The 60,948-nt window shown below is 32.3% G+C and overlaps 1 protein-coding gene across 1 annotated transcript; it reads left to right on the top strand.

Moving 5' to 3' along the window:
- The first annotated feature begins 22,693 nt into the window (after positions 1–22,693).
- LOC128983217 (uncharacterized) lies at positions 22,694–24,785 on the top strand. Its single transcript, XM_054402431.1, has 2 exons — positions 22,694–22,832; positions 23,338–24,785. Exons 1-2 carry the CDS (start codon positions 22,767–22,769, stop codon positions 24,670–24,672), a joined length of 1,401 nt encoding a protein of 466 aa, XP_054258406.1. The 5' UTR covers positions 22,694–22,766; the 3' UTR covers positions 24,673–24,785.
- Positions 24,786–60,948: the final 36,163 nt, after the last annotated feature.

Genomic DNA, 60,948 nt, shown 5'->3' with positions numbered 1-60,948 from the left:
CGAGGCAGAAACGTCGGTGATAAATTGTGTTTTGTCCAATTTGACACTGTTCTCAACAGCCAGTACAGTAGATTTACAATAAGTGACTGTAAAACCCCATTCAGGAAGAACGGTGTGTTCTCATCTTTTGAACTCTGTTACTAATGCTTAACAAATGGAACTGGGTTCTGATTAATGAGATTTGGTTCTTTTGTAACCTAAATAAAGGAAACTGCAAGAGGTAAATATTTACAATATTTTTGATGATTGTGTTTATGGCAGTTGAGCACGAATCGTGCATTTTATAATCTGTAAAGCAAGCTTTGGTGAGTTTATTTTCAGATTTTGAGATACATATATAATTTAAAATTATAGGCCTATAGTAAAAGCTTATTTGAAAACGTACATACAACCGTTAAATAATATATTTTATTATAAATATGTTTAAGTTCATATCCTAACCATTGCATACCATATGCATTTGAATTTTCTTAATTTTGTCTAATTTTATACATATATATGTTAAATTAGGTAATAAAATGCAAAATGGCTAATTATTATCAACATACTTCACGTAAACAGGTGAAGAATTATTTTTTATTTCTGTGTAAACAGTTAAAGAAAATATTATAATATTGTGAAATAATTTCACGTTAAATGCACACAGAAATGTGTTCCCACTTTTAAGTTTTTAGGATGTGCTACTATGTAAAATCTTTCAATCTATATTGTGAAAATAAAATATATTTTTAGCTATCCTAGATTCGCTTGACTTGCTTTGCTTTATTTAGACTAAATGTATTTTGTAGGCACATAATATTCTGCCATAAAATACAAACTGTAGTGAATACATACAAAATTCATTTAGACGATACAGATATACATAGTTATACTATCAACTCATTTTTAGTTTCATTTAGTTAACCTGATTTTAAGCAATCCAGTAATTTAAGATTCTTTACTCAACTCTGTACTTAACTTTACGTGGGTGAATAACATGAAGTTCACATACACCTACGCCACCTACAAGAATCAAAAGTTTATAAATTCTGAGAAATTCAGTACTGCATATATACTTCTTGCAGAAACTTTTTAATAACTATACAAATAATTAAATAAATAGTAAAGTCTTACCTTAGCAATCCTTATTAATCCTTAATAATTCCTTAATAAGGATTGCTATATATAAGCTGGATTGATTATATAAGCAATCCAGAGGCTGAAATGATAGACAAATAATTAGTTTAACATTTAACTTTGATTATCGATATAGGTACATTTGTCAATATATTAATTTGATTTCGAAAAAACTATTGACCTTTAAATAATCTTTTAAATTATTCGCAGACAAATATACAAATACAAATACTACAAATCTGTGGTTTGCATCTAGTGGGCAAACATAAATGAAAATCCCGTTTATCAATGCCTTAAAACTATAAAACTAATTAACATTATAATATGATCTAAATATACAGCATTTATGAGATAAACATGATCTATATTTATAATATATAACTGAATTTAATCTATTCACCTAGGTTTACCCACGTAACTGAATATGAATTACTATATAGCAATCTGGCACATACTTTCTCCCATAAGATTTACAACAACCTTAAACATGATTAAGAGGGGAGTAACTATGATATTTTATAGGGGAAAATCTCAAAATTTGCAATACATTTTGAACTGTATTTGTTTCAGCAATGGGAGGGTTACACTATTTTGTTTAGAATTATAAGAACAATAAAACATTTATTTTAATCAAAACCGGGTTTTTTTTCTAAATTACGATTTTTTATATTTCAAGTTACAATAAATTTTTAACCGTAATTTTTACGGAAATGTGTTTCAAATTATTTTGTTCAGAATTTTAAGGAATATAACATACTTAATCATAATTAAAACCGTTCTGGCAATTTTCGAGGAAATCGGTTTTTTCATTTAATGTATAGGTTTTATGGGAAAATCTCTATTAAAAACTTAAAAATTCTAAAAAGGGTGGGAAAATTGGACTACAGGGGTGGTCTGTAGGTCTGTACATATCCACAAGGACACACACACACAGTCATCACTTCGAAAACCAATTTTTTGGGTTCAGGGGATATATCCACTCAAAACCTGAACTAGATTTTTTTTTACAAAAACAATACTTTCTCCAAAATAATAATATGGTTCCCCCTATGGAAAAAGGAAAAAAGAGAATTTAGAAAACATGCCGACATTCAGCATTAAATCGCAGAACTGACACTAAGTATAATTTGTTGAAGTTGTTCCAAGAGGGTTGGTCCTTTGATTTAATATGTTCGCGAACTTTGAATAATTTTGCAATATACAGTAGAGTTTATATTTCTTGTGATTCAAGAAAATGTATTAATAATTGAATTGTCATTCAAGAAATGTAAAAGTACTAGCACCAAGGGGAAAGTCATTTAATTATTTAAAATATTAAATTGTATTAAAAATATTTTCTACTTTGTACTCACATTGCGGCTGAAAATAAAATAGCATGGGACTGATTTTTATCATTTATACTTAAACAAAAAATACTGCAACATAAGAATGTTAAACATTATTGACCCAAAACGTAAACTTATTTCCAGTTAAAAGGCTAATAGCTTAGTAATAAGCAATATATTATGTTTTGTTACATTGTGTATAAATATTATTTATAACATAGCCCATTTACTTTTACTATAACAAAAATATACCATGTCGAATGTAACAAAACATACATTACTTATAACTAAAACCGGAAAACAGTTTTAGGTAATGGTACTTTAATGATATAGAATATCTATGTTACTTAAATATGCTAAAAATGAACACACATTGATAACCACGGTTGGAAGGTTTACAAGAATGTCTGCATTGTTTAGCAGACTGTTAACGTAAATTTCCTCTGGTAAAGGTGACATACATGTTGTTACATGGAGCTTGTATTTTGTACGTGCATGACATTCGTTCGTGATATTGAAGAAATTATATTTATATCAACTTATAGAGATACACACTAAAACAGATTAAGTAACAATAAATGTTGTTGATAAGTAGAGAGAAGTACTAGAAGAAATAGAGAAGACATATCTTCTTGGGCTGATCTTAGATGAGAAGATTAATTTCCATGACCACTTTCAATACGTCATCAATAGGGTAAGTTCAGGGATATTTGCCATCCGCACCCTTGCAAAGCTATCTAAGCCCGATGTCCTTCTTTCTGCTTATTACGGTCTCATCTTCCCTCATCTCGTGAACGCCTTGCCTATCTGGGGGTGTGAGAACAAAAGAACTCTGTTTTTATTCCGCCTTCAAAAGAGGGCAATCAGAGCCATCATTTCAATGAATAGACGTCAGACTTGTAAACCAGTTTTTCTATCATCCGAAATATTAATGTTCCCATGTCTCTACATCTACAAGACATTATCCTTTGTGCACCAAAACACTGGCAAGTTTAACACTCCAACAGACCATCATTATAGTTTGAGATCCACAAATACCCTCCCAGTTCCTAGACACCACACTTCCTTCTTTCAAAACCATCTCCGATATAATGCAATAAAAATGTTCAACCATCTTCCCTCTCACCTCAAAGCAGTATCAAACCATCTGAAATTTTAAAAAACCCTAAAATCTTTTCTTTTAAAAAAGCTTATTACAGCGTCCGTAAGTTCCTGGCTGACGGCTAAAAAACTATCAAACTTGTTTGATCATAGGTATGCTTAGTGTAAAAAAAGAACAGTTATTATTTCTTATTTAAGTCAAGAAACTGTATGTTTTGTTAAATGACATGACCAATGCATGTAATTGTTATTTTGGTTAAATAAATGACTTATTGACTTATAAGTAACAATTAATTAATAAGTAAATCGATTATTCTACGTTCCTCTCTTCACTTACAGAGTTGTGGTCTTTAATCTTATAATCATAAACTAAAAAAATAAATAGTTCATAGTGTGACATGTGACATTTATTCTGTCTTAAATCAGATGATGTAATATTTATTATTATTATTGTTTGTTGTGTTTTTGTTAGTTTTGGAGTTTTTATGGTGAGTTCTATTAAAAACCAGTGTTCAGTACCAATAAATAAAATATAATTTATGAAGCTTTATCATTGGTGGCAGCGGTAAAGGTAATATACAAACTTAAATAGAATAATGGACCTTTTAAAACCTCCGTCAGCTATTGATTTAAATAGCAACACATTAAATGAATGGACTAAGTTCAAGCAAAAATTTCTGTTGTACCTGGAAGCAACTGAAAAATCTAAAAAGTCGGGGAAAATCAAAGTTGCTTTACTGCTATGTTTAATGGGGGATGGTTGCCTAGACATTTTCAACACCTTTGAATTGGATGATGGGGAAAAAGACAATTTAGACACTGTAATTAAATGTTTTGACGAATACTTTGAGCCTAAAGTAAACACTGTTATTAATAGGTATACTTTCTTTAACCTCAGGCAAAAGTCCGACGAATCAGTTCAGTCATTTGTAACTAGTCTAAAAAATCAGGCAAAAAAATGTCAGTTCGGGGATCAGGAAGAAAGCCTTGTAAGAGATCTATTGATAATAGGGACTAAAGATGAAGCGTGTAAAGAAAGGTTGTTGATGACGAGTGATTTGAAACTTGATAAAGCAATTCACTACTGCACGGCTAGGGAGGAGAGTAAAAAACAAGTGCAACTAATGAAACTTGATTCACAACTTGACGAAACAACTAATGTAGGATCTAAAATTAATAACATTACTTTACCAAATTCGAGTAACATTACAAATAAAAGACAAGTTAAAGTCTGCTCTAAATGTTTAAAAACTCACAATTACAGAAATTGTCCTGCTTGGGGAAAGAAATGTATAAAATGCAAGAAATTTAATCACTTTGCAAACGCCTGTAAGGCCCAAAACATTCATAACATTGAATCTAATGAGGACATTGAACCTAATGAAGTGGGAATTAGTGGCGAGAGTCAGGACTTAAGTATTGAAACTATTGTTGTCAACACTGTAGACTCAAAACATAGTTGGTGTCAGAATATTACCGTAAATGGGGTTGACATATCTTTTAAGCTCGATACTGGCGCCGACGTCAATGTTATTCCGAGTAAGCTGCGACCCGACATGCTGAGGCAACTACAAGCTTCACACCAAGGAATTAATTCGTGCCAAAACAGAGCACAGATGGCTTGGTACTGGCCAGGAATGATGAGAGACATAAAAATCACAGTAGACCAATGTACAACATGCCAGGAATATCAAAGTTCAAACCCAAAAGAACCTCTTAAACCATATCCAGTGCCAGAAATCCCATGGGAAGAAATTGGAGTTGATTTCTTCAAAATTAACAATACCAATCACATGCTAGTGATTGACTATCATTCCAAATTTGTGGAAGTAAAGAAGATGAGTACAACAACAGCTGATTCAGTAACTGCAGGATTGACACAGATATTTAGATCTCATGGCCTGCCTAAGAAATTACACTCCGATAATGGCCCTCCGTTCGATAGCCACAAGTTTTCCACGTTCACAGAAAGGTATAAAATTGAGCATATAACTTCGTCTCCGTACTACCCAAAATCTAACGGGATGGTGGAGAGGGCTATACAAACTTTAAAGTCAATGCTGTCTAAAACGCTAAAGACCAAGGGAGATCCAAACCTGGCCATAATCGATTACAATAATACTCCTAAAGCTAATCTCAGAGCACCTGCTCAAATGCTAATGGGAAGACTACTAAAGACTGTTCTTCCTGCTACTAAAGATTCCATGAAACCACTCTTCCCTACCAATGAAACAGTTCTAAATTTGAAGCAAGCCCAAGAAAAACAAAAAACATATTATGACAGATCGGCTCATCTACTTCCAGAATTAAAGGAGGGCGAAGAAGTTTATGTCCAAAAGGGAACTCGAGAATGGGCAAAAGGAAAAGTTGTCAAGAAACACAAAAGCCCGAATTCCTATTTTGTACAAATGGACAGCGGAGCAGTTTTCAGAAGAAACCGGTGCCAACTGAGACAATTTAAAATGGAAAAGAAAAAAGATTGAAATTGAAAAAAAAAGGACATGTGACATGTGACATTTATTCTGTCTTAAATCAGATGATGTAATATTTATTATTATTATTGTTTGTTGTGTTTTTGTTAGTTTTGGAGTTTTTATGGTGAGTTCTATTAAAAACCAGTGTTCAGTACCAATAAATAAAATATAATTTATGAAGCTTTATCATTCATAGTTGTCATAGTTGTGGTATTATTTGAACAATAGGTACTAATAACTATTTTACAAACACTTTTATGGCACAACGAAGGGACAGTCAAAACCGATACTACAATAAGCATTGCTGGAAAACAAGAATTTTTTACGCGAAAAAAATAAGTGCTTTTAATTTTTCCTACAACAAGTTACTTCATAATTTTATGAAAATAAAACAATGAAAAAGACTCCTTGTAAAATCGTACTATTTGTTTAAGGCTACGAAATTACCTACCTGCCTTAAACATAATCACCCACATTTTCATTCAATAAATTTTCAAAGGCAAATCATGTGTTTACCCCAAATTGCTATGTAGGCTTTACGAAATTTTTTTGGACCGACTTAATTATAGTAAACAATGATATTTAACTAGTCCTAATATTCTCTTATTTTTCCTTTTTGCAAATAACTAAACATTTGCTTCTGTATAACACGTGCATTTTCGGTACGTTGTTCGATTAAATAATAAGTTTTAGAAGGGTATTAATTTAATATACAGGTTTGCTATGAAGGAGTGTTTTAATAATATGACCAAGAAGGAGCTTTTGTAAGTAAACGAAATACCAAAGCTATTGAATAACTAATACAAGTAGTGACGACGGACGTTTGAGTTTAACATTGCTGGTTTTGAAAACGAGTGATTTGGTTACGAACAGTTCAATTAATTGGTTAATTACCGAGTTATTATATTGATTGGAAATTATGACGAATACATTTTTTTTTTTATTTATACGTCTTGAAAACATGTTACTAGGCAGAAAATTAATTAAAATAAAGACTTACAGTCGAATATTATAAAATCTATATATTTCTTTTATATTATGCAAAGTATTCCAGAGACCTAATGGGTTTCTCATTTCATTATCATATTATTAAAACAATTTTAAAATATCATATCATGTTAACATAGTATAATATATATAAACAATCTTTGAAAAAATAAGTTTTTCTTTTCTGAGTTCGTTTGGCTCTTCTACCCGACCGATTTTCATGATTGAGGTCTCAATCTGAAGGTATGAACGCAAAGATTTGCCATCAAGCATCAGCATATTAACATACTGTATTTCTCGACCAAAAAACATTATTTGACTCTTTTTAGAACTCTTACTTCAATTTAAGATGTATTTTACCAGTTATATAATTATATAATCCTATATATTTTAATCTAAGATCCTTCAGTGAAATGCCGGCTTTCATTATTTAAGCTATTGGTTTTTCAAATCGGACGAGTTTCAAGCAAATACAAGGTGAACAGCAAACATAAACATTTTTTTATAAGGTATTTCTATGATTAAAAATCAATAACTCTAGTATTTTGTTCAGGTTTTTTTTAAATATATTTTAGACTCAAAATAATCAATAAATTATAGGCTTTAATTTGAGATATTGATCATTTAAATCAGTTAAGCTCAAGATACTGTTTTACTCAATCAAAAATCATGAATTTGATTATTTCTCGGATACTATATTTATTTTAATACTGCGGATCAGCATGGGTCCTCTAGTAAAAATAACATTGTAAAAGCGTTTAATAGTAGGCCTATTAGAATGAAATATGAAAGGAAGAAAGGTATCTCAGCTAAATGTGATTGAAAAGTAGCATTTGCGTATAAAAGGGATGTTTTAAACATCAGACGTAAAAGTCTTTACTGCCTTCAAGGACTCAAAGACGTAGATTTTGCAAAATGAAAACTAATGAATGATTCATAGTCCATGAATGTCAAGTGTTGAATTGTATTATCAGCATAGCACAGAGTTTATAACGCCAAGAGTGTCTTTAGTAAATACACTTATTTATTATTTATGTACCTTCTGGTAAATGAATTCAAGAAAATTTTATCAATCATTTTAAATGATTTCTCCGTTAAATTCTTTATTCCCTTCGCAATTCAACACATAATTATGTAAATTGTTACATATTTTATTTTGTAAACATAAGTAGTTTCTACTGGCTAAGAAAACCTTATTGAACTCCCTTGACGATTATAGACTACTATTAAAACTATGTTGGGATGACTAAGCTAAAGAATACTTCCGATATACAGTACCCTGATAAGTCCTCAGTCAACATGCACTTTTTCCTAAAAACGTTTTGACCACATCAATTTTAAAAATATATTTATTTGTGGGTAGGCTATTAAGGTTGTTAGGTAAATATATTACATTTATGTAAACATTTCTGATTGCTTATATGAAGAGATGTATTTGTTTTTGTTTTACATTGACTAATGTAGAATAATATGATAATGCGATGGACAATAGCCTACAGGTAGGGAAATGCTTGACCACAAAAATCTATAATTTACGCTTGAGGCCTATATTGGCCTGTTTACATAGAGTATTCCTTGTTCTTCTCATTATGGTCATTATAAATATATATGCTTTATAGTAAGTGTAGGAGAAATATGATGTATAACGCAAGTGCAACGTGCTTTTGCTGTACTCGAAAAAACATTCTACTCTTGCCTGCGGCTAGTACGTAAACATTTTTTTTTTCATTTACAGGAAAGTGTAACTTTGCACACTAGTTACACAAATTACTATTTCGGTTTGCCGCAGCAAAATCCGGGTTTGAATAAAACTTATTCTCCATAAGAATAACATGGAAATTCTAATTCACAATTCTTTGGAATTCTCTTCGTAACCATTAGGTAAATAATAACGCTTCAATATACTAAATTATTTGTTTATTATGATATACAAAATGCCAATAAATTACAATAGAGTTATTATAAATCTACATTTGCATATGTTGTAAAATATACATTTTAAAACGTGCTACTTTAAAATGGATCGTTTTAGATTCTACTAGTAATCAATTTTACTTTAAAAAGATCAGTTAATAGTAAACTCTATATAAATATAATATATTTTTTAATATAGGTTTTTATACGATATTTACTCTAGAATATATTAATTTTGACATGTTGCAGTTTTATTTATTCAGGCTTACAACGGAATCCTGATTCCAACCTCATTAAACATCAGCCAGTTCCATTTGTCAAGCATTAGTCACAGTCCAGCAGACAAACATTGCTCTAATTGAAATTCCCAGTGAAACTCACTTGTCAGGCTTATATCACTGGACTTCTTTAGAAGACTTTCAACAGAAATAAGTGACTAATTGTTTGGCTAGCTGTGTAAAAGAAACTATAGGTTGATGTGACATGCATTTTGTTTGTATTTTTACCAATATTTTAATTTCTGACGGTTTATAAAACTATTACTAAAATTTAACTTAATAATGGAAGAAAAATAAAGTAGATTTAAAAAATGTGTTTCCATTTTGGAATACAGTAATTTAACCTACAAGCATTTTTAACAGACAAAGATTGATTCATGGATCTTTTTCCCTCACAGCTGGTTTTTTTAGTTTGTTTCCAAAGTTTTATCAGTGAATGCAGGCCTGTGAATTGATTTTCAAATTTATTGATTACCTATTGTAGCTTTGTATTCTCTCAGTTATAATGGTTTGAATATTTTTGTTTATATTACTTTGTAGAAGATATCATATATTTCATTGCAGCATTAGGTTTATATTAACGAGTTTGCAGTCGAATAAAACGTTTTATGAATAAACTTCGTCATGCTTTTAAGAATAATCTATTTGAAGGTTATTTCATTAAGTAAGTAAATAACCATTATAGATTAAAATTTAATTTACGGTTCTATCAAGTAATCATTGGTAAAAATAGATATATTCCACAAATAGCAAATGTTAATATCCTTTGTTTAGGTTAAATATTTACATCAAAAGAAAAAAAAACTACATATAATTAATTAAAAAAGTAAAAAGCAGTTCCTATGTAAACAAATATTTCCACCACAGTAAAACTGCAGAAAGTTCTCATTTACCTGATTGGATTTCTATTCAAATATTTCCTTAATTTTATCAGATTTATTCACTGTTTAAATTTAATGAGTACCTAGGTTTGCTGCTACACGGAAGGTAATGAAGTGTGTTTTAGTACAATATTGATAGTTAGCTATTAAACGAATAAATACGCTAAATATTATCAAACTACTGTACATCTATAAATAAGGAAAATACAACAGCGTACTTACGTTCCCATAACGTGAGCATTTTAAAACTATTCTCTGTAACCATTTTGGCGTGGAAAACCGTTTTTATATACTAAATTATAACTTGTTTAATCTTTATAAAATGGTTAAGAAACAAATTGCAAAGTTGGATGTGTTTAATGTCAAAAATGGTAATATCCTATTTTTACCCTATAAACCCTCTTCCCATATTCCGATCAGAATGATTTTTAAACTAAACCCCAACGGTAAATCCTTACAGTCACGTGTAAAATTTCCGATACATAATAACTTACTGTGTTAATCAGCTGATAGAGTATACATACTTTAATTCTAAACGCGTACGTCTTGGATGTTTCCTCAAATAACCGAGTTTATCTCCTATCAAGAAATTTTTAGTTTCATTACCAGTGTTTTTTTTCCTTTTTTTTAACTAAAATGACTTTGTTTACACGCTTCAGGGTGTCCACGCTTGCATGTCATATAAAAACAACATTAAAAACACCACCCTGTTAAACTTTCCAAACATGTATTTATTCTATGTCCATAAAAATTTACCCGTGCAATTTACTTATCTCTTTGATATGACGTCGTATATATTTTATTACAGTCCCTTTGGAAACCTTAAAGGAGCCTATCGTGTCAATAATCCAACGTAAAGACATTTTAAAAGAATATTACAGAATCTTTCACATTTAGTTACGATTTTCATAATAGGTTTCGCCTTTATTAGGCTATATTTCCATGATCAAAAGGAACCTTTTTAAATACTTTGTTTGTTATAAAATTTAATTTGTATGAATTACTATTCTAAACATTGCATATCATATTCATTTTAATTTTATGGACCAGACTTATTTTTAGTCATTAATACGATGAATTGTAAATAAAATGTAAAATGGCTAAATCATTGTCAAAATATTTTATGTAGTCATTGAAGGATTATTTTTTTATTTCTTTTTTAAGACCAAATAATTTAAAATGTTTAAATAATTTCGTAATTATTTTACACAAAACATGGTATAGATCGTTAAAATATAAAATCACTTTTAACTTTAAGTAGTAATCCTTATTTTAAGGAAACCAGTAATTTTAGATTCGTTTTGATACTCTACACTGATCTTTACGGGGCAAATAACTTGAAGTTCACACAGTACTACCGCACACAAAAGCAAATACATTTTGAACTGAGAAATTCATTAATTACATATTGATATTTTTGGAGATACAGTTTAAATAACAGTACAAATAATTGTTTTAACGTTTCCTTTAATTTATTATGTTAGGCATTTTTCAATATATTACTATGATATTTGAGACATTATTCACCTAAAAAAAGTCGTTGCAATTATTTTAAAGTAAAATATGTATGTGCAGCTGGTGTGTAAATTTAAGTTTTTTTACTGTAATTCAATGTATCAAACTATAAATTAACATTATTATCTGATCTTAATATACAGAATATACGGAATGAACATAATAGGCTACGTTACAAAATGTAATTAATTTGGAGTGGTTTTGCAATTTAACTGAATCGGAAAAAGGGAATTTGTGAAATCTACCGACATTCGGTTATATATCACATAACTGACACTAAGTATAGTTTGTTGAAAATTTTCCAAGAGGGTTGGTCCTTTAAATTAATATGTATCCGATCTTAGGATAATTTTACAATAAAGACTGAAAACTACGTTTCTTGTGATTTAGGGGAATTTTTAAGAAATGAAAAGTATCAGCATCATGAGAAAGGTCGTTTAAATATTTGAAAACTCACAGTGAATTAAGATATCAGATATTACATTTAGGTATTTGGTAATGATTTCTTACATTAATACTTTGAAAAACACCCATTAACGGTAAACAGATAATTAACTTTAGTTTATGAGTAATAAATATAAATTGTGTTACATTGTATGTACATATTTCTGAAATGTATCCCATTAATGTTACGTTTATAGCTAATACTTTATGACTAAAAAATCTGGCATGCTTTAATAATGTAGAATATCTATGTTATTTACATTTTTTTTTTTAATAACACACATTTCCGGTTACCACAGTTGGAAGGTTTACAAGAATGCATGCACTGTTCAGCAGACTGTTCACGTAAATTTCTTCTGGCAAAGGTGAGAGCTTGTATGTTGTACATGTAATTCAGACATTTTTGCCGTTAAAGTAATTATATTTGTATAAACCATTAGAGGTACAAAAATAAAATTCATTAAATATAAGTAATAATCTATTAATAAGATATACGATTATTTTACGTTCCTCACTTTACGTCAGAGTTATCGTAAACATAAAAGTACATAATTATGACTATTATTAACAAAATTAGTGCAGATAAATATTTGACAATTCACTTTTACAGAAATAAAGGCATTTTAAATGATATTAAAATATTAAAACATATATAACGTATTGCATAATTTATGGGAAGTACGTACATTTTATAATGTAATGGCTGTAACGTTAAATACGCGTTCGAACGTTTAAACTTGTTTATAAAATAACACATAATATTACAGTTAAGTATAGTATGACATCTTCTGGATTGTTCTTCAATACATATAAAGCTCTTTTAGCATGAGGGACATCGCGTTTTTTAATAATGGTTTAATTTACCTCTGTCAATATGGTCCTTGTGTAGTTTGTCACTACTGCAGTTTCGTGCTCGTGGAGCACATCTTCAGGTGAAGGTCACAAAAAGTTAAAACATTTTCCTCACGTGAAGGATGTCAATTTTTGAAAACACACCGAAAAAAACACATAACACACGAACGGTACGAAAAAACATTTGAACTTGGCCAATACATTAAAGACATTACACACGGGGTCCGGCGCCGGTAGAAGGCAAGTCATGACTGACGTGTGTTGTAGTCGGTAGCCCCTCCGTCCTCACTTCTCTTATCAGGACCTTTTCTTTGGTCTTGTTCTAGGATGTGAATGGCGGTATTATAAATAATGTTTGACTGGAATGAGAGTTGTTCGTTTAAAATATGGTTTGGATGTACTTTAGCTGCTCGGTAAATCTCAAATTCTTTGATGGTGTCTAAATTTGTTTGTATATCGGTATAACTATGGTTTGAATCAATGATATGGTTGGCAAAAGCTGATTTGGAGTTCTTTCTTGGTAAATGTTCCTTAAATCTAGTTGCAAAAGAGCGTGATGTTTGCCCAATATAAAAACTGGGGCAATCATTACATGTTATTTTATACACTCTAGTGTTGTTTAATTTGTCGCTATTGTCAGTTTGTCTTTCTTTTAAATTACTACTTTCAAATCACGTTTTTTGTATTACTAGATAAACAAGCTCAAGTCAACTTGCGTCCCGCAATACCACGTGGCTGAAAACCCAACGATAATCTGCTGGAATCGAACCCGGGCTATAATTTTATAACTTTATTAGAAAAGGTTCCCAAACAAAACCAACCGACATCTAAAGTAGCGTTTACCCCAAACTGTTACGTGGGCTTGATAAACCCTTTGTCAGTCATCAAATACCATTAGTTATTGAATAACTAATACAAGTTTTGATGACTGACATTTAAGTTTAACATTGCAGGGTTTGACATTGAGTGATTCGGTTGCAAACAATTCTATTAATGGGTTGATTACTGAGTTATCATATTGATTGGAAATTATGTTTTAATAATAAATAAATTAGGAATCTGCATATTTATAAGTCTTGAAAACATGTTACTTGGCATAAAATAAATTAATATATAGACTTACAGTCAAATATTATAAATCCTAAATATTTATTTATTCATACTATGCAATACAACGTATTCTAGAGACCTAATGGGGTTTACATTTGATTGTCATATTATTAGACTTATTTGAAATATCAAATTATGTTACCATAGTAGTTTTAATGAATATAAAAAATACAAATAAAAACTTTACAGCGTTATATTAGTATTAGACTGATTTATGAAAGCTAGAAAGGTAATCTCAGCTAAATGTGATTGAAAAGTAGCATTTGCGTATAAAAGGGATGTTTTAAACATCAGTCGTAAAAGTCTTTACTGCCTTCAAGGACTCAAAGAAGTAGATTTTGCAAAATGAAAACTAATGAATGATTCATAGGCCATGAATGTCAAGTGTTGAATTGTATTATCAGCATAGCACAGAGTTCATAACGCCTTGAGTGTCTTTAGTAAATACACTTAGTTTTTTTATCTTCTAGTATTTAAATTATGGAAACAGTCATTCGAAAGGATTTTTTCTAAGCTCTATAATCCCTTCAAAAGTGAACAAAACTTGATTTTGTAAGTGTTTACATGATTTTTTTTACATAAGTAGTGTTCATTGGCTAAGAAAAGCTTTTTGAATTCCCTTGACGATTGTATTATGAAAGTCATGTTGGAATGACTAAGCATTACTTCCATTGCACCATGTCTAACGACATTGTACACCTTTCCCCAAAATCTTTTGTAAAGTTTATTTATTGATGGTATTATATATTTGTTGTAAGGTAAATTCATAACGTTTATGTAAAATATCCTGATTACTTACTTATATGAAGATATATATTTGATTTTTGTGTTTTTACATTAATAATGTAGAATAATACTATAATTAGTTAGATGATACATTCTGAGGACCTCTTTACATTTCTTATTATTCTGCTCTTTATCTCAAGTAAGCATTATTAATTTTTTTTTTCATACTGCTGAAAAAATGGGCTGAATTATATACTTACGTCGTGGGTTAACTAGTTCTCTACCTTTATGGGATAAAAAGTATTCACCTAGGATTCGTAGTATCTTTCCGCTGGTTACTGATGAAAATAGTCCCCATCAACAAATATACCATTATAAGAATTTCTTTCAGTTTCTCACCATTATATACCGTTGATCTATCTTCAAAACCATCAAGGTCCTAATTTCTTGCGATAAACATGGAATGGAATTTACGTTTTGTGATCGATTTAGGATAAGAAATGGTTCAGTATGGCAAAGATTACTGTATATTTCATCATCCGAGCAAAAAAGTGACTTTTAAACCCTAACTTATATTCTGACTCATTCTTTGCCTAGGTCAAACTCAAATACAACTTGAACTTAAGCGGGATCGAATCACCTTAGCCCTTAACGAAAGCATAATATACTAATAGTAACTATACTATTTACTATGTCTTTAAAAAAATTCACAATACATCTTAGTGATATATTACATTTAAATCTTTATTGGTAAACTAGTTAAACCGTAATATACCCTTTTACGAAGAATCTACTATTAAAATTGTGTGTCTGTAACAATCTATTGCAGTAAAAAAAATCACATATGTTTATATGTACTGCTTTAACCTTTAAAGGTTTTAGAATAGATTTATCTTAATATAATGCCGTTTTTTTATTTCAATATCTTCACAATAATAGCCTTCCTTAAGGGAGAATAGATGGAAACTTAATGAATAAGATACTTCGAGTGAGTAATTTTGAATAAGAAGATGCCGATTCTGGTAAATTAGTTAGCAACACTCCGGAATTGAATAATTATTCCGTTTCAGTCACACCTCTATTTACAGTTTCCCGTAGACCTATTGACTTTCAAATTTCTAATTAAGTTTCTCTTCAGACTGGGTATATTTTTATTGTTATTATTGTTGAATATGTATTGCGGTAAAAAGTAAGGCAGCGTAGTTCTTTAATGTAGGTAAAAACAAAAGCTGGTTGTTTTTTAATTAACTTTTTTAATTTAAATGAGAACATGTTTGACCGTCTGCCCACCGAATAAAACCACTGAATAAAATTTACGGACATAAAGCGCATACCCCCCCAATGGAGGAATTACTTTTGTTTGGTATTCCCTTTTAAATTTTGTTATTTTTAGGGTAATTGAAGCAATTTAAGATTATATTAAATATGTTGAAAGCTAATTTCTCGGTTATGTATTAAAAGCAGAAAAGTAGATAAACATTTAAGGAAATACATGTTATTTTACGCCAGAACACTATTCGGTGAATTGAAGTATACAAGTATTAATTTTTACCTTGGCTCAAACATCCTGACATAGGAATATGTAAATCAAGTCATCGGATGATAAACTATGGGGAGTTTGAGGAAACGTCGGGCTGAATTTGATTAGGCAAAAAAGAAAAAAATACATATAAATTATATTGCATAATAATAGTTAAATATAGAAATAATAGGTTTAGCAAGCAGTTAGTCTAGTATTTCGTCCAGTACATCACAAAGAACACCGTTTGACTACGTTTTGTGAGTTTAAAATAAACAAGGGCCATGGTTATTGGTAAATAACGTGCTGTTGACCTAATTTATCTTAGCAAAAAGAATCCCCTAATATCATTAAATACTGAGGATGTCTGCTGAACGGGGCCTATATGACTTCATTTGTTTCTCGGGAAACTCTCCTATTAGAGTCTTTGTTGGAGATTTATTGCTATGGAAAGGCAAAGTTTCCAATAATTTGTCAGTATTGTTTATGTAATGAACCCAAGTGATATTGGTAGATAACTTTTTAATGTATTCATTTCTAAATTCAATTGTAAACTCATGGGGGAAAGGACGAAACGGTACACACATTCGAAATGCTGTATACCTGTGATGCTCAGAGCCGACAACTTTCTATTCATCTGATATTAAATAAAAAACATATTAAGGATTATACAGTATTTGTGAAAAGAACTATGGAAACTAAAGTACACTTGTTTCTGTACAGACATTACTTACGTTCTGTAAGATGGTTATCTAGAAGCTTGAATATTGGAAAACGGTGTCTAAGTATTACAAGAACGACAAATCTTTAATTAGATATTTACATTTTCTGATATTTCCATACTATTTAGAGTGTCCAAATTATTTTATTTTAATATTATTCCGTATTATTTATTATTTATTTTTATTTTATATTGGCTCGATAATAGTAGCCTATACTTATATTATTGATGGTAAAATAAGAGCAAAACTAATTTTAATGTATAAACAATATTTTGTTACTAAAAATAAAAACTGAAAAAGTGCCAATTATTATTTTAAACACTGTAAAATTAATTCTTAGCTTAATGAACTTAACAAGTAATCAAGGGAAAGAAGATTATTAAAGTGGTGAAAAATTACAAATTGTAGGAAAACAGCTGTTGAGAACAATGAAGTGACGTTTAAGTGTTTAATTAGTTTCTTAAAACGTTTTGCCTCAATTAAGTTTTAGTATAATGTTTTTAAGTCTTCAATTTGAAATTTACTTATAATTTACCATCCTATGATTGTGCAGATAAGGATCATCTTCAAATGGTCCAAAATCGTTTGGTCCAACGTTTGTATTGCCGTTCGTTTGGTCCAAAATCATTTGGTCCAACAGTTAAAAACTCGTTCGTTTGGTCCAAAATCGTTTTATCCAACACTTTAATACGAGTTCGTTTAGTCCAACAGTATAAACTATTGCGTCCCTCACATTGAAGGCGTTAAAATATCAGCCGTCGTATACAATAATAATAATACTCTACAATTTTTTCTTTAAACATGCCGACTTTCTATGTTTTATTTATTCATTTATTAATCACTATTAATACACTATTATAAAAATACATACCTCCTCTATTATATATATATAGATAAAGTTAATCGTTAAGATAACACCATTGACAATAAGCCACAACAAATATAAACTCTTTTCTTTTCAATAATTTATCCTTGGTTCTCATGGGGAGTAAACCTAACATTTTGGGAAGTTTTACAAATAGGATATATCTTCAATGAGAAAGTAACTTTATATATTTGTATTATTAACTAAATGATTGTTACAAATGCCATGACAAAGACACAACAAACATAGATTGAATTTAATATATAGATAAATTAAATAAACCATCTGTTTAACATTAAATGCAAAGTCAATGTTTATCCACAAATCTAGGGAATTAAAACGCGTTGTTTTAAGATTGGCTGGGGATAAAAAGTAAACAGGGCACAAGCACATTATATATATTATATACAACTGTTGGACCAAACGATTTTGGACCAAATGAAATACTCCCGCAGATAATTAGGTAATGCATAAATACGGAATCAAATCGTACGTATAGATAATAAATAATTCTAAAAACTGTATTTCTATAGGTCACTCAATTTAGGAGTTATTACTTGACTAGTCGAACTGATTCGAAGATTTTTCCAACTAATGCTACTGTGTGATTTATGCTACACAAAATAATAAATGTACATAATATTATAATTGTTTCGACTCTTAAAAACATAGACTTTTTGTTAGACAGCATTATTTTTGATAGCACATTTACAAATGCCTATGTCAATATTTTATCCTATACGGGATTGAACCATCAACCTTAAGATTGAAGGTTTGGCCCTATATCCACTCTGCTTCCCAGACATTTATCGAACTATATACCCAGGTATATGGACTCTGGAGGTATATAACTTAAATTATGGACCTATAGACCTACCAGTCAGACATTATGATTTTTTTTTTTAAATCCCACCTTCACATCCATGGACTATGGGTTTGGTCCGAAACTGTTCTCATACATTACTTTAGATTTGTATTAAATCATGACGGCAATATCACATGGATAAAACTAGCGATTTGTAGGATTTTAACCCAGGACTTCAAGCTCCAAAGGCCCGCGCTCTACTAGTATAACATTTCACACACCACTATCCTGATAATCATACTACTTCACTAAAAATGAGAGCAAATAGTCAAACAGCTAAATACGATAAGAAATGGTTAAAATATTTCCGTCTAATAACTATTAACGTACCAACAAAAGTGTTTGTTAAATGTGTAAATAATATATCCAAGTGTCAAAATTAAACATCAAACTACTTTTTCTGATTCTCTCCCCCCCAGGGACGTAATGTAATTCCAGAATTTCCAACCCAGTGACTTCATCTTCTAACTGGAGATATTTGTATGACATCTGTCAAATGATGTAAGACCAAGTGAGAAATTTTACCAACTGAGATGATTAGTTGTTCAATTCTCTTCCCTTCTGTTGAGCTCAAATAAATAGGAATAATAATTTCGCAACAGTAGTTTAAATAATATGTCATTTAAACGCATAGAGGTTTATTTCATCGAGAAAAAGACCGTGAAACAGTAAACAGACTATATGAATCCAATAGCTTCTAATATAAACATTAAAACCTTTCAAGCCTTTATGCAAAGTAATTTATATGGAAATAACCTAAACTCATCTAGCCAACCATTGACTACTACAAATAGAACTGAACAATTAGTGGCTTGTGGTTGTAGGTATTTGTATTACCGTATTACATTATTACACATATTCTGACAATTAGTGGTAACCGTTCTGACACATAATGGGCAATTTCCATTTCCTACATAATTTATATGAATCCACAGTTTAAGGTGAGATCCAGGTAATCAATTACAGTAATATGTATGGCTCATATCTAATAAGTTTTCCTTAAAGATAGTTATGTAAGTTTGGTAAACTTCGAGCCTGAAACTCCAGGTCAGTAACCTTACACTTAAGCAGTAACTAGCCATGTTCTATTGATGAAGGTAACATTCTGTTTTTGAACGACATATTTTTAGGCGAGGTGTTAGTATTCACGTAGATTATTGTGGGCTTCACTCACCTTTATTTTTGGCTGTGATGTCCGGGACTCGTCAAAACACACATAAACACAAATATATAAAACACTAAATCGTCCACGGCATCAAAAGTCCGACGTTTCGCGGAACTCAAAAACACGTTCCGCTTCTTCAGGGTAGAAATATACTATTTTTAACCCACACGGGGGTCGAACGCCTAACTACGACTGATTTTGTTTTTTTATATATGTGTGTTTATGTGTGTTTTGACGAGTCCCGGACATCACAGACGAAAATAAAGGTGAGTTAAGCCCACCATAATCTACGTGAAGGTAACATTGTCAAAAATAAGCAAACTTGTTATTATGTAATTCATAGTTTGGTTCTGGTTTAGTAATTATTCCCTAGTTATTTTCAAAATGTTTCATATACACATTTTTTAAACAATTTTTAATACACCTTTTACCATAAGTGTAAATGTAACAAAATATAATTTTTAAATAAAAATCGTATTATTTTAGAAATGTTATCCAACGTTTGCATAATTTAAATATAGGTATGAGAAAACTTACTCTATGAATGTACAATAATTTAGCATTGAAAACATTACTGTAGTTGTATTATACAATAATTTTATTTTACTTATTGCCTTAAATGCGTTCAACTCTGTAAAAAGATTTCCATCAAGTAAATCTCATATCTGTTTAAGAAGTAATTTGCACTTTAATACAACAACATTATCTGCTGTTGACGTAGCCTTATCTGTCAGGATCGATGTAAAAGTTAAATTGAGTTTTGTAATCACAAGTTTGCTTTGAGCTTGAGAAGCTAGAAAGCCAAAACTCCGTTAATTGGTTTGATGATGAGTCAAAACGTGAGTTTCCAGTAAGTGGCAGATTTGTATATCTGCTGTTGTCATTGGTTCAGAAATTAGTGAAAATAGAACAAAACCTGCTCGTTATAAAACAAACAAGAAAACTGTAAATTATAGGATACCTCAAAAACAGATTTCAGAGAACATATCTATATGTAAATATAAACATAAACTTGTAAGTTATAATTGTGCAGATCAAGCCAAGCTCCTAGAGATCGCTCCTTTTACAAACAATGTAATTTAAGCACTCAATAACGGCTGAACATATTGAGGCCTAACTTACCAGGGGGTTATTTCAACAACTATTGAACGTGTTACTAAACAGGCCAATTTCAATTTTATGATAGTATTTATCTTATAATACAATATCTTAATACAGTACAATCATGATATACAGGCATATAGCTTGGTGTAGATTCAATGGTCACACAATATCACTCTTGAGGGCTGTCCGTGAATGAAGTCTGAAGTGAGCTTATTTCCTAATCAAATGAGTTAGTTCAAACCCGAGGCTTAAGTCAGGTGCTTACTACATCCAACACTATTCTAGTTGGTTCCAACCTTTTAGGATTATTAGTCTGGTCATAGTTATTAAAACACTTCGTTAAAGAAAATTGACGCTGTCACCAAGAATTAATCGCAATCTGTGATTACATTTCTGGGGTTTCAGTCAACCAATATTGACATCCATCACCAGTTGGCGAATTTAGTAATGCTTTTGGGAGTGATAAATTTTGCAAGATCTGGGGGGAAGTTAGGAGGTGGTCTAAAACATTTGCACGATATTTTCTTTGGTGTAGGTCAAGTGCTGCTATTCTCCAGACACATTTTTCCAAGGGGAATTTTTTATGCAGATCATGGTGTGAAAAAAGGAGATTTCGATATAGAGAGGACGGCTCTATAAGAATATCAAGGACTACTCAGCCCTGAAACACCCCAATCAAGGTTTCCTTGAATACAACCACTGTCACGATGGAAACTGCAACACCCGATGCCAACCCAAATGTGGAAATAGATACAGGTTTCTACGTACTCCTCAAGCCACTAGTGCACATTTGTTACGTCGAATGACTGCTCTGCAATGCAGTAACGTAAACTGTCAACTGGCAAAAGTTATCACTTGGGATTACCCCCTCCTTACAGAAACATAACCAAAGAGCACAATTCATACTTGGCCGGAGCGTCAATTTTCATTCAAAATGTGTTTTGATACTTTGGCCAAAGATGTGGAGATGGGAACCAGCTAGAATATAGGCAAATGAAGTAGGAAAAAGGACTTTTGTCTGAGATGCAAACTAGCTTCCTTAGTTGGGACATATAGACCTCAATTTATCTACAAACCTCATATGAACCCTGAATGTCCTGTTTGACAAACACTGTTTGGTGGGATGTATCTTGAGAAAGAACATTCGTGTTCTACGTAAATCGTATACAAATTATATTAAACTTTCATTTTTGGCAGTGAATAGATCAGAACATTTGCAAAGCTATGTCATTGATAGAGGGTTTTGATAATACCAGGACCTAACTAAAATGCTAACAAATAAAATTAGAAAACTGTGTAGAAGACGATTATTTACAAATACATTATTACATTTACTCAAAACCATCCACTCAAGGTATTAGTTCTCATTTTAATGAATGTTTATATCAAACAGATAAACATTCTGTTTGATATAACAACATTGCAAACAAAAATGCAAACAATGTCAAATATAATTGATTAGGAATGCTAATTGATAAAAAATCATTTGCAAAAAACAGCTATGTTATCACCATACTAAAACATATGAATTCAAAAGGAATACACTGTTATAATAGTAACATTATATAGCATTATCAAAAATTACCTAAATATATTTTCAGCACGTACTGTAAAACCGATTTGTTTCCATAATGATTTGATGTGGGTTCAATTGATGAATTATTGGAGTTTCAGCTTAGCCACAAATATTCCCATCTGATATAAAGATTATTAGTAGATCGACCAGATAGCACACGTCAGATATGTTTATGAAGTGTTAATCTCTCTCAACAATTATGTGTGTTTTGAAATAATTAGTGTAACATGAAATATATTTTAGTTATTATTTTGGCATCCATGTGTGAGCTTGGAATACATTCTTTGAACAAGGTAATTGTATTGATGAGTTATTTACGTTATGTGTTAAGTGGTTTATAATATTTTATCACAGTTTTGTACTTTTCAGTAGCAAAGTTTTACGAGTAAAGTATGAGAAAAAAATTACAAATGTTTGATACACTTATATTTATGGTTCCATTAGTTGTTAAGCTATTCTTTGACGCGTTCACTGTAATTGCCTTTGAAAATTCTTCTTAAGTATTAAAACGAGTCGCTAACATTTTAATTTATGTATGTCAAATTTTGTAACGCATTTTAAATTGTATGTAATGACTAATATTCAATTAAAGAATTTGCCTTGAATTTGTCTTATTAGCTACACTCTAGAAAATATAATAATTAAATCTAATAAGCAATGTTTGACGATATTTCATATTTAAATTAGGTTATATAAATTATTACTTAAATTGCATCATAATTTTCTAGTAAAAGTTTTTTCTGACATCTTCAGAATTGATATTATTATTCGAGATAATAAATAACCTATGTTCTACAGGATCAACACGCTAAACACAAACTTCCAATGGATACCACAAACTTTGACGAATTGGCCAATTCTAAGACATTTATTGACAAAACTCTGATGATAAAAGAAGTTTTCAAGTCACCTCATCACACAAACTTAATTTTAGCTCCAAGAAAGTTTGGTAAAACCAGTAATATGAACATGATCAAGCGGTTTTGTGAAATAGAAGTTGACGAGAATGGTAATTCTATAGATAAAACACTGGCCTCAAGCTATAACCTGTTTAAGAGCAAAAACTTAAAAATATTCAGAGATGAAGCATTTGTAAAAGATCATTTTTCTTCGTATGCAGTCCTGCATCTAGACTACAGCACTCTTCAGAACATTGACTCGTACGATCAGCTGATGGAGATGCTCATAGTTTTAATAAGCAAGACATATTCAGAGCACAAATACCTGTTGAACAATGAATCGCTGTGGGATGGATTTGAAAAGGGACTTTTCCAGAGCTACGTAAGTGCTCAAGAAAACCACAAAGATCACAACACTCACATTCTCACAAGTTTGAAATGGCTTTGTGAAATATTACATAAACACTTTGGGAAAAAGGTTCTCGTGCTTATTGACGAATTTGACGCCTATGTGTACAGTGCGATATTCAATGATAGCAAGGGGATTGATAAGATAATGAAGTTGATGATTGAAATTGATGGATATTTGTTAAAACCTAATGATCACATAACTAAAGTCCTACTTACAGGGACATTGAAAATTTTTAGAGAGGACATGGATGAGGATATACGGACTTATCATTTCTTAGAGAACCATCCTTTTAGTCCATACTACGGTGTAACCAGAAATGACTTAGACAACGTACTGTCCAAACTAGTTGGCAACTGTGGTGAGAAATATAAACTTCTAAATTTCATAATGAGCTATTACGGAAACTACAAGATCTACAGTGAAGACGATACAGTCACAGAGATCTTTAATATGTGGCCTGCAATAAATTATGCTATTACTGGAGCACAGCCGGTTGATTATTTTGTGGGAGAACACCTGCTGCCTGGGTTCAAAAAAATATTCAGAGCTCAGCAAATCAAAGAAGAACTTCAAGCGCTTATCTTAGGAGAAGCAAGACCTGTTGAACGGTTTGCTGCCTTTAAAGAAGATGACATCCGCACACTTAACTACATCACGAAATCATACATTTGTCCCCCTTCGGGTGATAAGGTGTTTCTAAGGCTGCTCTACAGTTTTGGATATTTGACTCAAGTAAAGAATGACGAAGGGATGCTGCTAGAAGAGTTTAGAGTTCCAAACAATGAAACGGAAAGTGAGTTGATGAGGTATACTCCGGTGTGAACAAATAACTGTATTGAGCTACATTGGACCTTGGGTACTGTGATATTAGGAGGATAAAACTAATTGTAATATCATTAATTTTATATCTTATATGATACTGAAAACGAGATTTAAAAAACACAAGGCTTTCAATCTCTTAATAAAAAAATAAGCTTAGTAAAAAAGAAAAATAGAAGATTCATAACACTTTTAATATTATAACACTTTATGATATTAAATTGAATTTAATTTAAACAAATCCTAAATAAAAAATTCCTATAACAAATCATAATTTGTATCTAACGTATCATTACTTTCAAAAATCAAATTGTAATAGCCCTACTTGAATTTTAAATTAGTAAAGTAAACATGGCAAGCCCATGAAAAATGTAAAATAAGTTAATATTCACTTCAGAAAAGCATATGTAACGATTTGATTAGTGGTTAAAGGGAAGGACACGGTCGAATTATCTTCAATATTTGAAGTATTTGGATAATCATTCCTGAAACTATTTTAATGGTCTATCATACAACATGAAACTGTTGTTGGATCTTGCACAAGAGCACATCTGAAGGTTTAAACGTGTCATGGTGGAAGAAAAGTTTCAATACGGTTAAATATTTCAAAAAGATCTAAAGATAGAGCTTTAAAACTTGGTACACAGTTACTGGTCATTACTATCATTTTATCATATGACTCAGTGATACACTAGGGGTCAGAAGAAAATGTTATCATAGGTTGACATCAAGTTAAAGGTCTTTACTAGTAGAATACAATGCCGAGAACTTAAACTAAAACGGCAAACCGAGTCAAAAATTGCAGCCGTTCAAATATTTCTTGCATCTGCTATTTTGAATCTTTGAACGGCTGCCATTTTTTTTACTCAGTAGTTGTTTTGAATTAAAAATTGTGTCTTTATATTCTAGTAATGTCCAATATAAAATAGGTTACGTACCTTTACGTCGTCAATCCTAGGTTAGTCTTTTTAGCGACTAGTTTCGAAACTGACGTTTCATTTTCAAGCCTTGTCAAACATAAAATTACTTGAACATAATGTCGTCGTCAAAGTACACAAATATAACATTTAACACGCACAAATACATTAATATACAGAAAGACGCGCGGCCGGCCATTACACGCACGACGGACACGACTCAAATGAGTTGAGACTTGAGTTGAGTCGTGTCCGTCGTGCGTGTAATGGCCGGCCGCGCGTCTTTCTGTATATTAATGTATTTGTGCGTGTTAAATGTTATATTTGTGTACTTTGACGACGACATTATGTTCAAGTAATTTTATGTTTGACAAGGCTTGAAAATGAAACGTCAGTTTCGAAACTAGTCGCTAAAAAGACTAACCTAGGATTGACGACGTAAAGGTACGTAACCTATTTTATATTGTCTAAAATCAATCCTGGAGGCAATGCTGAATAAAATAGTAATGTCCGTTTGAGTTCGGAATGTGGCATTTTATTTTACTAACAAAAACCTTTAATTTGATGTGCATATCAACCAATGCACACGTGTATGGTTTTCTTCCAATATCTAGCGGCCACCCATCTGGATTTATCGTTAATAGAAATGCAAATTTAATGCATCTTTGAATAGCTGCCATTTTTTAAACGGTTGTCCGTTTGAGTTTTGATTTGCGGCATTGTATTTTATTAACGAAGAGATTTAATTTTATGTGACTATCAACCTATGCTTACTTTTAAGATTTTCTTCTGACTCCAAGCGGGCCGTACCCTTGAAGAGGTAGCGCATCTTTGAATAATGTGTCAAAAGGATCTTAATGCCTGGTAACTGTGTAATGTGTACCAAGTTTTAAAGCTCTCTATATATATTCTTTTTGTAATATTTAACCGTCCCGGGACTTTTTTCCACACTCTATTAGTACAAAGATAAGTGACATGTTGTAACATTGTTAAATAATCACGTACAAGCTAGTAATTTCTACTAGAGAATTACAGATTTTCCCGAAACCATCCTATTAGGCTACTTATTTTAATTATTTTAAGATGAGTGAATATTCGTATGAAATTATTAAAACGAATGCGTTGTTGATACTAAGATCAACTGGTTCTCTAACCATGTTTAAAAGTGCAATGATCGATACAGCTAGTTCCAGTTTCCAATAATTACAAATATTCTTCTTTTCTCAGGATCGAACCGAAATCTTCAGATTGCTAGGCAGACACTCGGTTCCAAAATTATAAATAATATTCTAAGTACAGTCTAATGTTTCAAAATGCAAACGATAACTTTAAAAATATTGAATAACCATCAGTCATTATAAAATCAGGTCATTATGAGTAAGCTTAAAAGAAACTCAATGAGCTTCAACTATGTTAACCTAAGTTAAGGATTTTATAGCTTCAAGAAATCATTTTCTACAATTTAGCAAAACAAAAGGGGTGTTGTAACAAAAGTTGCATTTCATTTTTACTTGTGGTTTTTACAATGGGTCTTTGTTTAGAAACATCCTTTAGTCTGAAGATGGCTTTGATGTAAAAAGTTTCTACATAAATAAACCTGAGATGTAACTGTTAAACAAGAAACATTTTCTGGTGATAAAATGCTAATTTTAGAAGTTTGCTGAATCTTGGTTGCTTACAGAGTATTTCAAAATCATTTAAAACTTACTTAATATTTTTTTTATTAACAGCCACAGGGTGTTTTGTTTCAACGTGCAACCCAAATTAAAAGTACTGTGAGACACATTTTAATGACAAAACAACCTTAGATCTTGGTATCCCTGTTTTCTTTACTTCATTTCAGATCGTGTGGTGTGTTTTTTGCATGGTTATCTATCAAGTTTTAGGTTTCAAGGTTTAGAGTTATTGAGAATATATTGTAAATAAAAACAACATTCCAAATATTGAAGAGTTATAAGTGTTGAATGTAGATCATTGGTGGTATTTTCATTCTGCATAGTGACCTAGGATCACTGATTGAAATAACAGGTCATAGAAACCATTTAATTCTTTTATGACAATTAAGCTTTGAAACGACGTTTCCATGTGTGATTCCAGTTCCTAATAAATCAACTATTGTTGACATGTACAAATTTAAGGGAACCAAACCGAAATAAAAAATACCCCCGTCACAGAAAATCTGCAGACTAGGATACATTCCAATTGTCTGATATGATTTTCACCTAAATTTTGAGATTTAGGATTTCCTTAAATTCGGATTTGGTTTCCTTAAATTTGTATATATCGCTGATAGTGTATTTATTAGTTTGATTTATAGTTACTTTATATGGTTCGAGGCTTATAGTTTTTTTTTTTTTTTTTAGTGTTGCTATAACTTTTTTAAGATGGAGTATCATTGTAGATTGTACTTACATTATTATAAAATATATATGATATATGTGATACAAACGTGTCTATAAAAAATATAAATTTTAATGTTTTGATAAAAGTCACTCCAGAAAGACAGACTGCACACATTAGTCTCACATATACATTTTAAATATGTTTTCCTGAAGATTGGCTAAAGACAAACCACTACTATTTATTGGAGATTATCCTTAATGTGGATCTATTCAATACATCCATATTTCCTGGATAGCGGAGTAGTTATATTGCTCAACCCAAACATCTGATGTTACGTGATTGGATACTAAGAAATATTATTTCTGGACCTAGATGTAGCTTGTATTGGGTTAACAATTATTCACCGCATGATTACAGGTATAGTATTACGTTTTCAGGTCAACATAAACAAGACAAAGGATTTGGAATTTTCTTTTGCAAAACGTAAATGATTCCAATGGCTTTAAAACCCTAACGCAAATCAAATAATTAGTTTTCAGCTGAATTTTCGGGCTGCAATTAATACGAGTATAAAAAAATGCCAAACTGTATTCAAAGTACCAATAAAGATAAACAATACTGTTGCTATGCAGCTTCGAGTGATATACAAATCTATCTATATATTAATAGGCAAGCATGTTTCTTTAAAACCTTTTTTCTCAGCTCGTGTGCATCGCAGGGAAAATCTACGCATACTGTTGGAAAGATATTTTCCTGTAGATGTGCAGAATGCCTTTAAAAGTTAAAATAGGCTAACAAATAAGCACAAAAAATTAATTTGAAAACTTCAAAAAATTAACATGGACCATATGGGTTGCCATGATGGTGACGAAATAACAACAAAATGTAAACAGAAAATCAAAACAAATGGAAGAAATTCCAATCACATGTTTTATTTACAGTGTGGGGAGAAAATAGAGAAGTCTGTACATTAATTATTTTTGGTCGAGTTTCGACCACAGGGCGATCACTAGTATTGTTTTAATTACTGAAATATAATTAAGCTGTTTGAAATTCAGATAAGTGTAAATGTATATTCATCTTAATAAAGTAAATTTTCACTGCATCGTCACCTGTGTATTCAACCTTTGATAATATTCCAAATAGATTAGAAAGGAGAAATGCATGTGTGACGCAGTTATTACTTAATATTCCACATTATTATACGTAAAATAATGCATAGCAAAGCATATACTTTGCTTACCGTTGGTGATAATTTGTGATTACATTTTCCATATACATTAATACTTTGACATTTGTTATGTGTGTACACGAAACAATTTACACAATAAACAATTTGTATTTGTGTGCGTTCAAAGAATAGGTAACAATTATTTTAAAAATTTAAATAAATTTCTCTATTGATATTTTAAAAACTTACACAGTGTAAATACTTATTACTTAGTACACCACTAGAAAATAAAAGAAAGAAATAAACTTTGGCAGCTTGTGCTACTTCTGAAAAAAACATTATTACATTAGTTTTTATAGCGTACACTAAATATAGTCTACTTTTAAATTACTTATTTTTCAACGTCAAACAGGGTGCAGGACAACCCATTTTTCACAACCCTATAATATTTTATAAAACAATGACCAAACCGATTTGAATGTAAAATCAGGACAAAAATAAAGAAGAGGTGCTCTTAAAACCATTGCAATTGTCAAAAAGATCATTGCAACGAATAAAACTGTAATAATTCGAAAAGGAAATCACATAATTTACCACTATGTTGGGGTTAACGATTTCGCAAGACTATCCTTCAGAGAGACATGTAATACATCAATGTCAACCTCTAAAGGACCTCACCTTTGTTACTTTTGATGAGAATTAAAAATGTGAAACCTCTCAGAATATTCACTATAATAGAACAAAATACAATTTGAATATTCTAATCGGTGAAAAATATATTATTTATATAGCATTGCAGTGTTTAATGACAAAATAATGATTTCTTAAAAGGCTGGTTCCAAACATATCGCTCTTGACTGTTTCTATAACAAATATTTACGGGAGTTTTATGGAGTCATTTATGTTTATTGGCAGTTTAAATATTTTGAGAGCGTTTGTGTTTTAGATCAGGTAAGCTCCACTGATATATACTTTTTTTTTTGTAGTGAACTCTTTTTAATAATTTAAAGTCGAAATAGCTCTTAACTTTGTAACTATTATGTGGTTAATAACGATGCATGTATGTTTGAATCGTTTTACATCCAAGGTAAGTAACTTTTATTATGTGTTAACATTTAATGTTAACACAAAATACAAGTTATTTTGTGTAACTTTTTAAATAAAATAGTAAAGACAAAACTGTGCCATGATGTTAAACAACTATTGATTCAAGTTCTGATGAAAATTAAAGTTTTCTTTGATGAAAAACAATCGTGTGATTAAGAAAGTTTCGGTATTTACATTAACTTAGAGACTTAATAATGACGTGTCTTTCTTAAAAGTCTTTTAGGTCTCTTTCTATTTTTCTTTTAAGAAAGTCGTTAAGGATAAAAAAACAATTGAGGATAAATCTTAAGATATTTATATTTAAGAGTTTATAGTTTATACTTGTTTTACTTTTTCAGAAAACGCTGTATGCTAAAAGTTCAAATGTTTGTATAATGTTGGTTGTTTTAACGTAAAAAAAATTTATTTGAGAAGATCATCGATAAACAACAGTGCCAAAAAAATAAAATAATAATTGGATTTAAAAATTTAAATAAACCAACACAAAGAAAACGCTTATGATTAACACATAATAATCGTGATTCTTTATAACCATCAAAGTATGTTTAAAGTTAATTTCCAAAAGTAGCAGAGAAAACTATATCTCTGTAGAAAATATATACAAGACACCATTCGTAGAATTGGCAACGTTGGAGATAAAATAAATTGTAAATACTGAAATGGGTTAAAATTGCCTAGGAAACAACATACATTTCAATCAATCATTCAAACCATTAGGAAAACATGTCTAAAATTACGCTTCTTCTAAAACTCAGTGGATATGCCTGCTTAGGAGTCATAGGGGGCGGGGTGCTGTCTTCTGTTCGACGCAGCTGGTATGAATCAACATTGAAAACCCAGGAGTGCCAGGAGCGCCAGGAGTGCCAGGAGTGCCAGGAGCACCAGGAGTTAAAGTTGGTCCAAGAAGACGAACATATTAGTGTGGAGACACACCTGAGGAATTTAGGCCCATGGGAGATAAAACCATTGCCAGTTAAAAACCTCCCCCTTTTTGAGGAAGATAAACAAAATTTGGGAAAAGAAAGAAATTGATGACTAGCATTTGCTCCAAATTACAACAAAATTCTAGTGAACTACGACAATCAACGAGTTTATAATTTGGTACTCCACATGATCAGCCATCGCCGGGCATAGCCCCAGAATACCGTCAAGAAGACAAGACGAGGATCTGCACTGCGGAGGTGCGGTGTACCACGACACACTCAAGACACCGGAGTAAAAGCCAAGCTTACCTCCCAGTGGGCGATGGCGAAAAACATGTGGATAAAAATTATTGTAGATTTAAATAAATTTTTTGTAAAAAAAAACTGGAATTCTTTTAATGAACAAAATTATTGTAACCTTCGACTTGAGTATATGTGGTTAATGGGTAGTATTAAGTATCTCTCAAACAAAAAATCGTTTGAGAACCCTTTAAAACAAAGAATATAGAGAAATTAAGTACAGTAAATCCGTATCCAAAGGTGAGAAAAGTGGCGTAAAAGGAATTTAATCTGAAATTGATGGTTTTTGACGTGATTTACCGAATTTTGAAGTTGTCCATCAAATATTTCTTGAGCGTTCTGAGATATTCGCAAAAATTTGCGAAATTTTAGCTTTTTTCAGTTGTCATGTTATAAGTCGAAAACTAATATGAATTCTAGCAACTTTTACCTCCTATAAAAATTTAAGTTGATAATAATTTCCTTCAAAATGCACTAGTCACATTTGAAAATCGATTATAAATAACCTCCGCTAGAGCGCATTGAAAATTAACTGTTTTCTTTACTTTGAAAAATTCAAGTTTTGGTTTGGTTTTTATACTCAGCTAACACCCACCCTCTTCCTACCCATAACTATCTCAAAACCCTATACATACCGTGTGTCACAAAAGTAATGTTAAACTTTTATTAGACCATAGCTACTTAATTCAGATAACAAGTTAGGTTAGCTTAGAATTTGTATGCTATGTTAATGATTATGTACTGTATACTTTGGAACATATAAATTCACAGTTACTCTTTCTCAGGGATTTTTTCAACACGCGGAGTTTGGATAAGCCATAGCCGTCTGTATTATATACAGGGTGGCTGAAAAGTAACATGCACCCCTTTTAACTTTTGAACCATTTGAGATATTTGAAATCTTTTTGCGGCAACCTTCTTAGATATTAGGGCCTACAATAATCGCGGACAATTTTGAAAATTTTGCCCATAGGGGTAGCGGGAATAGGGGGTAGCTCAAGATTTTCAAACGACAACTATAGTCGAGTTTGGTATCATTTTACAGGTCTTGACGAAACGTTAACATTTACATAAAGATAACCAAAATCGGCTCACTAATAACAAAATGGCGCCCTAAAACGTTTAAAATCCAAATAACCACGAGGGTGACAAAAAATTTGCTTGAACCCTCTTTAACTTTTTTAATATTTGAGATATTTGAAATCGGTTTGTGGCAACCTTCTTAGATATTAGGGCCTACAATAGTTATGGTCAATTTTGAAAATTTTTCCCTTAGGGGTAGCGGGGGTAGGGTGTAGCTCAAAATTTTCAAATTGCAAGGATAGTCGAGTTTGGTATAATTTTACAGGTCTAGACAAAACATAACAATTAACATAAAAAAATAGAAATCGGACCATTAATAACATAATGGCAGTTCAAAATTACTTTAAATAACCATTGTCTTAATCATTTTTAGCTGCCATTTTGTTATTAATGGTCCGATTTCTATTTTATTTATTTCATTTGTTATATTTCGTCAAGACCTGTAAAATGATACCAAACTCAACTATACTTGCTATTTGAAAATATTGAGCTACCCCCTACCCCCGCTACCCCTAAGAGCAAAATTTTCAAAATTGACCATAACTATTGTAGGCCCTCATATCTAAGAAGGTTGCCACAAACCGATTTCAAATATCTCAAATGTTAAAAAAGTTAAAGAGGGTGCAAGTTAATTTTTTTGCAACCCTCATGGTTATTTGGATTTGAAACGTTTTAGGGCGCCATTTAGTTATTAGTGAGCCGATTTTGGTTTTCTTTATGTCAATGTTAATGTTTCGTCAAGAGCTGTAAAATGATACCAAACTCGACTATACTTGTCTTTATGAAAATTTTGAGCTACCCCCTACCCCCGCTACCCCTAAGAGCAAAATTTTCAAAATTGACCGTGATTATTGTAGCCCCTAATATCTAAGAAGGTTGCTGCAAACGGATTTCAAATATCTCAAATGGTTGAATTAAGGGGGGTGCAAGTTACTTTTCAGCCACCCTGTATACTAGAGACGGCTATGGATAAGCCTGTTCTTTCTACGTTTCCCGTGCGGAATGTAATAAATAATACTAGGGAGGTAGGTTTCCATAAAATTTCGCTATTTTTTGCGAATATCTCGAAACACTCAAGCAATATTTGTAGGCTATTTTTGTCTACGTGGTTTTACAACGGATTTACTGGACTAAAATATTTAGTTATAGACAATAACTAGTTAAATGAATAAATAAATATATAGAGAGGTTGGCAGCACTGAGTGCCTTATGAAGGCTTACCTGTTGGAAGTGCTCTTTTTTTTAAAGGTTTGATGAGTTTATATGCAATTTCTTAGCCTGAAACGATTTCTGATACGTTTTTAGTGTTTCTTACTGATGAGGAGGATCCTTCAAATCCAGCGTATCGGTAATATTTAGTTATCAAGATTGACATTAGCGTTGCTGTTCCACCGTACTTGCCGTTATCAATAATTAACCCGACTAGTGCCAACCAGTTCAGTTTGTGGTCGTGAGCTGTGCGTGCCGTGGTTGTGCATATTTGTGCGTCATTGGTGTGTAAAAAGTACTTTATGGCACATAGTGTTAAAGAGTATTTTACTTCTAAGGTGCAGAAAAAAGCGAGCTCGAGTGTTTTCGCCGGACAGTGTAAATGACGACGACGACGACAACATGGCGGACAAGGTAGGCGACATGACGTATGCACATCTAACGCAAGTAATCAGTAATGTTATTGGAGGCTTATTGGACAATAAACTAGCCCCTCTGGCAACAAAAAGTGATATTCTAGGACTTTCCTGATGATGCGGATGTTAACTGGATTATGAGCAACACTAGAAACCTGGTAGGAACTGGGTATTTTGTGAATAGAGACTATAGTAAAGAACTTAGAACAAAAAGAAGCTACCTGATGGCGGTTAGGAAAGAGTTAGAGAGACATCTAGGACGTAGATCAATAAAGCTAGTGTTTGATCATTTGGTAATAGCAGATGTTAAATTTACTTGGTCTGGAGGGAAGCTGCGTGCAGGGGGCGAGGACGGTTGTACGAAGGTCAAGGAACTATTGGGTGTGGACATCAGTGTGTTCGTCGACAGATTAATGACCGATGGTGTGAAGAAGGCGATAGAATCACAGTCAGACACACCACCTCTACCAAGAGATGCTGGTCCAGGGACAACACCACAGCTACAGGACGTCGGGGGTCCAGGGACAACACCACAGCTACAGGACGTCGGAAACGGGGACCCAGGGGCAACTCATCAGGGGACGGCGACCAAGGGGGCCAAGTGAGGAGTCGGTGGCAGCACCAATCAGTGGGTGAATAAAACTCTAAATACTGGTGAATTTATTAAGATAATAGCGTTTAATGTTAGAGGATTAAAAGAGAAAATATTAGATTTTAAGTTATAAATTATTTGTTAGAGTTTGATATTGTTTTTCTTTCAGAAACATTTATTGTTGAAACAGATTTTGCTTTGGTAAATCAATACTTTTCTAATTTTGAGATACATTTAATAGCAGCAGTAAAGGAAAATAGGTTAGGTAGGCCAAAAGGAGGGACTCTTATAGGTTTTAATTTATGTTCAAAAATAAAGGACTCTTTTATTTTTTTTAATGTAGAACTACCAATAGTTTTTGTTAAAACAGGGGGTTTAAATGTTGAAATAATTCCAGTTTATCTTAATTTTAGTTATTGGGAGAGAGATTTTAATAAGTTAACAAATTATGTAAATGAGCACAGTGATAAAAAATCATAGTCATAGGGGACTGTAATGCAAGAATATCTGAGGAACAAGTCATTAACTGTAATTTATTGTATGAGAATCTTTCAATTATTAATACTAGATGTTCAAAAGATAAGGTTTTGAATGATAGAGGCAAGAAAGTGCTAGAGTTTTGTGATAATTTTAACTTAATTGTTTTAAATGGTCGCACACCTTCTGATGTTAGCGGTGAATTAACATTTATAAACAAAAATGGTTCATCGGTAATAGATTTAGCATTAGCCTCACTGGAGTGTCCTAATGTAGTTAATGACTTTCGTGTATTAGATTTTGTAGGCTCTGGCCATTTTTCAATTGAAGTAACTCTTTGTTTAAGGCGCGAAAACACTTTAACTAGCACGGAATTTATCCCTTTGTTGCCAAAGATTAGTTGGACAGAGGAAGACGGTAAATTTTACAAAGAAAAGGTTGAAAGACAATTAGACACCCTAGGATCAGTAGAAAATGTGGAGCCAAATGTTTTATTAGATAAGATAACAGCGTGTGTGAAGGCCGCGGCATTCCGGGGAAATCAGAACATTTCTAGTAACGCGCGATTTAAAAAGAAGAAACCGTGGTTTGACAGGGACTGCAATAAGAGTAGGAACAAGAGTTAAAACTGCTAAAAATTTACCGTAGGTTAAACACGGAATTTTCAAAAAACTAATACTTGGAATCAAATAAGCAGTACAAAAAGTTGCTGCAAGTAAAACGATTAGACTATGAGAGAAATATGCTGCAACAAATTAAGATGGCTAGTAATATGAGTGATTTTTGGAAAGCAGAAAAGCATTTAAAAACAAAAAATCATTTTGTGGGAGCAAATATAAATGTTGAGGATTGGGTCCGGCACTTTAAAATGTTACTTGATCCGCCGATGGAGACTACGACCTTTTTATTTGCCGAACCACTAATAGTTGATCAGTTTCTAGATAAAGACATTTAGTTTCTCAGAAGTAAACGAGCTATCCAGGCATCAAAAGTAAATAAAGCTGCTGGTTTCGACCGCATACCGTATTGAGTTTTTTTTTTAATTTGGACCAATGAGGCTAACAGATATTTTAGTTCAATTATTTAACAAAACGTTACATACAGGGGAGGTTCCAGAAAGTTTTAAGAAGCCAATTGTCTATCCACTACATAAAAAAGGGGATATTGGAGAGGTGTCTAATTATCGAGGTATTTGTTTCATGGATGCTGTGGTTAAGTTGTTTATGGGTGTAATATTAAACCGGTTAGATTTGTGGGCTACAGATAAAAATATTTTGTGTGAGTACCAAGCAGGTTTTTGTTAAGGCTATTCTACAGTAGATAATGTTTTCTCTCTTTCTAATATGATTAAGGCTCTCAGTCAAAAAAAGGAAATTATACTGTTTTTAGTAGATTTTTTGCCGCCTTTGACCGTATTGATAGAAAATCGTTGTTTTATAAACTTTATACCATTGGAATTTCTTCAAAGATAATAAGATTATTAAAAAGTTGCTATAATGGTACGTCAGCAGGTGTATGGTGTAGCTATTTTATCTAAATCTTAACATCAAATAACATATTACCAAAAGTAATTACAACAGTAAATAATATATCACCAAAACAAACCGTTAAAGTAAGTAACTTATCCCTAAAACTAATTTTAATAGTAATTTACCTATATCAAAACCGACCAAAACAGTAAATAGCTTATCAATATAACTAATATTAAAAGTAAATAGCTCATCAATAAAAATAACCCTAACAGTAAATATTATTTTTCACAACTTCATTTTCAGGTTATGAATAGATTTTAATCTTCATCTTTTACCAAAATGACAGGTGGGTAAATCAGCAAGTGTATTGTATTCTTTAATCACAAAAACATCAAATACCACCGAGCAATTCTTAAGTATATTAAGGTATATAATATCAAGGCACTAAGATATTAAAGGACTTTTATTTAGAAGCAAAACTAATTTGGTTACATTATTCAAATTTATTGTTCACAAAACTTGGTCGGCTCAAGAGTGCAAGCAGAAAACTGCAGTGTACACCAAGCAGTTATATTCATGCAAATATATATTTCACAAAAAAAATAACTTTTACTCTCATTTCCTACTTGAGATAAGCTATTGTTTTATGGTCATAAAATATGTTTGTATCTCGCATGAAAACTAGCATCTTATTCTGCATAAATACTACAGCTGATTATCTATCGTTGTGTACTCATGACCGGGTATTCAAGCTATAACTTTTACAATATTAGGCCCTGCGAAATTTAAAAAAAAAACCTCTGCAAAATGGCCAAAATTGCCAAGGCACCGGGCATTTCTGTAGTAAAGGCCTTGGTCACTAACAAGACTACAATATCGCGCCACTCATCCTACACTTATTTCCATTCATACTTGGCTTAAAATACCTACTTTGTATGGTCACCATTTCTATGAAAAGTATTAAGGTATTAACATGGTATTAAGTATATTAATTATAAAGTGAATTAACCTTTTTCCATCTATCTTCATTTGTTGGCATATTCTTGGTATGTCCTCTGTTTCGATTTTTTGATTCTTGGTAACTTTTGAATTTTTTATTATTGATGACCGTTTATTTTCTATGGTTAATTTGTCTTCTACTCCAATCACCCAGAATAGTTGTCTTATATAATCTCTCGTTATCGTTGGGGTTTTCCGCTTTTCTTTATTCTCATGTTTTATTGTCTTTATCTGTTGACTTCGGTGACATCAACTAATTTCCTAATGCATGTAGGTAGACTAGGCTGTTGAAAGGACAGGCGGATATGGGCGGTGGTGTGATGTAGGTGGAGAGGGGATCAGGTGATGTTTGTAGCCAATGAGGCTTGTGAAAGTTTGTGTGTTTGTTTGTTTGTTTGTGTGTTTGAAGTTCAATCACGCATAAACCACTGGCATACCACTCCAGCTAATTTTCTACGTCTGATGATAGTAGGCCTATTACAGTATAATGCCAAAACGGTCGTAACGAAGGCTACAACAGATCGAGCTGTAGACAAAAAGGTACCTAAATATTTATTTTAAATTTATCTGTATTTCATCCGTTTTCTGTTTTTGAATAATTATACAATTATTTCTCATTTTAGAGTATGCTAGACATTTTTGGAATTTGGTTTGACCTTTTATGGAGTAGCTTTTGATCTATTGATAATTAACCTAAATGTTGTTAATTTACTTTTAGGCTACCATAGGGCGTCACAGGACGTCTTCATATCAATCAGTCAGAAAATCTTATTAATGGGAGAGAAGGGCAAATTTAATTACGGTATTATTCCTTACAATTAAGTTAGTCTATATTTAAACCAGATTTTCAATGCAATTCTAACTTTTTGGGAGTGTTAAGTAACTGCGAGGTAAGTTAAAAATGTAATTTATTTCTTTGTATCCAAACAAACCAATTTTGTATGAGAATGCCCAACAGTTTCTTAATTAATTTATTAATAATTAATAAATAGTTTAATTTGTATTAAATTCTTCAAATAGGGTTTCTTTTCTATGTGCAGGACGGCCCTCGTGAGATCGCCACCTAAATCCACAGAGAGTTCACCCTCAGTACCCTCCTAAGAAGACGAGGTCTTCAACACAAATTAATTATCTCTTGTACTTGTACATTTTTTAAATACATTGTTTTAATTACTACACTACTTGTTTTTATTTTCTCATCTAATATAGTGTATTGGTGTTTGCGAGCTAAATTACCTTGCTTATTCAACAAAATCTAATTGTCAAATTTATTAAAGGAAACAAAAACTGTTGTCTTGAAACTTTGAAAATTTTGAATCTTAAAGAATTAGTTCTACATGTCACATTTGATTAAATAATAAATGTTTAATACAATAAATTTAAACAATAAATTTTATTGAAGTCACAAATTTAAAAATTTGGAAATATGATCTAATATGGAATTGACATAGATGATATGGTGATTAAGTCACTTTTTGCTACGCTTGGCGATTCTGGCGGATCGTCGAGTCGGGGGGATTTTTTTAATTTCCGTGATATCCTCTTCCGATGATTGGTCCGAGGTCGATTCCACGTCACTTTGGTTCATAAATTGAGAGGACTCATCCTTCAAGACTCCAACTTCCTTACGTTCGTGAATGGAGTATAGGAATTTCCTGGCGCACCAGTATAGCAAGGCGATGGTGAAACCGATGCTTAGGAGTATAACTTTGTACTCGCTGAAAATAGTAAGATCCATTGAATGATTTTCAAAGAGTAAACCTTTACTGAAAACTAATTTTGAAACTTTTCTTTAAATTAGAGCATAAGTAACCCACATAAATGACCTTAGTAAAATTTGTATCATGAAGTCACATAGTCTTTACTAAAACATTATATCTATGATTAAAGCAATGTACTCAAATAGGTTTAGTCCCCTAACGTGCTTTTTTACCGATTATATTTAGTACCTACCTTTTTAAACCATTAACCACATCAACGCATGCCATTGAATGTTTTGGGATAGGGTTTTGAGATGTCTGTAAAAAACAAAAACAAAAATTTAGAATTAGGAAAACTGGTAATATGTTCCTTAATACGTTAATACGTTCAACTTTTGACCACGAATACAACTAAATATCCAGATTAATGGTGGTTCTCTACCCGAAACAAATTTCAAATCAGCAGCTATGCCACCTTTTGTATCTGGTTATTTTGTAATAGCTTTAACTTCAATGAAAAGAAATTTTAAAAGTGAAAAAAAACTCCTAATGTGTATTTTTATTGGAGAATTTCATTGCTATCTTTGAATCTAAAGTTATAGTAGCTACCAATGACAACTTTATATTATGGTACAACCTTACAAAAAATTGCTAAAAACGTGGGTAACTCATTATGTTCTGCAACTTGGGAATCATAAGATTAAAAATTGCCTTGGTCAAAATGGTTATGCTACTCTTGTGTCTAATATACCAGACATCAGAAAATGTAGTATAAATGCCAATATAGGCTATATGTGTTCATAACGTGTAGTAAAAAATATCCTTAATATAACTAAAACCCTTTGAGCTCGAGAGTTCTGAAAGCGTTAAAAAGGTAAATGAGAAGTAGAATTAAAATTTTAAAATGTAAAAATATATAAACACACTTACATTTAATTCTGATAACGTCATTTTTATCGGTTTCAAAATGAATATAACTATCAAAATAATACAAAATAAAAGCAATAGTAAAATGCTGGAATAACAATACACTTAACATGTGATAATACATTCACTATAGAGTAAAAAGCGGTTTTGAAGGATACTTTATTATGGAATATATTTATATATATATATATATATATATATATATATAGATATGTACATGGATGTTCAGTGGACAAAAGTTTTATACAAAGCGGTTAGGAGGACAATTGCTGTCCTCTTATTAATAAGAAGACAGTCCTCTTAACATCCTTGTATATAACATTTTGTGTCCTCATAACAGCCTTGTGTATGGCAAAAAAGGCATACCAATACACTTGTAGGAGAATGAATTTCCCAACTAAATCCCATACATTTTAAATGGGTCTGTCCCCTGAACAGCCGTGTGTATTAATTCCAAATTTGTGTCCTCATAACGTATTTGTGCTTACCAAAATATCCTGTGTTTTTATAAACAAATTGTTGTATTTAATATTTTATCTAATTAACTATACAGCACGATGTGTAACTCACTCACTGATCAGGTATACAAGTGTTTGGGCACTTCTAGACGGGCTAGGAAGTAGAAATTTGGCACGATGACAGGTCTCTGCCCCAAACCATGAGGAAAATTCAGAAAAGTGACAATTTCGCATTTCAACATCCCCCCACAAAAAATATGTGTTTCTTGAAACGTCTGGTGCGGCACGTATTAAAATTTTACAATTTTTTTACGCTGCATTATTGTTTTTGATCAAAAGCTGGAACCGACGTAGTAGGCCTGTATATTAACCGCTTTGCCGTACCTCTTACCGTTTCCGAGACCACTCTTACCGTTACCACCTGGGGACCGAGCTTTGCTCGAAGATAGTCATTAGTATACTCTGAGAGCAGTGTTTTGTCACTGCCGTTCATCCAAATCAAAAGTTGCAGTCTATTTGTAATATGTTAAACATTACCTGAGGATAGATGCAAACCTCTTTGGTTTGTATTAGGTTTGTTTATAATCAGCTGTATATTTATATACTGTATTTTGTTTTTTAATTGTAACTATGGGATAGTGTTTGGGATTATGAAAAAACACAAGTGACTCGAATGGAGAGTACTAACTATTCTTTTGTTGATGTTACGGTAACTATTTTCGTTTGTTATTTCGTTCCCAAATTAGTAACCCATAAGGCTCACTGTTAGAGAGTTCTGTCTTTCAAGTTCATTATTTTACGAAATTAGATCTTTCTTGGTAGTTTTAACTGCATAAAACACGTTTTTTAGGCCAGAAATATATTATTTACAGCTTTGGAAGGAAATCGTCTAAGATATTGTTAGAGTTATCTATACAGGGTGTTTTTTTTTTTTTAACTTGCATCTTTATTTATGTAAAAACCGCAATAGATAGAAATATTCAGTTTGCAGGAATCATCTATTGACGTAGGGGGTACAATTTTTTTGAATTCAACGTTACATTCACATTCCCTCCCTTCCACCCCCTGCCACCAACTTATTTTTTTTTAAATAGCAAGGTACCCCTTGTGACATATCAAATGAAAGAGCATGAAAAAAGAAAATGTTTGATGACAAAAAATTTAAAATCGGTTCATAAACTTGTGAGATATTTCCGCACCCCCCTCCCCAGAACTTATTTTTTTTATCGCAAGGTACCCCTTGTGACATATCAAATGAAAGAGCATGAAAAAAGAAAATGTTTGGTGAAAAAAATTGAAAATCGGCTCATGAATTTGTTAGATAACCCCCCCCCCCTTTTCCCCTACCCATAACTTTGTTTTAATAGCAAGGTACCCCCCCCTTGTGACATATCAAATGAAAAATAAATTTCACCAAGCATTTTCTTTTTTCATGCTCTTTCATTTGATATGTCACAAGGGGTACCTTGCTATTTAAAAAAATTAAGTTGAAGGAGGGGGGGATGTGAATGTAACGTTGAATTCAAAACAATTGCGCCCCCTACGTCAATAGATGATTCCCGCAAACTGCATTTTTCTATCTATTGTGGTTTTTACATAAATAAAGATGCAAGTTTAAAAAAAAACACCCTGTATGAATAAAATTAGAGTGTTGTCTGTACATTGCTCAGAAATATATATTTTTTTGTTATTTTTACGTTATACAGTAAAGAAGCCGAAACAAGTCTTATCTCAATCCTGTCTGTCTGTCTTCCGTCTGTCACAGCCCAAGAGCCATTTTACGCGGCCTTCTCCTGAAAAACGAGAGTACCTATCTAGATCCGAATCATTTTAATGTATTCACTGGATTGGCGAGAGTGTCTTTAGCTATTAAAATATGGCCTCATTACTTTGTAAATAAACTTACGGACGTTTAGAAACCCAATTTTGTGCAATTTTTCTCAAGTTTTCTCCCAATGTTTATCACATAATTATCTATAAAATAGCGAACAACTGTTCGGATCAAGATTATTTTTCTCTAGTTGTCACTGATATGTTTACATTGAATGTTGTTTACAGATACCGCAATCATTTCCGATCACATTTCAAAAGAAAATCCAAACCAAGTTGGATTAAACCCGTTTTTCCTGAGGGTTTTCCTTACATAACGGATTTAATTAATCACAAGTGCAATAATGTGTAGGGTAACAGTAAATGAAAACAGAGATTCTTTGTGTATAAAATTTTTCTTCAGTTTTGATAACCGGGAAAGAGACCTTGAATCAGTGTTGTATATGGCTGGGAAACTTACATTTTTTACATAAGCGTTACTAATAGCTTACATAAAGGTTTCAACTCATTAACGGAACTTCAATGGTGGTTGTGTAAAGTGACAACTGCAGTGGGTGATTGTAACCGAGGTTTACGGATTATGCTCAAATCGCTTTTCCAATGTGCCTTCTCAACGCTATGTGCTGCTCGCTGGACCATACAGCCTAAGACCAATTGCCTATCTCTTTTGGGTTCGTAGGCCTAAACAATTATTCATAATTTGGTAGCGCATATTACTCAGTGTTCCGTACGGACAGGACACGAACGCCTTTGATAGTGAAGAGAGCACAAATTATATTCTAATTAATTATAAGAGCAAAATTATAAAACTTATATATCGTTGTAGCACAAAATGAGCACTAAATCATGGCACCATTTTCAACCGATTTGCTCAATGTGGCGGGGCGGATGACGTCATCACCGGCAGCAGTTTTCCTCATTTACTCGGGTGTTTTAAGAGCACAAATTATAAAACGTATATATATAGTTGTAGCACAAAATGAGCACTAAATCATGACACCATTTTCAACCGATTTGCTCAATGTGGCGAGGCGGATGACGTCATCACCAGCGGCAGATTTTCCTCATTTACTCGGTTGTTTTTAGAGCACAAATTATAAAAACTATATATTGTTGTAGCACAAAATGAGCACTAAATTTCTATGTATAATACATTGTTAATACTTTGGTGGCGGGCTGAACGTGAAGTTAGCCCCGCCAACAGTTTTTATAATTTTTTTGTTGTTATTGTTGAGCACAAATTTTTTTATATATACCTTTGAGAAGCACAAATTCACCACTAAATTATGGACATGTTTTTATAATTTGTGCTCATTATGGTGGGGCCAACTTCACGCGGGTCCCCGTGTGAGGTAAAGCGACAACAGGACTGAATTTGACCTGGGCCAGCCTGAGCCCTCTGGGACAGTCATGCGGCATAATGCGAGGGTGCGACATTAGGACTGAATGGAATCTCCCCGTTCTCCCTGCCTAATTCCTAGTGGGATAGTGAACGGATCGGCTCATGGAATCGTTCACGGAAATATTTACTCCGTTTAATTTGTTAGCATTCGTCTTTATTAATATAATTTAGCCGCTATTCCAGTGCTTCGCAACGAGATCAAGATTCAGAAGAGACGATTTTGGTTCCTTTAAAATGCCGTAAAATGGTTGTTTGATCACCCATTTTATTTAGATACGAAATAAAATACGAAATTCAACTGTACCACTTGACTTGACTCAATAGTCCGTTTTGTTAACTCAGATTGTAAATATTTAGTCTACCTAGGATGGTGTAAAAGTGATAACGATGCACTCATTGAAATATTACATGGACACCTTTTATGATTTTATGTTTAAAAATACGCTTACTAACAAGTGTATTTGCTAAAACAAAGTGTTGTAGTATGTGTTAACCAACAAATGCTGGAAACGACGTTTAATTTACTTATACAATTAAAAAGTACAACTTAGTAAAACGAAACTTGACTTTAATCATGTAAAAACTAATTGACAACAAAAAGTAAACAATCTTGTTATTTGAAACATATGGTAATACATGTTGTGAATTTGATACAGACCAAAAGTACGAACACTTCACCTTTGATTTATAACTAACTAGCTGTTACCCACGGGGTTCACCCTGTTTGACTTCATAAGCATTAATAAAACTAGTAATTAGTTAATTTAAGCTGAAATAAAAAAAATCACAACTGATTTTAATAAGGCAATAAATTGAAAGAATAACATACAAATAAGTACAGCTGAGACATTTTTAACATTAGGTATATGGAAAGTTCCCTTAAGAAAGGAAATACGATATTAAAGGGCAATTTATGAAATAATGGATAGTTTTGTGCAAAGTTTCTCGTCATGACGAACATTTTAAGTATATGGTTTATGGAGGTGTGACTTTAAGTTTTCTCAAAGGTTCATGGGTACTTTGGGATTTATATGTGGATAACGTTAACATATAGTTTGAGATTTTTATTTAAGTAATGTTAATAATAGTTTTCATAGTCTCGAAAGTGACTTATTGCGGAGAGTGATTGTATTTACCCGTGCATTTAGCCCGTGGGTAACAAAACCCCCCAATGGGTAACTGCGTTGCGTTGAAATAAACTTATAATAAAAATAATTAAAGAGCTTTAAGGGGACTGTAATTGTGTATATTTAGAAAAACAAAGAATATAACAGATGTTAGTTAAATCATTCCAAATACAAATGTCATAGAGGAAACAAGCAATTATGAAAATATGGCAAAGAGTATCAAACACCCCCGGTGTTGCTAGTTAGTGTAAGATTCGTTCAGTTCCGTCATTTTTTCATGCTTATCATCTATAAGTTACCAAATTTTATGAGAATTATTAGCCAGATTTATTTGTTTGGAAAAAGCTATCGAACCTGCAATGCCACTTTTGAGACGAGTATTTAACATTATTTTTCATTACGATATCGAAAAACTTGTAAACAATATGAATACCTTTGTTTATTCAATATGGGGTCTGCACAGCAAAATCCCATACCGGTTACGTTCCGTGCACCACAAATGCACAGAAAGTTAACGTTATGTAATTTTGCTGCAGTAGCGGGAATAACCTACTGTACTGTACCTAGTCATGTATTTTCTTAGCTCATTTATATCAGTTCCGTCACAGTTCCGCCACAGACCAGTCACAGTTCAGTCTCAGTTGAATCCACAATTTCTCAGTCAAATTATATAAGTAGGCTATAGAATATAGGAACGAGTAATTTTTACCATCGACTGTAACATAAATTAATGTGTTGTGGATTGTCAGGGTCATTCATTTGGTTTCAGTCGTACTTGCGTTACTATATTTACAGTGATGTTACAGTCATAAATGGTAAATTAAAACTTAATATTCTATCAAAATCTCATCCTAAATCCATTGTTACAAACAGTACTTAAAATATAAACACGATAATTTAAATGAAAAAAACCCTATTTTTCTAATCTCAAACACGTCCAACAGGAGGCCGAACAATCCAAAAATGTCGGTTGAAAGAAATCTGGAATTGACTGACGGACGCCGAGAGAGCGACTGACGAATTTGCGCCGGATGAGTGTATATAAAGCAATAGAAAATCCATTAAAGAATATTTTGGCTAACTGTGACGTGACTGATATATCTGAACTGTGACGTGTCGTAACTGTTATGTGTGAATCGACCTCAAAAAGTGTACTTTCGTGTGTAGAGTAATGAAAATAGCTATTACATTTCGGCAAGCGACACCATTTATTTATGTTTATGATCCATACAGTTTCTGTTAAAATATTTATGCATTACTAGCAGTTACCCGGTGCGCGTTGCAGCGCTAACAACTATTATTTTAAACTAGTGCTTCTGTTGCTCGTATTCGAGCATTGCAAAGTATTTCAGGCATTATTTCAAAACGAATAACAGTAATAATTTCCGATGACTTGAAAGAGTCAACTCAAAGATGATGTAATCAATCACTCCACTCAAGTTATCGAAATTAAAAACCATAAACGAATGAAAAGACCATTTATATCGGACCTCGCGTTGAAGCAGGAAACTACATAAAATTTAAAATTACAATATTTTAATTTGTTCGGAATGTATAATATCATAAATGTATCTTTCTATCTAAATATATAAATGACAATCAAAAGTGTGTCACTGATGTAGCATGTAACTTCAAGTAGTATAAATATTTTGTTACTTAAGTTCTAGCAATGTGATGGACAGTATCCTCATCCTCTGTTTAGCAAGCACTGCTGGAGGATTTAAATATTAGTGTCAGTAAAGAAATATTTTATTTCTTAAACAACACTTCACCATGACAACATTTGGTACCGTTAATTATTGAGATTTTCTATTATTTACCAACTTCCTGTTCACCTGACGCATAGTTAACAAAGAGAAACATCTGCGTCGTGCTAGGAATTCCAGGAAGGGTCACACATTCCCTTTCCTCTGTTCATAGTTCCCAATGTTCTGTAATCTGGACCTTCCAGCTATTAGGTCGTATTTAATGGGTTACTGAGAAATAATTTATCCACTACAACACCATTGCCAATGAACTTTCTGAAATATGTTCACAGAAAATAACAGATCAGTGTCCGTCCACAACAAACCCTATGACATCAAATTTTAATTCTATGAGCTGCATTTGCCGCAATCCAGGGAGTTCGTGAGATGCGTTCCACAAACTAACAATACCACACTGTACTGAAACGAAAAGCAGAGCGTTGTTGGTGTATGTCCACAGTAGAGTCCTATGCTTGAAAGTTGTACCAAATATTTAAAGTTGGCATTATTTAAATAAATAAACCCAGTTAATACTACTAAACGTCAACAACACCCTTACTCCTTTTATCAATACAATAGTACAATTTAACACTGTACTACAAAATTAACTAACAACCTAATAATTACTTTAGTTTAATTTTAGGTTTTACTTTCATATCTTTAACTATTTTTAAACCTATATATTGCCCATGACGAACATTAAATGTTCATAAATTTACTAAAATGAAAAGCCTAAATTCACATTAGGTCTACATTGTGCGTGGGCGATCTCAAAACCCGTGGCTCGCGTAATAACTGGAAGTGCGACGAGTGTGCTTTTGTGAGTTCACCTGCCGCGAGCAAAACAGTTTGTGGCGATCGTGAACAGGGCCAGTCCGTCGTTTTAGAAGCAATCGCTGCTCTCCGTGCCGAAATAAATAATCGTTGGGACAAAAACGACGAGACTATGACATTGATACGTGCAGATATTAGCAACATAAGTTCGTGAGTAGCAGTGATTGAAACCGACCTTTCTATCGTACAAACGAATGCCACTGCAATGCAGTGTGAGGTAGACAACCTTCGCAGAAAATATTAAGTTGCGCAACGACCTGTCCTTGGCTAAAACGGAAGTGCATGAGCTACAACAACACACACGAAAGAACAATATTGTAATAACTGGCGTCCCGGTTTTACCCCGAGGTTCAGATCCGCTAGAAGTTGTGAGTCGCATCGCATCTGTATTGGGTATCCCGTTTTATCGCGAAAACATAAACGCGGTGCACTGGCTTCCTCGTAGTGATGGTGCTATAGAAACTCAGCCTATCATTGTATCCTTCATCTCTAGACTACAAAAACGAGAGTGGATTGCTGCTCGACGTAACAGGCGAAGTCTAAAGGCCAATGAGATCTATAAAAAATTCCCGAACCATCAGGTGTACCTGAATGAACAATTAACGCACGAGACTCGTTCAATCTTCAACGCTGCGAGAGATCTCGTAAAGAAAGGAAAGCTTTCATCAGTGTGGACCGATGACGGCAGGGTGTTGATCAAGAAAAACCCAAACGCACGCCCCCTCCGAGTATCCAGCCTCCAGGACCTGGATCTGGCCGCCCCTGCCGCCACCGCCGACGCTGCTGCTCCTCCCCCCGCCGCCCCACAGGACACATCCACTTCAGATGTAACCGAAGATATATCCCACAGGTCTAACTCCCCCCAGCCGTCATAAGCCAAGGGTCTCACAGGAATTCACGATAAGGTTTTTACTAAATTTAATTAACAAAAAAAAATGTACCTCTTATTTATACTAGCTAGAACTGATTTTATTTCAGCTATTTTGAATATAATCATCCATTTCCCTATTTCTCAAAGGAAACAATATACTTGATTTGTACCTACTGAGTAAAATTTAAATCATTTCCTTTATTAAAAAAATTAAAATCGAGCTTAATAATCTCGTTTAAGTGTCAAATTGAATTATACAAGGTTTGATGAAAATAAAAAATGTTTGTCAAATGACTTTGTATAGGCTATATGAGTTCCTGTTAGGAAATGTAAATTAATTAAAAGTGTTAGTATATTTCGATTATTTTATTTTAAAATCTTAAGAACAACTGTTGTGTGAAACATTTGTACATATTCATTAACAGGCTGTTATTGCCGTAATGTCTTATTTGAACTGTTTACCTATTAACTTTTACACTTAATCGTGCGATTGCATTTACCAAAGTTTGTTTAGTGCTTAAGCTAAGTTAGACAATAAACCACAATTAATTTTTAAATTTTAGCTAATAATCTACCTCATAAAATACTTTTTCGATTCTCTATTTTTTACTATGTTATAATTGATGATTAATGTCTCATGGCTCACACTCTTATATATCACTCTTGACACAGATTGTTTAAATTCCTCTTAAAGCTGATGTTTTAACACTAAATACACAATTTAAGCTAGCCGGCCGGCAATAACCCATTAAATTTAGTAAATTAATTAGCTTTGATGGACGAAGCTATCACCCCTTTCATACATTGCAATGTAATTACTGACGTTGATTGTTTCAACTCTTATAATTTAAACCAAAACAACGGTAATGCTATTTATGATTTTAAAATCTTACACCAAAACATAAGAAGTTATGGTAAACACATTGACGAATTTCTAGTTTTATTACAAGGTATCAAGTGTAAATTTAATTGTATCATTCTAAAGGAAGCATGGTTGAATCATCAGGGTGATCTTATGCATATAGATGGTTATAATACTTTCAGAAGCTATAACAATCTGAATCAAAGTGACGGTATCGTTGTCTATATCGATGACTCGTTATCAGTGTCCTGCAATCAGCTGCTAATCGGTGGCGTGGCTACGAGCTTGTCCTTGACCTTCGACTGGGCCGGAGCTACATGTAACCTGCTTTGTGTATACCGTAGTCCGAATACATCATTACAGATTTTTAACGACAACTTAAAAGAATTTCTAGAACTTAACACAATAAGTTCTCAGATAAATGTCTTGGCAGGGGATTTAAATTGCGATATTATTCAAACTAATCTTAACTCACAAGAAGAGCGGTACCTCGATATCCTGTCCGACTTAGGATTCATTGCTTGCATAGATAAAGTAACACGTCCGGCTAGTAAGACATGCATTGACCATTTTTTCATAACCTTGCCACCATCTTTCACAGCTTCCTCGGCTGTGTTGGAGACAGAAATAACAGATCATTTTACAACCTATCTGGAATTGCAAAGCACCAGGTCGAAAAATATAGAAATAAACAATTGTACTTCAAAAACAATCAATTGGCAAAGCATTGGCGTGGAACTAAATTCATTCAATTGGAACAATATATTAAATTCGGTAGACGTGGACGAAGCTTCAGAAATGTTTAATAAGGTTATAGAATTAATATGGATTTTATTAGGATTTTATTTTATGGATTTTATTTTATAACATAAATTTTATATTAATTCTGGCCGATCGACGGGTCGGGACCACGGGTTTTTTGGAATTTCCGGGATATTATCCTCTTCTGATGATTGTTGGTCCATAGCTTCCACGACGCTTTGAGTCTTGGATCGAGAGGACTCATCTTCCTTAAGTTCATCAGAGTAGTATTTCCTTCTGACGCACCAGTAGAGCAACGGCACAACTACGGTGACAACAGTGATGCCGAGAAGTACAACTTTGAATTCGCTGAAAATAGTAAGATCCATTGAATGATTTTCAAAGAGTAAACCTTTACTGAAAACTAATTTTGAAACTTTTCTTTAAATTAGAGCATAAGTAACCCACATAAATGACCTTAGTAAAATTTGTATCATGAAGTCACATAGTCTTTACTAAAACATTATATCTATAATTTGTTAAAGCAATGTACTCAAATAGGTTTAGTCCCCTAACGTGCTTTTTTACCGATTATATTTAGTACCTACCTTTTAAAATACACATCAACGCATGCCATGGAATTTATCACAGTGCTGTCAGATGTCTGTAAAAAACAAAAACAAAAATTTAGAATTAGGAAAACTGGTAATATGTTCGTTAATACGTTCAACTTTTGACCACGAATACAACTAAATATCCAGATTAATGGTGGTTCTCTACCCGAAACAAATTTCAAATCAGCAGCTATGCCACCTTTTGTATCTGGTTATTTTGTAATAGCTTTAACTTCAATGAAAAGAAATTTTAAAAGTGAAAAAAAACTCCTAATGTGTATTTTTATTGGAGAATTTCATTGCTATCTTTGAATCGATATATCTAAAGTTATACTGGATAAATTTTCACATTTAAGGTGTTGTTTTCAGGGGCACTAAGGAAATAGTTAAAAAGTTAAGTTTAGTTAGTTAGTTAAGGAATAGTTATGAATTTGTCCATTAATAAAAAAGTTGCATGCTAAACCAATTTTTTTAATTTTTTTTTTTCAAACACAAATACATTTTTTTATTGTTTCCAAGAGTGATATTGGCATGATTTCTAACTTAATGGATCTACAAATTAGGAATGACTAATTGAAAAATTTCAATCCTGTACCTCAAGTAGTGAAATACATCAATTTTTGTGTTTTAAAAATGTGAAAAATCAAATACGCTGGTATTGCTTCTTGCAAAATTGACTAAGCCCCCCATGAATACTCTAGATCAGCAAGGCAGCATTCAACAATACACTATAAAATGAGTTTATTTCACCACTTTTAATACTTTTTTTTAAATGGCGACCATACATAGTAGGTATTTTAAGCCAAGTATGAATGGAGATGGAGTGTAGGAAGAGTGGCGCGACATTCCTTAGACACAGCTGTTAATTAATAGCCCATGCAGCTAATGGCAACTAAGGGACCTACAGTTTATAGTGGAATCCGAACCACATTTTTTTTTGCCTTGGTATATACGAATTGGTCTAATTATCAGGATAGTACTGTGGATAGTCGTAGTACTCACTCGTGCGGACGTTAATTCACACGAGGGAGTATCGCATCCACAGTGCATGCCTATAAATATCCGCAATTCGTGACCTCCTAGTAGCTGGATTACAGGACGACGCCACCCGTCCCAGTCTAATAATAGTCTTAATGGTATTATGTATCATTATGTACCATTGTATCATGGTTTTACTGAAAGGAGACATCCTAAAAAATAATAAAATTTATATTCATCGATTTTCTTCGATTCATCGATATACTTATGATTCCCAAGTTGCAGAACATAATGAGTTACCCACGTTTTTAGAAATTTTTTGTAGGGTTGTACCATATAAAGTTGTTATTGGTAGCTACCAATGACAACTTTATATTATGGTACAACCTTACAAAAAATTGCTAAAAACGTGGGTAACTCATTATGTTCTGCAACTTGGGAATCATAAGATTAAAAATTGCCTTGGTCAAAATGGTTATGCTACTCTTGTGTCTAATATACCTGACATCAGAAAATGTAGTATAAATGCCAATATAGGCTATATGTGTTCATAACGTGTAGTAAAAAATATCCTTAATATAACTAAAATCCTTTGAGCTCCAGAGTTCTGAAAGCGTTAAAAAGGTAATGAGAAGTAGAATTAAAATTATAAAATGTAAGATATAAATTACACACTTACAATTAAGTCTGATGATGTCATTTCTTTCTGTTTCAAAAGTAATACAACGTTAGCAGTTTGTATTTTGTAATTGATAGCTATTAATAAAAAAACGAGACCATCAAATTAATACAAAATAAAAGCAATAGTAAAATGCTGGAATAACAATACACTTAACATGTGATAATACATTCACTATAGAGTAAAAAGCGGTTTTGAAGGATACTTTATTATGGAATATATTTATATATATATATATATATACTAGCTGACCCGGCGAACTTCGTATCGCCTAAGTTATAGGTTTCCCCTAAGACAGACCGACCCGGCAGACGTTGTCTTGCCTTTGACTATTTATAATTTAGGTACCGTAACGTTTAATTTTCAAGATGATCTCGTTCGCATCGCTCAATCACGTCCTGGTTGAAGTTCGTTCGCTACGCTCACTCACCTTTGGGTTGGAGCTCGTTCGCTACGCTCACTCACCTTTAGGTTGGAGCTCGTTCGCTGCGCTCACTTGCCTTCAGGTTAGCTCGTTCGCTACGCTAACTCGCCTCCAGGTTGAAGTTCGTTCGCTACGCTCACTCACCTTTTGGTTGCAAATTAGCTGTTGTCATAAATGTAAAAGAATTAATTGTGCTGCACCCTGTTGGTAATCCTTGTAACTTTAATGCTATTGAACATCATAGAACAGAACCAACATGTTGAATTGAAACAGCTGTTAAGATTCATTAATTCCATTTCTTATAAGGTTAACATGGGAAACTCCAGATCCACTGGGGCGGAGCCCTTTTAAGAATTTCGAAACGGGAAATAGTTTACGTCCGATTCGCATACCTACAGAATTTACACACCAAATTTCATAACGATCGGTGAAGTCGTTCCGGAGGAGTTTGCAGACAAACACTGTGACACGAGAATTTTATATATTAGATTATATAAGCTAAAAGTATATAATAAAATTATATGATAAACAACTTTTGTGCAATACATCAAGTTGATATATGTAGTCATTCTCGAGTTTTTGGATTTACAAGAGATGCTTTTCGTACTAGTATGAGAATTCACTTCAACAACAACAATTAACATTCAATTAACACCGGTATCAAGTATATTAAGAATTAAGTTAGTTACCTTTGATCTGTCAACTTGAATAATGTTAAATATTTCTTCTAATGTTTTTTCATCATGACTTAATTTTGAATTCGTCAACTCCTTAAGTGATGCATCGAAATTTCTCCATTTTTTTATTAGGTGTGATCTTTTATTTATTTTACTATGGTTTTTCAGTTCACTCTTATTGTGTTGAAGGTCCTATAATTTACTGATTATTTTGAGTCTAAAACATATAAAAAAACATATATAATACTGGAGAGATTGATTTTTAATCCTAGAAAAACCTTATGAAAAATTATTTGTATGTTGGTTGTTCACCTTGCGTTTGCTTAAAACTCCTCCAGTTGAATAACTAATAGCTTAAATAATAGCCGGTATGTCACTGAAGGATCCTAGACCAAAATATATAGGATTATAATTATTATTATAACTGGTAACATATGTATCTTAAATTAAAGTAAAAATTAAAAAATGAATCAAATTATATTTTTGGTCTAACAGTAAGTAAATACATGCCGAAGATTGATGGTAAATCTGTGAAAAACCAGATTAAAAAAATATTTAAAAGCCAGAAAAACCAAATTTAACTCCCATAAGAAATACATGGGTAGCAAATTTCGTTTACGTATAAGCCAAGTGGGATTATATATAAATATATGACAATGCTTGATGAAAATCAGTCGGGTAGAAGAGCCAATCGAACTCGGAAAAGAAAAACCAAATTTAACTCCCATAAGAAATACATGGGGGGCAAATTTCGTTTACGTATAAGCCAAGTGGGATTATAGATTAATATATGCCGATGGTTGACGGCAAATCTGTGTGTGAATACCTTCAATTTGAGACTTCAATCATGAAAATCGGTCGGGTAGAAGAGCCAATCGAACTCGGCATAGATAAACCAATTTTTTTTAATATTATATAAGATGTTGCACTGTAAGTTGCTCAATTGAAATCGGTTAGGCCTAGTCATGAATGACAGTGATATTAGAAACTTTTTGGAAAACGAGACTTTAAGTTCGTGTCAGTATAGACCAATCTAGTTGTCAACCGAATTTCTCTTCCGAGCTAAATGTAGGCCATGGACTCAACATAATAGATGAGAACCTTTCTCCCAATCCTAGGTTGTTAGCTGGGTAGTGCCTACAATTTTCCAAGGTATCTTTGTAGTAAATGTTGCATATTTTTGTTAATACATAAGATAAATTCATACATTTGTTATGCATAACTTCTGTTTGGTTTTTATTGCCCTTTAAAATTAATATAAAATTAAAGGTCAAAGAATAATTGATTATTTTAACTCAAATTTTAAAATAATTATCAATAAAAATAACTTTAACAGTAATTAGCTTATCACTACAACTATTCCAGTAATTTATTTTGTCACTAAAACTAATCCTAACCACTCGCCCGCTTTGATTTAAACATTGATAGCTGTCTTTTAGGTTGATTTAAAAAATACTAAGGTCGAGTATGTAAAATGAACGATAGCTTTAACCCTTAACGATAGATTAACCCTTGACCGATTCCTCGGAATTTTTTATATATTTTAAATCAAGTGAAACGTTCATTTATTTTAACCACAGTTAGATTCAGCATCTACACGCAAAATAAATAAATTTATATTTATGTTACCCATTAGCAATGTGAGAGGGTTTCTAAACGCCAGGTAAAATGCATATGTCCAGGGGCGCTCCCGTATTGCCAAGTGTACGGTCTTAAGTCAGGATGGTAAAATTATTAAAGGCATTCGTTTGCCTTTAATTATTTGTATTCTAGGAAAGTCGTTGTTTTTTGTTTGTAAGATAACGGAGAACTCATCTTCAAAAATGTTTGACAAGGCTTTACCGTGTTCTGAATGTGAACGCAGAGTATTTATTGTTTGTGAACTTTACTTGCCATTCTGAGACCGTTTAGTTGGTTCTCATTAACTTTCGATAAATAACAGTATTAAAAAACGTTAAAGAATAAATAGCAGGAAATATTTAGGCTACATATTCTAGAGCCAATAACGATAACTTAATTATGTAGGCCTACATAGTTAAAAGTGATTGGAAAAATGTAATCATTATACCTTAATCAGTTTTATGGTAACAGTTTTTCAGTTTATGAAGATTTTATAATTGGTTCCAGTCTTTACTCGTCCAATATATACAATCTTGAAGAATTATGTTCTGTTTGTCTGTAGGCCGTTATTTTTGTTTTTTTTTTACTGCTCATTTATCTTCGTAAAAAGAATTTAAATTAATTAATTTGCATTAATGAAGCTACTTGAAACGATTTCTTGGTGGGTTTGCAAATAAGAAAATAGTTTTTATACCAAAACGTAGCTTTTACGTTCGTAAATACGCAGCAACCAACAACAAAGCACAGTAAAAGTAATACACCTTTTTTAAGTTTGATGCCAAAGGTGAATGTAACAAATTTCTTATGATAACATGAATATTTTCATTGTCCGTAAGTTAGGCACACTCCTTAAACTACGTAACAAAGTATTGCTGTCAATTTGGTGTTAGAAGAATATTTTAACCTCAAAGTCAGGTGCTGTCTTATCAGTAAAAGCCAGGCCACTCGGGGATTAGCCTAACTGTATTCGATTGTTATGTCACTAACGATATGTCAATACAACCTTTTTCCTTCATATTTACTTCAAAAGGTTACAAAAATGATTTCAATAATGTTAAAAGCTGAAGTATAATATGCAGAGTCAGGTAATAGTTCATATCGTTCAATTATTAAATTGCCTTTTATTCAGTGTAAGATTAGTTGTTTTACTCTTAACGTGTTGTTACCTTCTTATAAAAAAACTTTTATATTTACAGATCATTGGAAATAGCTACTTAATTCAATAAATACGGTAATAAAGGTATGTATCAACCTTTTAAGTGCATTTTAAATTTTAATGCATCTACATACAATGAAATAAGAAACAGAGATAATGAATAAAATCAATCTCACTTTATCTGATTCTAATCCGTCTATTGCTAAGTTCATTGTACGTAATTGATCATTTTTAGCTGCGATAAATTCTAAGAAAACGCCATCACACGCGATGTTCAATCCTGGGAAGCCTGGGTTGTTATAACTCTGTTGGAGAGAAAGTCCATAAGAAGCCGTACACTAACACCACTTGACTGCCAACTTGTAACATTACGTAGCAGATTGTGGTTAAACTTGGCCAAGACTCAGTTTTGGTCAGCCATTTCCTTTTTATAGGATGTTTCTAATGTCCTTAATAGCTTCACTACTTAATCACAAGCTTTTGTAATTAGTTTTTTGCAGTCTTAATGATGTAATGAGATTTTTTTTTCTAAATTAGTTTATGGAATGTAAATTAAAATGACCTTCAGGAACTCGGCTGCATATTTTTACACTCTTTGTGTTCATTGAAAGACAAACAAATTGTAAAGATAAATTGGGAAGTGAGATTTCAAAATTGGATTCTCCAATCATGATCAGACTCAATAGGTGAAATATATAACCACATACAGTCTTGTGCATATACTGAACGTTTTATAGTAAAAACATAACATTAAATGTCTTAAAAGTTAATTGATGTATTTATTTTATTTTTGTTAGTACAATACATTAAGATCAAGCATAGACATAGTTTTAGTCTTTCATGCTCAAATAAATGATTGAAACATAATTTAACAAACCAATGTTTTATTTCAAATTTAAAAGTTTTGATTTGGTTTTATGTAAACCCCTTTTATCCAAATAACCTGATAACAATTGTATTGACACTTAGCTACAGGAGTAGAAATAACCCTAATTAGTTTATGGGTTGAATTTTAAAAAAACATTATTGTACTTTAACTCTCTTAGATATTAATAAGTTGTACTAATCAACGATAAGTTAATTTATTTATAAACTGTGCCGCAGTTTATAAAAAAGTATGTTTGGATGCAACTTCCAGAACTAGAACTTATCATCTACAAAGTCTGGACTTGTGTGACTGCATTTTTTCCATTGCACAAAGAAGTACAGTAACTGCACTTTAAAAACTCAAAAACAACTTCAAAAGCTTTAACACTCTGTTCCAACCGGCTCTTTAAGCTGCCAACATATTTCAAGTGTTGTTTTTTCTACCATTGTCACTCACTCATCGTTGCACTTAATGCACTTTCGTTAATTTCCGTAGCTTTGGTACTTTGTGTCTCTGTAAGGGGTGTCGACTACAAGCATTGTGGATATTTATATGCATACACTGCGGATGGAATACTTCCCGGTGTGGATTAACATCCGCACTAGTACTACGACTATCTGCAGTACTATCCTGATAATAAGACCAATTCGTTAATACCAAGGCAAAAATGTGGTTCGGATTCCGCTATAAATTGTAGGTCCCTTAGTTGTCATTGGCTGTATGTGCTATTAATTAACAGCTGTGTCTAAGGAATATGTCGGCCTTAGTCACTAACAAGATTACAATATCGCGCCACTCATCCTACAATCATCTACATTCATACTTGGCTTCAAATACCTCCTTTGTATGGTCACCATTTCAATGAAAAAAGTATCAAAGTTAACACGACGATAGCTCAACGAAAGCTCGTCATCTGGGTCCAAAAACAATGTCACTTCAATTTGAACCTGCGACGTTAACATTCGAACGCGACCACTACAACTTACGTAGACAATCGATTGTAAATGTTATGCAGTAAACATGTATGTAGCCTTTGTAATATCGAATATGAAACGCATTTCCTTAACTTTTTTATTTTGTATTCAGTAATAATTTAGAAATAATCCTAAATGAAACCTGATAGCAAACTATCAAAATATACCCAAGGGATATTCTTTCAAACCATTGCCAGCTAATTGGTGTATAAAAACAAAAGTGAGACATTGAAGTGTATTTAAGTTAGAAATAAACTGTACAAACACTACAACTCTTCTGTACAATCGTATTTGTTTCCTTTGAATTACTGCAAAACCTGTTCTCTTAGCAAAAACAAAAAATTCAAATTTAACAATGGCAATGTAACATTAGCAACGAACATGGCATTCCTAAAAGGTTTAATACAGGGGTGTTATTCCGAATTTGCCGCCCGATTACGGCAGTCGGATCCACTCTAAGTGACGTACATCATTAAAATGTTTCTAAGAATCTGAAGACAGGCAGTTGCGAATTCACATTTCCAAATTACGTATTTGGAATACGTAAAGGAGTAACAAGGAACAAAGCATTTAGTTAACAACGCGTACAAATAGATACTACAATAAGTATACGTGTAGGGTGTTAAACTAAACAAACTGATATGCTGTAAGTTGTAACTAGACATAGTGTATGTTATAAATATGCTAGTGTATGTAAGCTTTGATTATGTTAGTAGTTTTGGAACCTTTTCATGGTCAATAATTAATAAGGCTTTTATTTTCCAACGCGTCACAAAATACAATTTAAACTCTCATGTATTTTTCGATGGTTTTAAGATTGTAAGTTACTTGGGACGAATCATTTTTATGGGTGGAAATATTAATTTTCCACATGATGAGAGATAACTAAACTAATTTTAATTTTATGATGAGGGATAAACAATCAAAGAAAAATGTTTCTTACTACCATGGCAACGTGTAGCTTAGTTTACCTTGATGTTTTAAAATATCTTAAGAGTATTGGGTAAATTAGATTCCGACAAACTATTAATGGGTTAGCTTTTTTTAACTTGGCCTCCGTGAAAACTGTTCTTTTAGGACTGAATATCATTTTTACGATGATGTTTTTATACAGTCAACCAACTCCTAAGCATTTATCACTTTCAGGCCATTTACCAAAACTGTCTCACACATTCCTTAAGAGATTGTTTTAAAAGGGTAAAAATAAAAAATTAAAGTTTTCTTAAAATTCTACTGGTAAAGATATCAAATCAAATCAATATAGCATTTGGTTTGGCAGCTCTTATGATATGCTAATTGGGATTTTCCATTGTTTTGTCATCCTAGTCTATATTTTTAAAATTTTTTACTATGTAAGACTGCATTAATATGAACTAGATAAATTTTGAACATATAATATTAATACAAACCATCAGATGCATTAAATGAAACAGTTGCATAATTATAATCTTTGACTATTGACAAAAATCAAGAATCCAATAGTCGCCGATCTTATTTTAAAGTGATTCGCAAATTATAGTAAAATGATGTAATTATTATAAACATCAAAAAAGTCTTCTGGCTGAGACGAATTCTATTTATTTCATTTAGCTGTTTGGTAATTGTGAAAATAAATGGCATATAAAAATAACCTGTATGTATGAGTCATGGAAAATTAATTTCAGACTAAACGTGTTTTCCAACGATCCATAATATTGGGAAACGACTATTTCTTTCTCACTTCTTATCCTATTTTGTAAATCAAATAAATTGTGTTACGATTTTTTTAAGGTAAGGGAACAAAATTTTAAGTATATTAAAGTAAAAAGTACAAATCAATACATTTATATAAGCATATATGCTTATAAATTTATTTATTTATTGTACATTTAATTAAAATAACATAATTAGGACGAAGATGAAGATGATAGGCTTTATAAAAACGATGAAATATAAGCATACTGTTGGATATTTCATAAAGCCAACATTGTTGACAAAACGTAAAATCTGTTGATATTCAAAGCTTAAACTAAAACAAAAAACAATCAAATTAGCGGAAATTATAAGTTGGCATCTTTTGATATTGTCAATTTATACACGAATGTACCCGTCAAAGAAACCGTGCAGATTCTTGAACAAAACCTTCGAAAAAATTCCAAATTGTCACCCAACGCCATCAATGAGTTAATATCACTATTAAATACGATATTAAAACAAAACTACTTCCAGTTTCAAGATAAGTTCTACTTACAAAATGACGGCCTAGCCATGGGCTCCCCCCTCTCCAGCATTCTTTCTGAAGTATTCTTAAACCACATCGAGAACCAGCACTTGTTTACTGACTCCAACCGATATAAGAACAAAATAATTTTCTACTATCGATATGTAGACGATACCATTGTCCTGTTCAATGGTAACAACAGACAGCTATCCCTTCTAAATGCTTATTTATGCCATATTCACAATAATATTAAGTTCACATTAGAAGAGGAGAAAAATAATTCCATTAATTTTCTGGACCTTACCATATCAAAACATAATGACAGCTTACAGTTTAAAATCTACCGAAAACCCACCTGCTCCGACCAAACAATACATTCAGATTCACACCATCCATTTTCACAGAAATTAGCCGCATATCATTGTTTTGTAAATAGATTGTTATCAATTCCAATGAGCACGGACGATTACAACGAAGAGATAAACATCATAAAACACATTGCCGTCTCCAATGGATACACGACCACGTTAATAGATAAATTAATCTTGAAACACCAAAACAAAACAGAAAGAGTGAACCAAAA

This window comes from Macrosteles quadrilineatus, unplaced genomic scaffold (genome assembly GCF_028750875.1).
Source record: "Macrosteles quadrilineatus isolate MER2022 unplaced genomic scaffold, UCM_ALF_1.0 Scaffold_1__1_contigs__length_201487025, whole genome shotgun sequence".
NCBI classification, from domain to species: Eukaryota; Metazoa; Arthropoda; class Insecta; order Hemiptera; family Cicadellidae; genus Macrosteles; species Macrosteles quadrilineatus.
Note: the sequence above shows the minus strand (reverse complement) of the source record. Positions and strands in the feature narration are given on the sequence as shown.

Bases quoted from the DNA above. Each gene is read 5' to 3' on its own strand.
- LOC128983217 (XM_054402431.1), top strand. From the start codon at position 22,767: ATGAAATATATTTTAGTTATTATTTTGGCATCCATGTGTGAGCTTGGA. The intron at 22,833-23,337 runs GTAATTGTATTG...TATGTTCTACAG, and splicing joins GAATACATTCTTTGAACAAG to GATCAACACGCTAAACACAA.